This window comes from Ranitomeya imitator, chromosome 5, assembly GCF_032444005.1.
Source record: "Ranitomeya imitator isolate aRanImi1 chromosome 5, aRanImi1.pri, whole genome shotgun sequence".
Lineage (NCBI taxonomy): Eukaryota > Metazoa > Chordata > Amphibia > Anura > Dendrobatidae > Ranitomeya > Ranitomeya imitator.
The window spans coordinates 714,892,153-714,964,241 of record NC_091286.1 but is presented as its reverse complement, the minus strand read 5'-3'; the positions used below and the strand labels follow the sequence as shown (position 1 = coordinate 714,964,241).

Sequence of the window (72,089 nt, the reverse complement as noted above, 5' to 3'; positions counted from 1 at the left end):
GGTCACTGATGCAAATAGCTGAAAGACTGATGACTCTAGCCGAAAGGCATTTCCTCTCATTATCGGCCCTGCATATTCGAGGTGTGGACAATATAAAGGCAGACTTTCTAAGCAGGAACCACTTAAAGGGACACTGTCACCTGAATTTGGAGGGAACAATGTTGCCTTGCGCAGGCGTGTACTATGGAGGACAGAGAATGAACTTCAATCCAATATTGCAGCCAGCATGCAGCCAGCGGGTAAGGAAAGGGTGAATCAAACACCCGAAAACCCCGCCTCCATGGCTGAAGATTGTTCCCTCCAAATTCAGGTGACAGTGTCCCTTTAAGGCAAGGGGAATGGTCCCTAAAAAAGTCAATTTTTCAACGGATAGTGCACATGTGGGGAAGACCCAGTGTAGACCTCTTTGCCTCAAAAGCCAACAAAAAAAGTTCAAAAGTTCTGCTCCCTGATCCCAGCAGACAGGCCGTTGGCAGTAGACGCCTTCAGCATAGAATGGACATCAGGACTCTTGCATGCCTTCCCACCAATATTGAAATAGAATAGGGGTAGCCACAAGCAGAAAGTATCTATAAAATCGCATCTGGGAAGGTTATAGTCAAAATGTCATAAGAAAGAATATATATAATAATCACTCCCAGTAGGGCTTATTCTGCCCAAGTATCGGATCAAGACGGTTATCGAAAAACATATACTGAAAAGGAAGTGCAAGGCAAGAGGACAGTGATGACAACAGGGTCATCCAATAGTGCATAAAAACAATTGGTACGTACGGGAGACTAGGAACTCTGCCTGCTGACTCATAGTAAGGAAATTACGATAATTGACATATAGGATCAAGGTTATAAGACCAATAGGGGGCATAGCCTATGTCACAATAGACCAATGTGCAAAAGCGCCATCTGTTATACAAAACAATGCGATATATAACATGTCATTCAACATAGCGTAATAGTAGCAGGCTACACAGCAGTAAAAAAAGTAGTTAATACATCACCCCAAAGTTGGTGCTTAGCAGGTACAGCGTCCCAGTGTCCGCCCCAACGCGCGTTTCGGAACACCTTCATCAGTGTTGTCATCACTGTCCTCTTGCCTTGCACTTTAAATAAAGCAATCTTATTATAAAGACAAAAGGTTATCTTTTTTTGGATTCATTTCCTCCCCCCTTCCCACCAATATGTCTAATTCCAGTTCTGAAGAAGATCAGGGAGGACAAGGCCAGAGTGATTGTGGAGCGCCCCCAGACGCAGGGCCGCGGGGTACTCGGTAGCGGGCCTCTCTGTCTTGGTCCTGGGGCCGTCACGGTGGCTAGACCCAGTCCATGACCCTGCTAAGGGGCGTCCAATGAAAGGTGATGAAAGTTTGTCAAGTGTTCGTGACGCCACCTGTGGTATTCGGTCTATTGGCCTCGTATTCCCAATGCTTTCCATGTATCTCTTCTCAAGCCCGCGGTGTTCAATCGTTTTCACTCTGCTACCTCTCACTCTCCTCAACTCAGTACTTCTGATGGAATCTTTAATGTTAAAGATATCCTTGCCAAAAAGGTAGTTAGGGGCAAAACCTATTTTTTGATTGATTGGGAGGGATTTGGTCCTGAGGAGAGGTCCTGGGAGCCCCGAGAGAACATCAATGCTCCTCTTATCATGACTTGTTTCCTCTCTAGCATTAAAAAGAGGGGGACTAAGGAGGGGGGTACTGTTACGTCCGCACATACTTACCTGCCTTCTCCTATCCCTCGGCGCACTCACGACGTTGTCCTTCGCCACTCTGCTTCTTCCTTTGCTGGGTCGCGGCGTCGGGTTTCTTTGCACATGCGCGGTCGCGTCTCCTGCGCCGCTGAGCCTTCTGGGAGGTCGCGACCCGATGGCCCCACCCCAACATGGCGGCGCCCATCGGGTATTTCTTCCCGGCGTCTTCCCAGGTAAGACGCCTTTGCTTTGTAGGTTCTCTGTCTATTGTCAGCATTCCTATGCCCTAGGCTCCCTAGTCTCTGTATTATTCCCTACGTTTTTTCACTCTGTGTCTCCGCTTAGTGTGCCCTTTGTTCCAGCCGTCTCTGCTCTGCGTACCAGCTTTCTCCTCCCTGTGTTCCTGCCGTATCCTGCCAAGTCCCGTGTTCCTGCCGTATCCTGCCAAGTCCCATATTCCAGCCGTGTCCTTCCAAGTCCCGTGTTCCTGCCGTATCCTGCCAAGTCCCGTGTTCCTGCCGTATCCTGCCAAGTCCCGTGTTCCTGCCGTATCCTGCCAAGTCCCGTGTTCCTGCCGTGTCCTGCCAAGTCCCGTGTTCCTGCCGTAGCCTGCCAAGTCCCATGTTCCTGCCAAGTCCCGTGTTCCTGCCGTATCCTGCCAAGTCCCGTGTTCCTGCCGTGTCCTGCCAAGTCCCGTGTTCCTGCCGCATCCTGCCAAGTCCCGTGTACCTGCCGTATCCTGCCAAGTCCCGTGTTCCAGCCGTGTCCTGCCAAGTCCCGTGTTCCTGCCGTATCCTGCCAAGTCCCGTGTTCCAGCCGTGTCCTGCCAAGTCCCGTGTTCCTGCCGTGTCCTGCCAAGTCCCGTGTTCTTGCCGTATCCTGCCAAGTCCCGTGTTCCTGCCGTATCCTGCCAAGTCCCGTGTTCCTGCCGCATCCTGCTAAGTCCCGTGTTCCTGCCGTATCCAGCTAAGTCCCGTGTTCCTGCCGTATCCAGCTAAGTCCCGTGTTCCTGCCGTATCCAGCTAAGTCCCGTGTTCCTGCCGTATCCTGCCAAGTCCCGTGTTCCAGCCGTGTCCTGCCAAGTCCCGTGTTCCTGCCGTGTCCTGCCAAGTCCCGTGTTCCAGCCGTGTCCTGCCAAGTCCTGTGTTCCTAGTCCTGTGTTACTGTCGTGTCCAGCCAGTCCAAAAGCTCCGTAGTCTCTCTCTTTCTCTCTTTTGGGTCGTCCCTTTGGCTCTAGCTGTTGTGTCTCCATTCCCCCTTGGATCTGCTCCTAACGCTCCCTGTATAGGGGGTGGTTCCATCTGGTCCGCTCGTCCTCGGGGGCTCTAGAGTCACGACCCAGAGGGTCCACTCTCGGATTCTACTCCGAATCCTTACAAATACATTAATACAGCATCAGACCCACTATCAGTACAGGATTACATCATATGAACCAACTTCAATACAGGAACACATAACCCTAGCAGTCATCAGTACATAAATACATCACCAAGGTTAGTACAGTGTTCAATTGTAATGAATTGCATGAAACTACAGCTCCATGTCTGTCCATACCAAGGGTAAGGAAATACTGGAAGTTGTTGTTACCAGCCATCATCAGAATGCGGACCACAGTACTGATGAGATATAGTATTGAACATAAACCTTTACATCCTGGTATCTTATAGATGACATCTTCTTTGATTGGAGCAGTTCTCTTTCTTTTCTTTTCCATTTTTGCCAGACACCATGATGACTTTTCACATCCACAGACTTTCATCTTGTTTCATCTTCTGCAGCACATCCAGATATGTTTATCCTAAAAAACAGCAGGATTAATATAATGTTCCTGAATAAGAATATCTGTTTTACACTATGCCCCTGAACATGGCCGTATTTAGAGTTTCTGCTGCACTAGGCACTTTTAGCGCTGCCTCCCCTTTTGGTGAGTATGACACTATCGGCAGTGACTTTGGCAAGAATCGCTGATGTGAAAGTCGCCTTTTGCAGCAGATCGGGCACTTTTTCTGCATCTGCCGCGTAATGGATCACTTACGGAAACACTGCGTTCGGCCTCATTCATTCCCTATGGGATTTGCAGCACTTGCCGCGATCTGGCAAATGCGGTATCATACCTCCCAACTTTTGAAGAAGGGAAAGAGGTATAAAGTTTGCGGCGCACGTAGTGCGCCACGGCAAATTTTAGGCCACGCCTCTGACCACACCCATTTCACAACTAGTCACACCCATATCCATGTCCCAACCCCACCCATTTAGCACTGCTGATCACACTGTTTCATATGCAATAATTATAAACAAAAATAAATATGGCCACACAGTGCTCCATACTGTATAATGGCCACACATGATGCTCCATACTGTATAATGGCCACACATGATGCTCAATACTGTATAACGGCCACCACACATGATGCTCCATACTGTATAATGGCCACACTCACATGATGCTCCATACTGTATAATGGCCACACATGATGCTCCATACTGTATAATGGCCACACATGATGCTCCATACTGTATAATGGCCACACTCACATGATGCTCCATACTGTATAATGGCCACACATGATGCTCCATACTGTATAATGGCCACACATGATGCTCTATACTGTATAATGGCCACACATGATGCTCTATACTGTATAATGGCCACACATGATGCTCCATACTGTATAATGGCCACATATGATGCTCCATACTGTATAATGGCCACACATGATGCTCTATACTGTATAATGACCCCATATGATGCTCCATACTGTATAATGGCCGCACATGATGCTCCATACTGTATAATGGCCACATATGATGCTCCATACTGTATAATGACCCCATATGATGCTCCATACTGTATAATGGCCGCACATGATGCTCCATACTGTATAATGACCCCATATGATGTTCAATACTGTATAATGGCCCCACATGATGCTCTGTACTGTATAATGGCCACACATGATGCTCCATACTGTATAATGGCCACATATGATGCTCCATACTGTATAATGGCCACACAGTGCTCCATACTGTATAATGACCACACGGTGCTCAATACTGTATAATGGCCACACATGATGCTCTATACTGTATAATGGCCACACATGATGCTCCATACTGTATAATGGCCACACATGATGCTCCATACTGTATAATGGCCACACATGATGCTCTATACTGTATAATGGACACACATGATGCTCCATACTGTATAATGGCCACACATGATGCTCCATACTGTATAATGGCCACATATGATGCTCCATACTGTATATTGGCCGCACATGATGCTCCATACTGTATAATGACCACACATGATGCTCCATACTGTATATTGGCCGCACATGATGCTCCATACTGTATAATGGCCACACATGATGCTCTATACTGTATAATGACCACACATGATGCTCCATACTGTATATTGGCCGCACATGATGCTCCATACTGTATAATGGCCACACATGATGCTCCATACTGTATAATGGCCACACATGATGCTCCATACTGTATAATGGTCACACATGATGCTCCAAACTGTATAATAGCCACACATGATGCTCCATACTGTATAATGGCCACACACGATGCTCAATACTGTATAATGGCCTCACATGATGATCCATACTGTTTAATGACCCCACACGATGCTCTATACTGTATAATGCCCCCCTTTCATCTTGTATGTGTTGGAGGGGGGCGGTCAGTCGGGAGGTGACCCAGGACTTTAAAAAAAAAAAAACAACCTTGCTCAGGTGCCGTCCCCCCTGCATCGTCCCCACCCTAGGCACGTGCCCTCAAGTGCCTAGTGGTAAATATGGCCCTGCCCCTGAATAAATAAGCTGCCCCTCACTGTGCTCACTGCACAAAATATTGCACATAATCTGTCCTTCTTATGGTATATGGCCTCCACGCTGTCCTCTTTTATAAAATTTGCCTCCACACTGTACGCCTTTATGAGATATATCCACTGCTGTCCACCTTCATTATCTATAATTGCCACAATGTCCTCCCTTATTAGCTGTAACTGACACACTATACACCTTTATTAAGTATAACCGCCTCACTGTTTTCCCTGATTAACTATATACACCACACTACCCCTATCTTAAGTGTCCCTTACTATGCTGCTCCTTTGCATACTTCACTCCTTCTTCACACTGTGCTCCTCCATACTGTCCCCTCATACTTTTCTCCTATCATATTCTCCTCTCATACTTTCCCTCATACTGTACCATCACACTTTTTCCCTTCATATACTGTCCATTCACACTATTCCTCCATACCGTAACCTCACACTTTTCCCCCATGCTGTCCCTTGACACTTTTTTCCCCACACTGGCTCCTCATTCAATACCCCATATACTGTCTCCTCACATTTTTTCCACCATAATGTACCCTCACACTACACCCTAATATTGTCTCCATACTGTCATTTCATGCTTACTCACATTTTCATCCTTAGACCGAGGCATAATAACAGTGTTTGGACGTGGTTGGGCCAGGAGTCAGGAAGCCAGATGTTCTCTAGTGATAATCTCCTGCTGATGAAACAGAATTATTGCCTATCACATTTTAATGGATGAATAACATTTTCAAATTTTAAGGAGATGGAACGCCCTTTTTCTTCTTTCCTGATTACTCCACGTTTTGTCAAGACAAAGTTCTGTGCACCTGTTGCTGTCGGTGAGCTGGCTAAGGCTTTCAGCCTAATCTCTTATATAGAAGATCTAAAGGACAGTGACACGGCCTGTGTGGTGGTCGCATTTCCATCTTCTTCTTATCAAAGATATCCATGTAAGTCCAAGAAGCGGGAAACAGTCTAGGTAAATTTGATGAAGTAGCCAGAGGTCAAGCAGGACTAATGGGGAGCAGACGTGACAGTACTGACCCCAAAGCAGTATCTCTCATGATCTCCGATTCAAGACATTGCATACATGTAGCCAAGGCAGGCCCAGGACCAAAGGATGGGATAGTAACATAGTAACATAGTAACATAGTTAGTAAGGCCGAAAAAAGACATTTGTCCATCCAGTTCAGCCTATATTCCATCATAATAAATCCCCAGATCTACGTCCTTCTACAGAACCTAATAATTGTATGATACAATATTGTTCTGCTCCAGGAAGACATCCAGGCCTCTCTTGAACCCCTCGACTGAGTTCGCCATCACCACCTCCTCAGGCAAGCAATTCCAGATTCTCACTGCCCTAACAGTAAAGAATCCTCTTCTATGTTGGTGGAAAAACCTTCTCTCCTCCAGACGCAAAGAATGCCCCCTTGTGCCCGTCACCTTCCTTGGTATAAACAGATCCTCAGCGAGATATTTGTATTGTCCCCTTATATACTTATACATGGTTATTAGATCGCCCCTCAGTCGTCTTTTTTCTAGACTAAATAATCCTAATTTCGCTAATCTATCTGGGTATTGTAGTTCTCCCATCCCCTTTATTAATTTTGTTGCCCTCCTTTGTACTCTCTCTAGTTCCATTATATCCTTCCTGAGCACCGGTGCCCAAAACTGGACACAGTACTCCATGTGCGGTCTAACTAGGGATTTGTACAGAGGCAGTATAATGCTCTCATCATGTGTATCCAGACCTCTTTTAATGCACCCCATGATCCTGTTTGCCTTGGCAGCTGCTGCCTGGCACTGGCTGCTCCAGGTAAGTTTATCATTAACTAGGATCCCCAAGTCCTTCTCCCTGTCAGATTTACCCAGTGGTTTCCCGTTCAGTGTGTAATGGTGATATTGATTCCCTCTTCCCATGTGTATAACCTTACATTTATCATTGTTAAACCTCATCTGCCACCTTTCAGCCCAAGTTTCCAACTTATCCAGATCCATCTGTAGCAGAATACTATCTTCTCTTGTATTAACTGCTTTACATAGTTTTGTATCATCTGCAAATATCGATATTTTAGTGTGTAAACCTTCTACCAGATCATTAATGAATATGTTGAAGAGAACAGGTCCCAATACTGACCCCTGTGGTACCCCACTGGTCACAGCGACCCAGTTAGAGACTATACCATTTATAACCACCCTCTGCTTTCTATCACTAAGCCAGTTACTAACCCATTTACACACATTTTCCCCCAGACCAAGCATTCTCATTTTGTGTACCAACCTCTTGTGCGGCACGGTATCAAACGCTTTGGAAAAATCGAGATATACCACGTCCAATGACTCACCGTGGTCCAGTCTATAGCTTACCTCTTCATAAAAACTGATTAGATTGGTTTGACAGGAGCGATTTCTCATAAACCCATGCTGATATGGAGTTAAACAGTTATTCTCATTGAGATAATCCAGAATAACATCCCTCAGAAACCCTTCAAATATTTTACCAACAATAGAGGTTAGACTTACTGGCCTATAATTTCCAGGTTCACTTTTAGAGCCCTTTTTGAATATTGGCACCACATTTGCTATGCGCCAGTCCTGCGGAACAGACCCTGTCGCTATAGAGTCACTAAAAATAAGAAATAATGGTTTATCTATTACATTACTTAGTTCTCTTAGTACTCGTGGGTGTATGCCATCCGGACCTGGAGATTTATCTATTTTAATCTTATTTAGCCGGTTTCGCACCTCTTCTTGGGTTAGATTGGTGACCCTTAATATAGGGTTTTCATTGTTTCTTGGGATTTCACCTAGCATTTCATTTTCCATCGTGAATACCGTGGAGAAGAAGGTGTTTAATATGTTAGCTTTTTCCTCGTCATCTACAACCATGCTTTCCTCACTATTTTTTAAGGGGCCTACATTTTCAGTTTTTATTCTTTTACTATTGATATAGTTGAAGAACAGTTTGGGATTAGTTTTACTCTCCTTAGCAATGTGCTTCTCTGTTTCCTTTTTGGCAGCTTTAATTAGTTTTTTAGATAAAGTATTTTTCTCCCTATAGTTTTTTAGAGCTTCAATGGTGCCATCCTGCTTTAGTAGTGCAAATGCTTTCTTTTTACTGTTAATTGCCTGTCTTACTTCTTTGTTTAGCCACATTGGGTTTTTCCTATTTCTAGTCCTTTTATTCCCACAAGGTATAAACCGCTTACACTGCCTATTTAGGATGTTCTTAAACATTTCCCATTTATTATCTGTATTCTTATTTCTGAGGATATTGTCCCAGTCTACCAGATTAAGGGCATCTCTAAGCTGGTCAAACTTTGCCTTCCTAAAGTTCAATGTTTTTGTGACTCCCTGACAAGTCCCCCTAGTGAAAGACAGGTGAAACTGTACAATATTGTGGTCGCTATTTCCTAAATGCCCAACCACCTGCAGATTTGTTATTCTGTCAGGTCTATTAGATAGTATTAGGTCTAAAAGTGCTGCTCCTCTGGTTGGATTCTGCACCAATTGTGAAAGATAATTTTTCTTGGTTATTAGCAGAAACCTGTTGCCTTTATGGGTTTCACAGGTTTCTGTTTCCCAGTTAATATCCGGGTAGTTAAAGTCCCCCATAACCAGGACCTCATTATGGGTTGCAGCTTCATCTATCTGCTTTAGAAGTAGACTTTCCATGGTTTCTGTTATATTTGGGGGTTTGTAACAGACCCCAATGAGAATTTTGTTACCATTTTTCCCTCCATGAATTTCAACCCATATGGACTCGACATCCTCATTCCCTTCGCTAATATCCTCCCTTAAAGTGGACTTTAGACAAGACTTTACATAGAGACAAACCCCTCCTCCTCTCCGATTTTTACGATCCTTTCTAAACAGACTGTAACCCTGTAAGTTAACTGCCCAGTCATAGCTTTCATCTAACCATGTCTCGGTTATTCCCACTATGTCAAAGTTACCTGTAGATATTTCTGCTTCTAGTTCTTCCATCTTGTTTGTCAGGCTTCTGGCGTTTGCGAGCATGCAGTTTAGAGGATTTTGTTTTGTTCCAATCTCCTCACTGTGGATTGTTTTAGAAATGTTCTTACCTCCCTTCTGAGTATGTTTTCCTGGGTCGTCTTTGTTCGAGTCTAATGTTTTTCTTCCCGTCCCCTCTTCTTCTAGTTTAACGCCCTCCTGATGAGTGTAGCGAGTCTTCTGGCGAATGTGTGTTTCCCAGGTTTGTTGAGGTGTAGTCCGTCTCTGGCGAGGAGTCCATCGTACAAGTAATTCACACCGTGGTCCAGGAATCCGAATCCTTGTTGTCTGCACCATCGTCTTAGCCAGTTGTTTGCATCAAGGATCCTGTTCCATCTCCTGTTGCCATGCCCATCTACTGGAAGGATAGAAGAAAAAACTACCTGTGCATCCAGTTCCTTTACTTTCTTCCCCAACTCTTCAAAGTCCTTGCAGATTGTCGGTAGGTCCTTCCTTGCCGTGTCATTGGTGCCAACATGTATCAGAAGAAATGGGTGGACGTCCTTGGAGCTGAAGAGCTTTGGTATCCTATCGGTCACATCCTTGATCATCGCACCTGGAAGGCAGCATACTTCTCTTGCAGTTATGTCCGGTCTGCAGATGGCTGCTTCTGTGCCTCTCAGTAGTGAGTCTCCCACCACCACCACTCTTCGTTGCTTCTTGGCTGTACTTTTTGCTGTCACTTGTTGCTGTGTGCCCTTTTCTTTTTTGCTTGCTGGTATTGCTTCATTCTTAGGTGTGCCATCTTCATCCTCTACAAAGATTTGATATCGGTTCTTCAATTGTGTGGTTGGTGATTTCTCCATGGTCTTCTTGCTTCTTTTGGTCACATGCTTCCACTCATCTGCTTTTGGAGGTTCTCTGACACTTTTTGCACCTTCTGTGACCAGTAGAGATGCTTCTGTTCTGTCTAGAAAGTCTTCATTCTCTTTGATGAGTTTCAAAGTTGCTATTCTTTCTTCCAGACCCCGCACCTTTTCTTCTAAAAGGGCCACTAGTCTACACTTCTGACAGGTGAAATTGGATTCTTCTTCTGGTCGATCTGTGAACATGTAGCACATGCTGCAGCTCACCATGTAGGTTGTCACATCTGCCATGTTGCTCCTAGATCCTGCTGACTTGCTGTGTGTTTTCCTTCTTGTGTAATCTACTCAGCCAAGCTCTCTTGCAATAATGTCCTACAGGCAAAAATTCGCGCGCCGATAGATCTGATAGCACATAAAAGGAAATCTTCTTTGAGTGCAACATTCCTACCCGATGTTCCACAGGCTCATAGATGAAGAGAACGGTTTTGGGTAGAGGTACCCATTGTCAGATGATACAACCAAAGGACTCTGGGGGCATTGAATGGGGTCTGATACCAATCTACCCCAGCCTGTTGTATAAAATTTCCTATTGAACAAAAGATTCAGATAGGCCTATTCAAAGAAACAGGTGTTGCCACAGGAAACTGAGACTGACAGAGTCAGTGGAAGAGTGGAGTAGTTCTCACCCAGGTTAGCCTCTCTTGACCCTAGACTTTGAAGTTTCCTGGCTTCTCTGGACCAGCCTAAATCAGGTACTCGACTTCTGCAGTAGAAGTACCTCACCTCAGAACGCCGGACCTCTTGACAACGCTTTGCTAGTTTCACTTGGTCTACTTGCATAGATTCAGTTTGATTGGCCTTTGGAAGGTAGGAGCCAAGCACATAGGTCTTCCCTCTCTGATCAACTCATTGGAGTGCTCCTGAAACCTAAGGTTAATACCGGTAGCCACCAATCCGGTGATCTAGAGAGATGGGAACATCACGGCCAGCCAGCTCATCCTTAATTCTTCCTGACAGACCTTCCCAGAAGGCGACTACCAGCGCTTCATTATTCCAGGCGAGCTCAGTGGATAAAGTGCAAAAACAGATGGCATACTGGCCCACAATGAGATTTCCTTTGTCTAATCTGAGGAGGGAGGAGACGAGACACATTAAATAAGTATGGAAGGCTTCTAGGGGAGTCTGGAGACCAGAGGATCTCCTCTCTCCCATAGAGGATTGAGCCACACCAGGCCTTTGTCGGTAAGATGACACATTATGAATGCTACTTTGGCCCAATCTGAAGAGAACTGATGTGCCAAGAGCTAAAGAGCAATGTGCATTGAATGATGAATACTTGCACAGTGTAGGATCACCGTCATGATGTGGTGAAGACAGACAGGGTCTGAAACCAGGAATATTGCTGTAAGTCTGGAGATTCATGGCTGAGGTCGCCGCCACTTGAGCAGGGACGGAAGCGGTCGCACATGTCAAGTTATCCAGGTGGGTGGTCACAGTCCATTGATAGGACATAACTTTGTATTCCTTGTCCTTCTGGCGGGAGACCTCCTGGTAAAGGTAACAGACTGGAGAAGGTGGATAGCCAGTGAGTTACATGTTCTGAGCCATCTGTAATGGGAGTGGTGGTGGAACCAATGTGCCTTGGTCTGAGGAGAGCCTGGAGGAACGTAACTAGGTGAACAGCTGACTTTTCACTGGAGCCCCTGATGGTGGGGTTAGACTTGGCTCCAGATGGACAACAGTTGCTACACCAGGGTGGACCTCAGACAACCAGCAGCTGATCCCCAAGGGACAGGGAGCTGGAACGGCCTAGAAGGGAAAGCTCAGCTGGTTCAGGCAGGCACTGCCAAAACACAGGAATGGCAGGTGCTGGTGAGGATGGCAGGTGCAAGCAGGTACAGCTGATATTCAGGCAGGTACAGGCTGGTAAGGCTAATATTTAGGTGGGTATGGCAGGTGCAGGCAATCACTGGCAGATAAAATAGGACTGGGGACCTGAGAACTAGCAAGCATGCTTAGTTAACTACCAACAGGTGGAGATGCCTTAAATAATAAGTCTCTCAGCCATAGACTTGGGACACTTTAGGATGGCACGTGCTGTCTCTTTAAGAAGGCAGGAGCGAGTGCACTAAGCAAGGTGCCCTGGGATCTGTGAACAGACACAGGCCCTGGGCAGCAGATGGAGGAAGTGCAGGATGGGGGCAGTGGTGAATAATAACCTTCAAAAAGAACCCGAAGACTCACCTCTTCCAACAAGCCTGCAGTGATCCCCAACCTACTGAACTGCTGCACAACCAGCTCTACCCTCTCCTAGTGTATCCTCACCCATCCCCTGCAGACTGTGAGCCCTCGCGGGCAGGGTCCTCCCTCATTATGTACCTGTGTGCTTTGTTTTGTTTTTGTTTTGTTTCTTGCTCATGTTTAATGTATTTGTCTATATTTGCCCCCTTTTCACATGTAAAGCGCCATGGAATAAATGGAGCTATAAAAATGTATAATAATAATAATAATAATAATAATAATAATGAGTCTGTGCCCCTGCTGGAGAAGAAGGGAAGCATGCAGGGACACCAGGGCCACCGACGGTTACTAACTAGTAGCCAAGGAATTCACCAGAATTAGGCTGGTTTCACACTTGCGTTTTAAAACGCATGTGTTTTAACCCCTTTCTGCCATTAGACGTACTATTCCGTCCATGTGGGGTGGGCCCTACTTCCCAAGGACGGAATAGTACGTCATAGGCGATCGGCCGCGCTCACGGGGGGAGCGCGGCCGATCGCGGCCGGGTGTCAGCTGCTCATCGCAGCTGACATCCGGAACTATGTGCCAGGAGTGGTCACGGACCGCCCCCGGCACATTAACCCCCGGCACACCGCGATAAAACATGATCGCGATGTGCCGGCGGTGCAGGGAAGCATCGCGCAGGGAGGGGGCTCCCTTGCGGGCTTCCCTGAGACCCCCGCAGCAACGCGATGTGATCGCATTGCTGCGAGGGTCTCCTACCTTCCTCCCTGCAGCAAGTCCCGGATCCAAGATGGCCGCGGATCCGGGTCCTGCAGGGAGGGAGGTGGCTTCACAGAGCCTGCTCAGAGCAGGCACTTGGTAACGCTGCACTGCTCTCAGACAGATCGGTGATCTGTCAGAGTGCTGTGCAAACTGGCAGATCACGGATCTGTATTGTCCCCCCTGGGACAAAGTAAAAAAGTTAAAAAAAAATTTTTTCCAAGTGTGTAAAAAAAAAAAAAAAAAATCCTAAATAATGAAAAAAAATAAAAATATTATTCCCATAAATAATTTCTTTATCTAAATAAAAAAATAAATAAATAAAAGTACACATGTTTAGTATTGCTGTGTCCGTAACGACCCGACCTATAAAACTGTCCCACTAGTTAACCCCTTCAGTAAACCCATAAGAAAAAAAAAAAAACGAGACAAAAAACAACGCTTTATTATCATACCACCGAACAAAAAGTGGAATAACACGCGATCAAAAAGATAGATATAAATAACCATGGTACCGCTGAAAGCGTCATCTTGTCCCGCAAAAAACGAGCCACCATACAGCATCATCAGCAAAAAAATAAAAACGTTATAGTCCTCAGAATAAAGCGATGCAAAAATAATAATTTTTTCTATAAAATAGTTTTTATCGTATAAAAGCGCCAAAACATAAAAAAAATGATATAAATGAGGTATCGCTGTAATCGTACTGAACCGAAGAATAAAACTGATTTATCAATTTTACCAAACGCGGAACGGTATAAACGCCTCCCCCAAAAGAAATTCATGAACAGCTGGTTTTTGGTCATTCTGCCTCACAAAAATCGGAATAAAAAGCGATCAAAAAATGTCACGTGCCCAACAATGTTACCAATAAAAACGTCAACTCGTCCCGCAAAAAACAAGACCTCACATGACTCTGTGAACCAAAATATGGAAAAATTATAGCTCTCAAAATGTGGTAACGCAAAAAATATTTTTTGCAATAAAAAGCGTCTTTCAGTGTGTGACGGCTGCCAATCATAAAAATCCGCTAAAAAACCCGCTCTAAAAGTAAATCAAATCCCCCTTCATCACCCCCTTAGTTAGGGAAAAATTAAAAAAAATAAAAAAATGTATTTATTTCCATTTTCCCATTAGGGTTACGGCTAGGGTTAGGGCTAGGGCTAGGGTTAGGGCTAGGGTTAGGGCTAGGGTTAGGGCTAGGATTAGGGTTATGGTTAGGGCTAGGGTTAGGGCTAGGGTTAGGATTAGGGTTAGGGCTAGGGTTAGGGTTAAGGCTACAGTTAGGATTGGGGCTAAAGTTACGGTTAGGGTTTGGATTACATTTGCGGTTGGGAATAGGGTTGGGATTAGGGTTAGGGGTGTGTCTGAGTTAGAGGTGTGGTTAGGGTTACCGTTGGAATTAGGGTTAGGGATGTGTTTGGATTAGGGTTTCAGTTATAATTGGGGGGTTTCCACTCTTCAGGCACATCAGGGGCTCTCCAAACGCGACATGGCGTCCGATCTCAATTCCAGCCAATTCTGCGTTGAAAAAGTAAAACAGTGCTCCTTCCCTTCCGAGCTCTCCCGTGTGCCCAAACAGGGGTTTACCCCAACATATGGGGTATCAGCATACTCAGGACAAATTGGACAACATCTTTTGGGGTCCAATTTCTCCTGTTACCCTTGGGAAAATACAAAACTGGGGGCTAAAAAATAATTTTTGTGGGAAAAAAAAAGATTTTTTATTTTCACGGCTCTGCGTTATAAACTGTAGTGAAACACTTGGGGGATCAAAGTACTCACAACACATCTAGATAAGTTCATGGGGGGTCTAGTTTCCAATATGGGGTCACTTGTGGGGGGTTTCTACTGTTTAGGTACATTAGGGGCTCTGCAAATGCAATGTGACGCCTGCAGACCATTCCATCTAAGTCTGCATTCCAAATGGTGCTCCTTCCCTTCCGAGCTCTCCCTTGCGCCCAAACGGTGGTTCCCCCCCACATATGGGGTATCAGCGTACTCAGGACAAATTGTACAACAACTTTTTGCTTCCAATTTCTTCTCTTACCATTGGGAAAATAAAAAATTGGGGGCGAAAAGATAATTTTTGTGAAAAAAAATGATTTTTTATTTTTACGGTTCTGCATTATAAACTTCTGTGAAGCACTTGGTGGGTCAAAGTGCTCACCCCACCTCTAGATAAGTTCCTTAGGGGGTCTACTTTCCAAAATGGTGTCACTTGTGGGGGGTTTCAATGTTTAGGCACATCAGTGGCTCTCAAAACGCAACATGGCGTCCCATCTCAATTCCAGTCAATTTTGCATTAAAAAGTCAAATGGCGCTCCTTCGCTTCCAAGCTCTGTCATGCGCCCAAACAGTGGTTTACCTCCACTTATGGGGTATTGGCGTACTCAGGACAAATTGTACAACAAAGTTTGGGGTCCATTTTCTCCTGTAACCCTTGGTAAAATAATACAAATTGGAGCTGAAGTAAATTTTTTGTGAAAAAAAGTTAAATGTTAATTTTTATTTAAACATTCCAAAAATTCCTGTGAAACACCTGAAGGGTTAATAAACTTCTTGAATGTGGTTTTGAGCACCTTGAGGGGTGCAGTTTTTAGAATGTTGTCACACTTGTGTATTTTCTATCATATAGACCCCTCAAAATGACTTCAAATGAGATGTGGTCCCTAAAATAAAATGGTGTTGTAAAAATGAGAAATTGCTGGTCAACTTTTAACCCTTATAACGCCCTAACAAAAAAAAATTTTGGTTCCAAAATTGTGCTGATGTAAAGTAGACATGTGGGAAATGTTACTTATTAAGTATTTTGTGTGACATCTCTGTGATTTAATTGCATAAAAATTCAAAGTTGGAAAATTGCGAAATTTCCAAAATTTTCGCCATATTTCTGTTTTTTTCACAAATAAACGCAGGTAATATCAAAGAAATTTTACCCCTATCATGAAGTACAATATGTCACGAGAAAACAATGTCAGAATCACCGGGATCCATTGAAGCGTTCCAGAGTTATAACCTCATAAAGGGACAGTGGTCAGAATTGTAAAAATTGGCCCGGTCCATAACGTGCAAACCACCCTTGGGGGTAAAGGGGTTAAAAAAAAACGCATGGCGAAAAAACGCATGTATACGCATGCAATCGCCGCGTTTTTTGACGCATGCGTTTTTGCATGTGGTGAAAAAAACGCGGCATTTTCACGCGTTTACATGCGTTTTTTCATGCGTTTGTGTTTTTTAAACGCATGCAGATAAATGTGTGACAGCTGCCAATCATCAAAATAAAGTAAAAAACCCACTATAAACAGAAAGAGCTAGGGTTAGGGATCCTAACCCTAACCCTAAAGGGATCCTAACCCTACCCCTAACCCTACCCCTAACCCTACCCCAACCCTAACCCTAACCTTAAAGGGATTAGGGTTAGGGGTAGGGTTAGGGTTAGGGATAGGATCCCTTTATCAATTTTATGGTGTGGGGTGGCTTATCAGTGTGTTTTTTTGTTTTTTTTAATAAAAACGCATGCGTTTTTAACGCATGCAAACGCATGTGCTTAAAAACGCATGCGTTTACATAGACAGCAATGCATTTTTTTGCCGCAAAAAAACGCATGCGTTTTTTTGCGGCAAAAAAACGCAGCTAAAATTACTACATGTTGCATTTCTGCAACACAACGCATGCATACAAAAGACGCATGCGGTGGCAAAACGCATGCAAAAAACCGCATGCGTTTTTTACCGCAAAAACGCAAAAAAAAAAAAACGCAAATGTGAAACCAGCCTTTACAAGTCATTCTCTAAAGACGGATATATCAATGGTGCAACTTGTCAGGAAATAGAAGTTCTGATTACTTCAATTACACATACAGCATTCTCAGCTGCAGTTTCCCCTGCCTGCCAGCACGAGGCTGGAATTCTAAGCCACTCTTTTTCCTTCACCCCTGCTATACAGTCATAATGTGAGACGAGCCTGCCAGTTTCACTGAAGAATTTATATGGCCCTGTGCCACAAAAGCCGTCTCTCCCTAAATCCCTCATTCCCCCTTCCCGCCTAATACCAGCCAAAACTGGTACAGCCTGTTCCAGAAGGCATGGGACTCTATTGTTCTTTTAAAGTTATGTATATTGGCACCGATCAGGGCTAAAGATAAAAGGATTACATATTCCAGATTTCCACCGAGAGATCTATAACTCACTGAAATCGCTAGGAGCTAAACCCAACGAGTTGCAAGGAGCGGATTTATCCATAAGCGGGTCATGTATCTATGCCGTGTTTATACTTAAAAGAACCCCCCTGACATGGTGAACATCCTGATAATGGTGTTGTTCTAATCCAGCGAGTTAGATATAGAAATAGTTTGTCATAACTCTAAGAAAGGGGAGGATTCAGCTTCTGAGTGAGGTCACCACAGGGGGAGTGTCTTGGTTTTGGTCACAGAGATAACTGAGTGAGCCCTCAGTCTTCAGGAGTCTTTGTCCTAGGTCTAGCTGCAAGACGGGTGTGATGCACCTAGATGTGTGCCCCTCCTCCACAGCACATGGTCAGCCATGAGATGAGATGATATGAATGAAATCTAAGTGTTTTTTCAACTTTAATCCCATTTCATTTGTAATTCTACTGTAGATACGACTTGTCTACTTTTAAAATATCTTTATACTTCTGTAAACACTGCCTACCTTTTCGGAGTAAAATATATAAAATTACTAGCTTTGTCTCTCCCTGCTGTATAACTAACTGTCATGTCCTCTGAAGTGAATTACACTACTAATGTGGGTTGGATTTGGACCCATTATAAATTAAGAAATCGGAGCTGGTGGCAGCAGATTTGTCCTGCGCATTTGGGAGGCTTTGTAGAGTTGATAGTTATTGTACCCTCCTGTGTGGGAGTAGTTATATCGCCCTCACTGCAGTGTGCCCATTAGCCAGTACAAAGCAAGGCAGCCTTTCTGGTGACTAATTATCCTAGGTGCAGTACCCGGTCTGACCTGAGGATAAGGAAGGCGCCAGAGAGCTGCAAGTTCCAAACCGAGACTGGGAAGTGGGATATAGATAAATCCCCTTCAGAAAAGTACTAGGCAACCAAACAACCCCGGTTCATGACAAAATGGTGTGAGTGGTGGGGATGATAAGGGTATACTCCCCGTGAACCGTGACGCAACTTGTGCAGCCACACAGGGGCCCAAGGGGTAAGAGGGGGCCTTACTGCCTCCTAAACAGGTGTGAGTGTGCATTATGATGGACCATTGGACTGCAAAGGGCCCATATACTGATTTTGCACAGGGGCCCTTCCCTGACTGTGCTCACTGGTGCAAAGACCCACTGGTAACCTTGCAGCAAGGGTGAAGGGGTCACTGAAATCTCTCTACAGTCATAATAAGGAATAATAAGGGAGGTGTATGAATATAATGCTAATAATAATGGGAAGGTTCATGGCTGGAGTAATATTGAGAGTGTATGTGATGATTGTAGTAAGAGGAGTAAATCATTTCACTGGAAGTCCAGCATCATTGTATGAGCCTAGTAATAGTAATGGAGATGTAGGATGATGATGATGATGACAGGGAGAACTGACTGCACTGATGTTCTCCTGGGCTGGAGCTGACAATTATTAAGGCGGCCTTTACCTGGGTGTGGACCTGTACCCAATGAACATGGGGAGGCGTGTATCCACCTCTGTACATAACACCAGCGCCCATCATTCCTCTGCATTTTGGGCTAGGCACGAGGACTGGAGTTTGGTAAGTTTTTGAACATGTGGTGTTTGTGGTGCAAAGTGGGCAATTTGAACTGGTTATACTGGGAGCGTCCTGTGATGGAGTATGAATCTCTGTGATTGTAGTGAGATCATAGTGACGGCTTATTAGGCAGCACACGTTCTCGCAGAGGTGACTTGGCTCGTGAGCAGCAGGGTGCGGCCACTACATTCCTCTGCATCTGTCTGTGCAGGTTTTTACATTCTGGTTTCTGAATTCCATGAGTAATTCGATGTGTCCAAGAACAGGATGATGTGGTGGATGGCCGTGCCCTACGGACCCTCACTAATATTCCGGACCCTCACATGAGGAGCCAGCCACCACACAAGCTGCAGATAAGATCATTGTAGTTAGGGCTGTTCTGCAGACTTAGCCACAATCCATGTGTCACCGGCCCATGATCTACAGAATGAGCCACAATCCATGTGTCACCGGCCCATGATCTACAGAATTAGCCGCAATCCATGTGTCACCGGCCCATGATCTACAGAATTAGCCACAATCCATATGTTACCGGCCCATGATCTACAGAATTAGCCACAATCCATGTGTCACCGGCCCATGATCTACAGAATTAGCCACAATCCATGTGTCACCGGCCCATGATCTACAGAATTAGCCACAATCCATGTGTCACCGGCCCATGATCTACAGAATTAGCCGCAATCCATGTGTCACCGGCCCATGATCTACAGAATTAGCCACAATCCATGTGTCACCGGCCCATGATCTACAGAATTAGCCACAATCCATGTGTCACCGGCCCATGATCTACAGAATTAGCCACAATCCATGTGTCACCGGCCCATGATCTACAGAATTAGCCACAATCCATGTGTCAGCGGCCCATGATCTACAGAATGAGCCACAATCCATATGTCACCGGCCCATGATCTACAGAATTAGCCACAATCCATGTGTCACCGGCCCATGATCTACAGAATTAGCCACAATCCATATGTCACCGGCCCATGGTCTACAGAATTAGCCGCAATCCATGTGTCAGCGGCCCATGATCTACAGAATTAGCCACAATCCATATGTCACCGGCCCATGATCTACAGAATGAGCCACAATCCATGTGTTACTGGCCCATGATCTACAGAATTAGCCACAATCCATATGTCACTGGCCCATAGTCTACAGAATTAGCCACAATCCATATGTCACCGGCCCATGGTCTACAGAATTAGCCGCAATCCATGTGTCAGCGGCCCATGATCTACAGAATTAGCCACAATCCATATGTCACCGGCCCATGATCTACAGAATGAGCCACAATCCATGTGTTACTGGCCCATGATCTACAGAATTAGCCACAATCCATATGTCACCGGCCCATGATCTACAGAATTAGCCACAATCCATATGTCACTGGCCCATAGTCTACAGAATTAGCCACAATCCATGTGTCACCGGCCCATGATCTACAGAATTAGCCACAATCCATGTGTCACCGGCCCATTGTCTACAGAATTAGCCACAATCCATATGTTACCAGCCCATGATCTACAGAATTAGCCACAATCCATGTGTCACCGGCCCATGATCTACAGAATTAGCCACAATCCATGTGTCACCGGCCCATGGTCTACAGAATTAGCCACAATCCATGTGTTACCGGCCTATAAGCTCATTCACATAAACACTTATATTGTACAGGACTGCTGGACAAAATAAAATTTCACTTTATGCTAAAGAATTATAAAAGCATGATAAAGAGGCCAGAAAATCACAGAGGAAGGAGTCTTCAGAAGGGACACAATGCATAGAAGCAGCTGGGAGATCTATTGTATCCCTCCATCAGGAATATATGTGCCGGAAACTGAAAAAGATGTCAGAGAGAATATGTAGAAAAGTGCGATTAGTGACGTGGAAAGTCTGGTGCGGAGTGGACAGCGGATTCACACAAAATGCCTCATCAAATGGTAGAAAAGCTGCAGATTGTAACTGATCAGCACTGATCCATAGTGAGGGTCTAGCGGGTCCGGGCAGGAGGGTGAGAGCGTGGAGACTGCGAGGAGCCCACACAAGTGCCGCTGTATAATAGTCATATCACCAAAAGAGCAAAAATAGTGTCCAAGGGTGAATAAGAAGAGCCACGCCTAGAGCTAGTGCTACCAGTGTGCACGCTGCCTGAAGCCACGTGCCCTGCTGCCCTCCCCATAGTGCCCCGCTGCCCTCCTGTATTGCCCTGCTGCCCTCCCCATAGTGCCCTACTGCCCTCCTGTATTGCCCTGCTGCCCTCCCCATAGTGCCCTGCTACCCTCCTGTAGTGCCCTGCTGCCCTCCTGTAGTGCCCTGTTACCCTCCCCATAGTGCCCTGCTGCCCTCCCCATAGTGCCCTGTTACCCTCCCCATAGTGCCCTGCTGCCCTCCCGTAGTGCCGTTACCCTCTAGTAGTGCCCTGCTGCCCTCCCGTAATGCCGTTACCCTCTAGTAGTGCCCTGCTGCCCTCCCGTAGTGCCGTTACCCTCTAGTAGTGCCCTGCTGCCCTCCCGTAGTGCCGTTACCCTCTAGTAGTGCCCTGCTGCCCTCCCGTAGTGCCCTGCTGCCCTCCTGTAGTGCCCTGCTGCCCTCCCCATAGTGCCCTGCTGCCCTCCCCATAGTGCCCTGCTGCCCTCCCCATAGTGCCCTGCTGCCCTCCCGTACTGCCCTGCTGCCCTCCTGTAGTGCCCTGCTGCCCTCCCGTACTGCACTGCTGCCCTCCCCATAGTGCCCTGCTGCCCTCCCCATAGTGCCCTGCTGCCCTCCCCATAGTGCCCTGCTGCCCTGCCGTAGTGCCGTTACCCTCTAGTAGTGCCCTGCTGCCCTGCCGTAGTGCCGTTACCCTCTAGTAGTGCCCTGCTGCCCTCTAGTAGTGCCCTGCTGCCCTCCCGTAGTGCCCTGCTGCTCTCCCATAGTTCCCTGCTGCCCTCCCGTAGTGCCGTTACCCTCTAGTAGTGCCCTGCTACCCTCTAGTAGTGCCCTGCTGCCCTCCCGTAGTGCCCTGCTGCCCTCCCCATAGTGCCCTGCTGCCCTCCCCATAGTGCCCTGCTGCCCTCCCCATAGTGCCCTGCTGCCCTCCCCATAGTGCCCTGCTGCCCTCCCCATAGTGCCCTGCTGCCCTCCCCATAGTGCCCTGCTACCCTCCCCATAGTGCCCTGCTACCCTCCCCATAGTGCCCTGCTACCCTCCCCATAGTGTCCTGCTGCCCTCCCCATAGTGCCCTGCTGCCCTCCCCATAGTGCCCTGCTACCCTCCCCATAGTGCCCTGCTGCCCTCCAGTAGTGCCCTGTTACCCTCCCGTAGTGCCTTGTTACCATCCAATAGTGCCCTGTTACCCTCCAGTAGTGCCCTGCTACCCTCTAGTAGTGCCCTTTTACCTTCTAGTAGTACCCTGCTACCCTCCCGCAGTGCCCTGCTGCCCTCCAGTAGTGCCCTGTTACCCTCCCGTAGTGCCTTGTTATCCTCTAATAGTGCCCTGTTACCCTCCAGTAACATAGTAACATAGTTAGTAAGGCCGAAAAAAGACATTTGTCCATCCAGTTCAGCCTATATTCCATCATAATAAATACCCAGATCTACGTCCTTCTACAGAACCTAATAATTGTATGATACAATATTGTTCTGCTCCAGGAAGACATCCAGGCCTCTCTTGAACCCCTCGACTGAGCAGTAATGCCCTGCTATCCTCCCATAGTGCTCTGCCATTCTCCCATAGTGCCCTGCTACCCTCCAGTAGTATCCTGCTATCCTCCCATAGTGCCCTGCTACCCTCCCGTAGTGCCCTGTTGCCCTCCAGTAGTGCATTGCTACTCTCCCGTAGTGCCCTGTTACCCTCCCGTAATGCCCCGCTATCCTGCCTGTAGTGCCCCACGAACCTCAAATAGTGCCCGGCTTACCTCCCGTAGTGCCCCGCTATCCTCCCATAGTGCCCTGCAAATCTCCTGTAGTGTCCCGCTACCCTCCCCGTAGAGCCCTTCTAATCTCCCAGTGTCCTGCTACCACCCCGTAGTGCCCGAAAAATCTCCCTTAGTGCCGCGCTACCCTCCTGTAGTGCCCCGCTACCCTCCTGTAATGCCCCGCTACCCTCCTGTAGTGCCCCGCTACCCTCCTGTAGTGCCCCGCTACCCTCCTGTAGTGCCCCGCTACCCTCCTGTAGTGCCCCGCTACCCTCCTGTAGTGCCCCGCTACCCTCCTGTAGTGCCCCGCTATCCTCCGGTAGTGCCCCTCTATCCTCCTGTAGTGCCCCTCTATCCTCCTGTAATGCCCCGCTATCCTCCTGTAGTGCCCCGCTACCCTCCTGTAGTGCCCCGCTACCCTCCTGTAGTGCCCCGCTATCCTCCGGTAGTGCCCCTCTATCCTCCTGTAGTGCCCCTCTATCCTCCTGTAGTGCCCCGCTACCCTCCTGTAGTGCCCCGCTACCCTCCTGTAGTGCCCCGCTATCCTCCTGTAGTGCCCCGCTACCCTCCTGTAGTGCCCCGCTACCCTCCTGTAGTGCCCCGCTACCCTCCTGTAGTGCCCCGCTACCCTCCTGTAGTGCCCCGCTACCCTCCTGTAGTGCCCCGCTATCCTCCGGTAGTGCCCCTCTATCTTCCTGTAGTGCCCCGCTACCCTCCTGTAATGCCCCGCTACCCTCCTGTAGTGCCCCGCTACCCTCCTGTAGTGCCCCGCTACCCTCCTGTAGTGCCCCGCTATCCTCCTGTAGTGCCCCGCTACCCTCCTGTAGTGCCCCGCTACCCTCCTATAGTGCCCCGCTACCCTCCTGTAGTGCCCCGCTACCCTCCTGTAGTGCCCCGCTACCCTCCTGTAGTGCCCCGCTATCCTCCGGTAGTGCCCCTCTATCTTCCTGTAGTGCCCCTCTATCCTCCTGTAGTGCCCCGCTACCCTCCTGTAATGCCCCGCTACCCTCCTGTAGTGCCCCGCTACCCTCCTGTAGTGCCCCGCTACCCTCCTGTAATGCCCCGCTACCCTCCTGTAGTGCCCCGCTACCCTCCTGTAGTGCCCCGCTACCCTCCTGTAGTGCCCCGCTATCCTCCGGTAGTGCCCCTCTATCCTCCTGTAGTGCCCCTCTATCCTCCTGTAATGCCCCGCTATCCTCCTGTAGCTGTAACCTGGAACACATATTCTACATTTCTAAATGCTTAATATGAAATTGAAATGAAGACGCCCGGCCACAGTAGCGTGGGGCAGAGGGGCCGTCGCCCCGGCCACAGTGTCATGAAGGGGCTCACCCACTCCCATGGCGGCTTCTGTTATCAGGCAGCACTGAGGGAGAGCACGGCACACTGCCTGCCCCCTATGTTCCTGAGACGCTGCACACCGGCTGGCACAGAGTCCTCAGTGCAGTGTATATACTGTGTAGCCGGCAGTCAGCTCGTCTCCTGTGTGCCCTCATTCATGCACGCTGGAGCCTGGAGCTCCCCTGCGTCCTAGTGCTCTCTCTTGATTTACCTCAGACACTGCCTGGCCATGTCTGACCTCATCTCTTGCTCTTCGCCTGCAGCACTTGGATCAGAAATTGCAGGTGCCCTCCATGAACTAGCTGCAGGGCCTGCAAACTCCATCTGAGGGGGCCAGAATGTATTAGGCCAATTAAATTTTTGGCAGCAGCTGCCAAGGCAAACAGGATCATGGGGTGCATTAAAAGAGGTCTGGATACACATGATGAGAGCATTATACTGCCTCTGTACAAATCCCTAGTTAGACCGCACATGGAGTACTGTGTCCAGTTTTGGGCACCGGTGCTCAGGAAGGATATAATGGAACTAGAGAGAGTACAAAGGAGGGCAACAAAATTAATAAAGGGGATAGGAGAACTACAATACCCAGATAGATTAGCGAAATTAGGATTATTTAGTCTAGAAAAAAGACGACTGAGGGGCGATCTAATAACCATGTATAAGTATATAAGGGGACAATACAAATATCTCGCTGAGGATCTGTTTATACCAAGGAAGGTGACGGGCACAAGGGGGCATTCTTTGCGTCTGGAGGAGAGAAGGTTTTTCCACCAACATAGAAGAGGATTCTTTACTGTTAGGGCAGTGAGAATCTGGAATTGCTTGCCTGAGGAGGTGGTGATGGCGAACTCAGTCGAGGGGTTCAAGAGAGGCCTGGATGTCTTCCTGGAGCAGAACAATATTGTATCATACAATTATTAGGTTCTGTAGAAGGACGTAGATCTGGGGATTTATTATGATGGAATATAGGCTGAACTGGATGGACAAATGTCTTTTTTCGGCCTTACTATGTTACTATGTTACTATGTTACTATGTTACTATGTAAATTCAGGTAAAGGTCACTGTGGGTGAATGTGAGAACATGGTGGCAGGGTGGGGACTGAAGGGGTGGTGGAGGGAGTACAGGGCGGGGGTCCTTATTATACTAATTACTAGATGGTGGCCTGATTCTAACGCATTGGGAATTCTAGAGTATGCATGTCCACGTAGTATATTGCACAGTCCACATAGTATATTGCCCATCCACGTAGTATATTGCCCAGTCACGTAGTATATTGCCCAGCCACGTAGTATATTGCCCAGCAACGTAGTATATTGCCCAGCCACATAGTATATTGCCCATCCACGTAGTATATTGCCCAGTCACGTAGTATATTGCCCAGCCACGTAGTATATTGCCCAGCCACGTAGTATATTGCCCAGCCACGTAGTATATTGCCCAGTCACGTAGTATATTGCCCAGTCACGTAGTATATTGCCCATCCACGTAGTATATTGCCCAGTCACATAGTATATTGCCCATCCACGTAGTATATTGCCCAGCCACATAGTATATTGCCCAGCCACGTAGTATATTGCCCATCCACGTAGTATATTGCCCAGTCACATAGTATATTGCCCATCCACGTAGTATATTGCCCAGTCACGTAGTATATTGCCCAGCCACGTAGTATATTGCCCAGCCACATAGTATATTGCCCAGCCACGTAGTATATTGCCCAGTCACGTAGTATATTGCCCAGCCACGTAGTATATTGCCCAGTCACGTAGTATATTGCCCAGTCACGTAGTATATTGCCCAGCCACGTAGTATATTGCCCAGTCACGTAGTATATTGCCCAGTCACGTAGTATATTGCCCAGCCACGTAGTATATAGCAGAGCCACGTAGTATATTGCCCAGCCACGTAGTATATTGCCCAGTCACGTAGTATATTGCCCAGTCACGTAGTATATTGCCCAGCCACGTAGTATATAGCAGAGCCACGTAGTATATTGCCCAGTCACGTAGTATACAGCACAGAGCCACGTAGTATATTGCCCAGTCACGTAGTATATAGCACAGCGACATAGTATACAGCACAGAGCCATGTAGTATATTGCCCAGCCACTTAGTATATTGCACAGCCACACAGTATATTGCCCAGCCACGTAGTATATTGCCCAGCCACGTAGTATACAGCACAGAGCCACGTAGCATATTACCCAGTCACGTAGTATATAGCACAGCCCACGCAGTATATAACACAGCCCACATAGTATATAACACTGCCTATGTAGTATACAGCACAGAGCCACGCGGTATATAACACAGCCCACGTAGTATACAGCAGTGTGGGCACCATATCCCTGTTAAAAAAAATAATTAAAATAAAAAATAGGTATATACTCACCCGCTGGCGGGATCCAGCGGAGCTCCGGCGATAGGCGCGCGGCTGCCGCCACCTTCCGTTCCCAGGATGCTTTGCGAAATTACCCATATGACTTAGCGGTCTCGTGAGACCGCTAGGTCTTCTGGGTAATTTCGCAATGCATCGCTGGGAAAGGAAGATGGCGGCAGGCGCGAGCGGCTCAGCGGACAACGGAGGGTGAGTATAGCAGGTTTTTTTTTTTTTTATTATTTTTAATATTATATTTTTTTACTATTGATGCCACATAGGCAGCATCAATAGTAAAAGGTTGGGGACACACAGGGTTAATAGCGGCGGTAACGGAGTGCGTTACCCCCGCGGCATAACGCGGTCCGTTACCGCCGGCATTAACCCTGTGTGATTGGTGACCGGAGGGGAGTATGCGGGCGCCGGGCACTGACTGCGGGTAGTAAGGAGCGGCCATTTTCTTCCAGACTGTGCCCGTCACTTATTGGTCGTGGCTGTTTTGCAGTGACCAATCAGCGACTTGGATTTCCAGGACAGACAGAGGCCGCGACCAATGAATATCCGTGACAGACAGACAGACAGACGGAAGTGACCCTTAGACAATTATATAGTAGATTACAGTGTCTAGTGCCCTGTTTGGGGGGCTGATGGGGAGATTGGGGTCTTATTATTCTTATTATAAGCCCAGCCTGTTAGTATAACAAGCCTCCATACAGAACGACATGAGCTGTGTTATATAATACTGTTATGGTAAGTGACTTATTGTTGTTATAAATAAAGTTATTGAAGTTCTCCTGACCGGTGATACATGGTCCGTACAGCGTCCGTCAGCACCGGCTGTACTGTACCAGGGGGACATGTTTGCCTCTGTGAGGGTAGGTGCACACGGTCAGTAAACGCTGCGGGTTGGACACTGTGTACTTGTGCCTTTAATTGGAAAACATACTAATAGCTGCTGCCCAGTGAGCGGCGCAGTGCACCAGTCCTACAGACAGGTCCCAGTAACACTGACTTTGGGGAGCCCACATTTTCAAATGCATTTCAATATTACACTTCCTTCATTCACAAATTTACCTATGCTTCTACAGTTAGGGCCAGAAATATTTGGACAGTGACACAAGTTTTGTTATTTTAGCTGTTTACAAAAACATGTTCAGAAATACAATTATATACAGTTAGGTCCATATATATTTGGACAGAGACAACATTTTTCTAATTTTGGTTATAGAAATTACCACAACGAATTTTAAACAAAACAATTCAGATGCAGTTGAAGTTCAGACTTTCAGCTTTCATTTGAGGGTATCCACATTAAAATTGGATGAAGGGTTTAGGAGTTTCAGCTCCTTAACATGTGCCACCCTGTTTTTAAAGGGACCAAAAGTAATTGGACAATTGACTCCAAGGCTATTTCATGGACAGGTGTGGGCAATCTCTTCTTTGTCATTCTCAATTAAGCACATAAAAGGCCTGGAGTTGATTTGAGGTGCGGTGCTGCATTTGGAAGGTTTTGCTGTGAAGTAAACATGCGGTAAAGCAGCTCTCCATACAGGTGAAACAAGCCATCCTTAAGCTGCGAAAACAGAGAAAAACCCATCCGAGAAATTGCTAGAATATTAGGAGTGGCAAAATCTACAGTTTGGTTCATCCTGAGAAAGAAAGAAAGCACTGGTGAACTCATCAATGCAAAAAGACCTGGGCGGAAGACAACAGTGGTGGATGATCGCAGAATAATCTCCATGGTGAAGAGAAACCCCTTCACAACAGCCGACCAAGTGACCAACACTCTCCAGGAGGTCGGCGGATCAATATCCAAATCTACCATAAAGAGAAGACTGCATGAAAGTAACTACAGAGGGTTCACTGCACGGTGCAGCCACTCATAAGCATCAAGAAGAAAAAGGCTAAAAACATCTAAAAAAGCCGCACAGTTCTAGAAGAACATTCTATGGAGAGATGGAACCAAGATCAACCTCTACCAGAATGATGGAAAGAGAACAGTATGGTGAAGGCGTGGTACAGCTCATGATCCAAAGCATACCACATCATCTGTAACACCCGGCGGAGGCAGTGTGATGGCGCGGGCATGCATTAACCCGGCGGAGGCAGTGTGATGGCGCGGGCATGCATAAACCCGGCGGAGGCAGTGTGATGGCGCGGGCATGCATAAACCCGGCGGAGGCAGTGTGATGGCGCGGGCATGCATGGCTGCCAGTGGCACTGGGTCACTAATAATAATAATAATAATAATAATTTTATTTATATAGCGCCAACATATTCCGCAGCGCTTTACAAATTATAGAGGGGACTTGTACAGACAATAGACATTACAGCATAACAGAAATACAGTTCAAAACAGATACCAGGAGGAGTGAGGGCCCTGCTGCTCGCAAGCTACAAACTATGGGGAAAAGGGGAGACACGAGAGGTGGATGGTAACAATTGCTTTAGTTATTCGGACCAGCAAGTGTTTATTGATGATGTGACACAGGACAGAAGCAGCCGAATGAATTCTGAGGTCTTCAGAGACATACTGTGTGCTCAGATCCAGCCAAATGCAGCCAAACTGATTGGTCGTCGTTTCATACTACAGATGGACAATGACCCAAAACATAAAGCCAAAGCAACCCAGGAGTTTATTAAAGCAAAGAAGTGGAATATTCTTGAATGGCCAAGTCAGTCACCTGATCTCAACCCGATTGAGCAGCATTTCACTTGTTAAAGACTAAACTTCAGACAGAAAGGCCACAAACAAACAACAACTGAAAACCACCGCAGTGAAGGCCGAGAATCAAAAAGGAGGAAACACAGCGTCTGGTGATGTCCATGAGTTCAAGACTTCAGGCAGTCATTGCCAACAAAGGATTTTCAACCAAGTACTAAAAATGAACATTTTATTTAAAATTATTTAATCTGTCCAATTACTTTTGGGCCCTTTAAAAACAGGGTGGCATATGTTAAGGAGCTGAAACTCCTAATCCCTTCATCCAATTTTAATGTGGATACCCTCAAATGAAAGCTGAAAGTCTGAACTTCAACTGCATCTGAATTGTTTTGTTTAAAATTCATTGTGGTAATGTCTATAACCAAAATTAGAAAAATGTTGTCTCTGTCCAAATATATATGGACCTAACTGTATATAATATGGGCTGAAAGTGCACACTCCCAGCTGCAATATGATAGTTTCCACATCCAAATCGGAGAAAGGGTTTAGGAATCATAGCTCTGTAATGCATAGCGTCCTCTTTTTCAAGGGACCAAAAGTAATTGGACAATGGACTCTAAGGGCTGCAATTAACTCTGAAGGCGTCTCCCTCGTTATCCTGTAATCAATGAAGTAGTTAAAAGGTCAGGGGTGGATTCCAGGTGTGTGGTTTTGCATTTGGAAGCTGTTGCTGTGAGCAGACAACATGCGGTCAAAGGAACTCTCAATTGAGGTGAAGCAGAACATCCTGAGGCTGAAAAAAAAGAAAAAATCCATCAGAGAGATAGCAGACATGCTTGGAGTAGCAAAATCAACAGTTGGGTACATTCTGAGAAAAAAGGAATTGACTGGTGAGCTTGGGAACTCAAAAAGGCCTGGGCGTCCACGGATGACAACAGTGGTGGATGATCGCCGCATACTTAATTTGGTGAAGAAGAACCCGTTCACAACATCAACTGAAGTCCAGAACACTCTCAGTGAAGTAGGTGTATCTGTCTCTAAGTCAACAGTAAAGAGAAGACTCCATGACAGTAAATACAAAGGGTTCACATCTAGATGCAAACCATTCATCAATACCAAAAATAGACAGAAAAACACCTCAAGAAGCCAGCTCAGTTCTGGAAAAGTATTCTATGGACAGATGAGACAAAGATCAACCTGTACCAGAATGATGGGGAGAAGAAAGGGAACGGCACATGATCCAAGGCACACCACATCCTCTGTAAAACATGGTGGAGGCAACGTGATGGCATGGGCATGCATGGCTTTCAATGGCACTGGGTCACTTGTGTTTATTGATGACATAAGAGCAGACAAGAGTAGCCGGATGAATTCTGAAGTGGACCGGGATATACTTTCAGCCCAGATTCAGCCAAATGCTGCAAAGTTGATTGGACGGCGCTTCATAGTACAGATGGACAATGACCCCAAGCATACAGCCAAAGCTACCCAGGAGTTCATGAGTGCCAAAAAGTGGAACATTCTGCAATGGCCAAGTCAATCTCCAGATCTAAACCCAATTGAGCATGCATTTCACTTGCTCAAATCCAGACTTAAGACGGAAAGACCCACAAACAAGCAAGACCTGAAGGCTGCGGCTGTAAAGGCCTGGCAAAGCATTAAGAAGGAGGAAACCCAGCGTTTGGTGATGTCCATGGGTTCCAGACTTAAGGCAGTGATTGCCTCCAAAGGATTTGCAACAAAATATTGAAAATAAAAATATTTTGTTTGGGTTATGTTTATTTGTCCAATTACTTTTGACCTCCTAAAATGTGGAGTGTTTGTAAAGAAATGTGTACAATTCCTACATTTTCTATCAGATATTTTTGTTCAACCCTTCAAATTAAACGTTACAATCTGCACTTGAATTCTGTTGTAGAGGTTTCATTTCAAATCCAATGTGGTGGCATGCAGAGCCCAACTCGCGAAAATTGTGTCACTGTCCAAATATTTCTGGCCCTAACTGTATATAATAGTAAACTGGGTAGTTTGGTTAATGAGTGAGATGCTGTTTTTTCTGTACACAGTAAATCAAGTGAATTCTGCCAAGTACTGCCCATAGAGTGGGTTTGGGGGCCTATATCTACACAGAGGCCCACCGGGGGATTCCCCGGTTCCCCTATGGGCCAGTCCGAGCCTGACTGTACTGTAATCTCCTATCTAGCACCATATGGTGGTAATAACAGTGTTTTTTATAGAGATTTATTTTCACTAATACCATGGTCTTCAGCAGAGGATCCTCTATGCTGACAATTAGTTGTAATCAGGGTTACCTGGCTAGGGGCCCCCCTGAGCTGACCCCCTAGCTACGCCTCTGCCCGGCCTGCAGCCTTCCTCAGAAAGACACTTTTGAGCGTGTTCCCATGTAATATTTTATTCCAGAAAATCCTACCTTGGTGGTTCTTGTCCTTAAATCCATTAGGGCAGAATCAGCACAGCTTTTACCCATGAGCCTCTGCATGAATCTGGTGCCCGCCCGGTAGGCCCGCCATTAAGTCTAGCGCGCACCTTGCCCGTCGTAATGAGCCGACACCATAGTGTTGCATAAAGCTGTGTGATGGCCTTTGGGATGCAGCCTGGGGCTAATTTCCCACAGTCATGATACGCATGTATTGCTGCTACAAATGTCAGTACAATTGTGGGGTAATACAGCAAACTAAACTTGCATTGCTTTGAGTATTTGCTGATCTTGCAGTGACTCTCTGCCTATGAAACTGGGAAACTCAATATTCACCAAAGTATTTTTGACAGATTTTTGGTGTAAACACTTTGAAAAGTCAGAAAACTTTGGCACAACTCTTAGTTGTGCAAATGTGACTGATATTTGGCGTCTTCAGTGGATATAGCTTAAGCAGAATGCCAGTCTCAGTGAATATAGCATGGGCAGGACGCCAGTCTCAGTGAATATAGCAGGGGCAGGATGTCAGTCTCAGTGAATATAGCATGGGCAGGACACCAGTCTCAGTGGATATAGCGTGGGCAGGACGTCAGTCTCAGTGAATATAGCATGGGCAGGACGTCATTCTCAGTGAATATAGCATGGGCAGGACGCCAGTCTCAGTAAACATAGCATGGGCAGGACGCCAGTCTCAGTAAACATAGCGTGGGCAGGACGTCAGTCTCAGTGAATATAGCATGGGCAGGACGTCAGTCTCAGTGAATATAGCATGGGCAGGACGCCAGTCTCAGTGGATATAGCATGGGCAGGACATCATTCTCAGTGAATATAGCATGGGCAGGATGCCAGTCTTAGTAAACATAGCGTGGGCAGGACGTCAGTCTCAGTGAATATAGCATGGGCAGGACGTCAGTCTCAGTGAATATAGCATGGGCAGGACGCCAGTCTCAGTGGATATAGCATGGGCAAGACATCATTCTCAGTGAATATAGCATGGGCAGGACGTCAGTCTCAGTGGATATAGCATGGGCAGGACGCCAGTCTCAGTGGATATAGCATGGGCAGGACATCATTCTCAGTGAATATAGCATGGGCAGGACGCCAGTCTCAGTAAACATAGCGTGGGCAGGACGTCAGTCTCAGTGAATATAGCATGGGCAGGACGTCAGTCTCAGTGAATATAGCATGGGCAGGACGCCAGTCTCAGTGGATATAGCATGGGTAGGACATCATTCTCAGTGAATATAGCATGGGCAGGACGCCAGTCTCAGTAAACATAGCGTGGGCAGGACGTCAGTCTCAGTGAATATAGCAGGGGCAGGACGTCAGTCTCAGTGAATATAGCATGGGCAGGACGTCAGTCTCAGTGAATATAGCAGGGGCAGGATGTCAGTCTCAGTGAATATAGCATGGGCAGGACATCAGTCTCAGTGAATATAGCAGGGGCAGGACGTCAGTCTCAGTGAATATAGCAGGGGCAGGATGTCAGTCTCAGTGAATATAGCATGGGCAGGACGTCAGTCTCAGTGAATATAGCATGGGCAGGACGTCAGTCTCAGTGAATATAGCAGGGGCAGGATGTCAGTCTCAGTAAACATAGCGTGGGCAGGACGTCAGTCTCAGTGAATATAGCAGGGGCAGGACGTCAGTCTCAGTGAATATAGCATGGGCAGGACGTCAGTCTCAGTGAATATAGCAGGGGCAGGATGTCAGTCTCAGTGAATATAGCATGGGCAGGACGTCAGTCTCAGTGAATATAGCAGGGGCAGGACGTCAGTCTCAGTGGATATAGCGTGGGCAGGACGTCAGTCTCAGTGAATATAGCATGGGCAGGATGTCAGTCTCCGTGGATATAGCATGGGCAGGACATTGTTGTGAATTCCGTTCTGGAGCTCCCTCCTGTGGTTGCTAATGGTATTTTTGTGAGTTCTGCCCTTGGGCTCCCTCTGGTGGTTTTGAGTGGAACTGCTGCTCCTTTAGGTAGCTGTAGCAGCTGCCTACACTAATCACCTTGCCTGGGTTTGTTATTTAAACCTGCTCTGGGCTTTAGTCCATGCCTGCTGTCAATGTTCTTGGTTGGATTTGGTTCTCTCCTTGGAATTTTCATATGGCCAGTCCTTGTCTGCAAAAGATAAGTTTTTGCTTGTTTTTGTTTGTCCATTTGTTTGGACTCTATTGCTTTGCAAATATGTCTCTTTTTGTCCAGCTTGTCACTATGTCTTAGTCAGGCTAGCTGGAAGCTCTGGGAAAGCAGATTTGCCCCTCCACACCGTGAGTCGGTGTGGAGTTCATTTTTGTAATCTCTGCGTGGATTTTGTAGTTTTTATACTGACCGCACAGTATCCTTTTCTCTCTGTCTATCTAGTTTAGTATTGGCCTCCTTTGCTGAATTCTGATTTCATTTCTATGTACGTCATTTCCCTCTCCATTCACAGTCAATATTTGTGGGGGGCTATCTTTCCTTTTGGGGGTTTTCTCTGAGGCAAGATAGCTTTCTATTTCCTTCTTTAGGGGTAGTTATTTCTTAGGCTGTGAAGAGGTGTCTAGGGAGAGTCAGGAACATCCCACGGCTATTTCTAGTGTTGTTGTTAGGATTAGGGACTGCGGTCAGTAGAGATACCACCTTCTCATAGCTCGCTCCATGTTGCGTTTTAGCCACCAGGTCATATCAGTGTGGCCTCTTAACCACCAGGTCATAACAGACATCATTCTCAGTGAATATAGCATGGGCAGGACGCCAGTCTCAGTAAACATAGCATGGGCAGGACGTCAGTCTCAGTGAATATATCATGGGCAGGACACCAGTCTCAGTGGATATAGCATGGGCAAGACGTCAGTCTCAGAGGATATAGCATGGGCAGGATGCCAGTCTCAGTGGACATTGCATGGGCAGAACATCAGTCTCAGTGAATATAGCATGGGCAGGATGTCAGTCTCAGTGAATATAGCAGGGGCAGGATGCCAGTCTCAGTGAATTTAGCATGGGCAGGACACCAGTCTCAGTGAATATAGCATGGGCAAGACGTCAGTCTCAGTGAATATAGCATGGACAGGACACCAGCCTCAGTGAATATAGCATGGGCAAGACGTCAGTCTCAGAGGATATAGCATGGGCAGGATGCCAGTCTCAGTGGACATTGCATGGGCAGGACGCCAGTCTCAGTGAATATAGCATGGGCAGGACATCATTCTCAGCAAATACATCATGGGCGGGATGCCAGTCTCAGTGGACATAGCATGTGCAGGACGTCAGTCTCAGTGAATATAGCAGGGGCAGGATGTCAGTCTCCATGGATATAGCATAGGCAGCAGGCCATTCTCAGTGGATATAGCATGAGCAGGATGGCAGCCTCAGTAGATATAGCTTGGGAAGGATGCCAGTCTCAGTGGATATAGCAAGGGCAGGACATCATTCTCAGTGAATAAGCAAAGAATGTGCATGACGCGGGGCGTGTCCTAGCTGGCCATGTGAGTGGAAGCAGGGAAGAGTGCTCCTGCTGCCATAAGGACAAAAATCCTGCTTTAACCCCGATTTTCGGGTAAACTCACCTAAATCCGGCTGGCTGAAGGTCCGGAGAGTGCAGCGGTGCGGAGCGGCGGGTCCGGAGTCGGCAGCGATGACCAGGAGGCGGCAGAAAGACGCTGGCACCAGCAATGCAGGAGCCGGCCAAGATGGCTCCGATGCTAGGGAGGACGCCGAGAAGGAGAACGCCGCATGTCAGCGGTGCATGGAGGTGGCCGCAAAGCTGCAGCAGTATGCCAGAGTGGAGGCTGCTGAGGAGGCAGAACCAGGATCTGGAGCTGGAGCTGACCAGGAGGAGGAGGAAGCAAGCACAGCCGAGCAGCATGAGGTACAGAGGGGGAAGGAGAGAGGCAGCATGGCTGGGGCTAGTGGGGGACCTGAAGCCATATCACAGGGAGAGGAGCCGACTCTTACAGATGTTATCACACTGAACTCTTCATGTCAGCAATCCCTGAACTCCTTGGCCCAGCAGATGCAGGAAGTTAAAGGGGACAAGGCACAGATTAATGCGGCTCTGCAGAAAATGGACAAACGTATAGGAGTGGTGGAGGAGAGGGTGAGCACGGCAGAAGATCACATAGTTAAGCTACAAAAAGCTGAAAAGAAGTTCGCCCAAGCAATAGCCGAGCTCGCTGCCAAAAATGAGGATCTGGAAAATAGATCCAGAAGAAATAATATACGTATAGTGGGGCTGCCTGAAAAGACTGAGGGGAGAAATCCCACTGAGTTTGTGGAGAACTGGCTGCTGGAGAAGATTGGGAACTCAGTGTTGACAAAAGTCTTTGCTGTTGAACGTGCTCATAGGGTCCCGCCGCAGCCCCCTGCCCCAGGAGCGAATCCCCGTACCATGCTTGCTAAAATACTCAATTACAGGGACAGAGACATTATCCTCAGAAAGGCTAGAGAGATGGAGGATCTGACGGCTGGAGGTCAGAAAATCGCCATTTATCCGGATTATTCCGCTGCGGTTCAGAAACAGCGGATGAAGTTTACTGGAGTCAAGCGGCGACTGAGGGAGCTAGGAGTGCAGTACTCAGTGATGTTTCCCGCCAAGCTGAGACTGGTGGCTTTTAATAAGACACATTTCTTCCTGACACCGGAGGACGCTACCCAGTGGCTTTATACTCATGAGAAAAAACTTAAGGGAATGGGCGACTGACATTTCGGCGAGATCCAGTTGGGATTTGTTTTCTCTGTCGATGGAGGAGAGTTCTGCGCTCGTTAGCAATGGTTAAAGAGGTGAGCAACTGTTGGGGGTTTTGCTGGGCCATATTGAAGGAATGGCCGGAGGGGACAGTACCAACTACTAAGTACGGGGGAGGAGGGTTATGCTGGGTACTGTGAACTGGTTTGGTACTTTTCTTATATGTTATATAAGTGCAATGTTAAGTTATAATAAAGTGGAAAGTTGGGGGGGAAATTATGTTTGATATGACCAGTGGGGTACCGCAGGGGTCAGTATTGGGACCTGTTCTCTTCAACATATTCATTAATGATCTGGTAGAAGGTTTACACAGTAAAATATCGATATTTGCAGATGATACAAAACTATGTAAAGCAGTTAATACAAGAGAAGATAGTATTCTGCTACAGATGGATCTGGATAAGTTGGAAACTTGGGCTGAAAGGTGGCAGATGAGGTTTAACAATGATAAATGTAAGGTTATACACATGGGAAGAGGGAATCAATATCACCATTACACACTGAACGGGAAACCACTGGGTAAATCTGACAGGGAGAAGGACTTGGGGATCCTAGTTAATGATAAACTTACCTGGAGCAGCCAGTGCCAGGCAGCAGCTGCCAAGGCAAAGCGGATCATGGGGTGCATTAAAAGAGGTCTGGATACACATGATGAGAGCATTATACTGCCTCTGTATAAATCCCTAGTTAGACCGCACATGGAGTACTGTGTCCAGTTTTGGGCACCGGTGCTCAGGAAGGATATAATGGAACTAGAGAGAGTACAAAGGAGGGCAACAAAATTAATAAAGGGGATGGGAGAACTACAATACCCAGATAGATTAGCGAAATTAGGATTATTTAGTCTAGAAAAAAGACGACTGAGGGGCGATCTAATAACCATGTATAAGTATATAAGGGGACAATACAAATATCTCGCTGAGGATCTGTTTATACCAAGGAAGGTGACGGGCACAAGGGGGCATTCTTTGCGTCTGGAGGAGAGAAGGTTTTTCCACCAACATAGAAGAGGATTCTTTACTGTTAGGGCAGTGAGAATCTGGAATTGCTTGCCTGAGGAGGTGGTGATGGCGAACTCAGTCGAGGGGTTCAAGAGAGGCCTGGATGTCTTCCTGGAGCAGAACAATATTGTATCATACAATTATTAGGTTCTGTAGAAGGACGTAGATCTGGGTATTTATTATGATGGAATATAGGCTGAACTGGATGGACAAATGTCTTTTTTCGGCCTTACTAACTATGTTACTATGTTACTATATGGCAGCGGGACGCGAATGGAGAGGGTTAAGTAAGGGAGAGTGTTCGCAGTGGAGCCCCACTCTTGATGAGAGGAAGAATGCGTTATATTGGGGGGGTTAGGGGGGTAAGTTGGGAGGGGGCAGGGGGGGTGGGAGGGTTGGGGCAGCTCATACTTGGGAAATTGGATACTTTAAGAAATGATGAGCCACATGATGGGAGATTGTATTAAAATATTGAGTTGGAATGTGAGAGGTCTGGCGGATAAAACACGGCGGGCGGCAAGTCTGCAGTATGTCCGAGAACAGAAGGTCTCAATGATATGCCTGCTGGAGACACATTTAGTGCGGGAGAGGGTGAACGTATTGAATAGGCGCTGGATACAGAGGGCGTATCATTCTACTTTCTCGACGTATTCTAGGGGTGTGTCTGTGTTATAACCTGCGGGGGTGCAGTATGAGGAGGTAATGGTAAAAGAGGATGTCGATGGTCAGTATGTGGTGGTGAAATGTAAAATGAATGGAGTATTGATGTGTATAGCGGCAATGTATATTCCGCCCCCATACTCAAGCAAGAAGATAAGAGAGGTGCTGGAGAGGGTAGAGCGCTGGGGACCGTTACCATTACTAATTATCGGCGACCTTAATAATATATGTGATGACTTTTGGGATAAGAACAAAAACCCCCAGAATAGGACGGCGGGACATATCACTACGTTTGGGACTTATGTCGGGGAAGTGGGCATGGTTGATTTATGGAGAGTTAGGCATATCGGGGAAAGGGCGTATTCATGCTACTCACCAGCTCATGGTACGCTGTCTAGGATTGATCTGGCACTGGGTAACCGATTACTAGATACGATGGTAAGGGACGTGAGATATTTACCTAGGGCTCTCTCAGACCATAGTCCAGTTGAAGTGGAATTTCGATCAGTGGGGACACGGAACGGGAGCAGAAGAGAGTGGAAAATTCACCCTAATTGGCTACACAGTATAGACTTGGAGAAGATTAAGAAGGAATTGGTGGAATTTTTTGAGATAAATGAGGGTAGCGTAGATGTGCTTACTGTGTGGGAAACCATGAAAGCGTACTTGAGAGGGCTGTTGTTTAGGGATATTAGCAGGTGTAAGCGGAAATCGAGAGAGGCAGAGAGGCTGGCGATAGATGGGCTGAGGGTGGCTGAAGATGAGATGGTAATAATGGGTACTTTGGAGGCTGGGAGGAGGTTAAAGGCAGCTCAAAGCCAGCTAGAGGCGGTCTTGCTGAGTAAGGCTGAAAGGAAGAGGGAATTCATGAATTTGGCCTATTATCAGGAGGGTGAATCTGTGGGTCATTTGCTGTCGCTGGTGGCATCTGCCCAGAGAAATACTTCCTTTGTTCACTCTTTGGTGACTGGGAGTGGTGTTGCTGTTTCTGAGACTTCAGAGATTTTGGAGACTTTTGCGGATTTTTACGCAGACTTATACTCCTCTCGGGTAGATGGGTCAATGGAGGACACGGTGGCGTTCCTTGAGGAGTTGGAGCTCCCGAGGCTGAGTGACAGGGATAGGGAGGATCTGGAGGCTCCCATTACGGAGGAGGAACTGGGACGGGCATTGCAGTCGATGGCTAATGGGAAGGCGCCTGGCGTAGACGGATTTCCTGCCGAAATTTATAAAAGCTTTGGGGAAGTGTTGATCCCTAAATTGAAGGCGGTCTTGGAAGAGGCTACGAATGGTGGAAGGCTACCGGCATCTATGCGGGAGGCCACAATAGTGGTGATTCCAAAGGAGGGTAAAGACCCGACACAGCCGGACTCATATCGGCCAATTTCTTTGCTTACTATCGACGTTAAACTCCTGGCTAAGGTGTTGGCGATGAGGTTGACAAGTGTTATTTCTGGCCTGATACACTCAGACCAGTCTGGCTTTATGCCTGATCGGTCAACTGCGATTAATCTACGAAGGCTGTATATGAACTTGCAACTCAAAGCCGATAACTGTGGCCAGAGAGTTATTGCATCTTTAGACGCTCACAAGGCGTTCGATAGTGTGGAGTGGGGGTATCTCTGGCAGGTGTTGTGAAGAATGGGGTTTGGACCGCAGTTCATATCATGGATTCAATTAATGTACTCAATGCCGATGGCCAGGGTTAGGGTAAACGGGGAGTTGTCACGGACCATACAATTGGCTAGAGGGACGAGACAGGGGTGTCCGCTTTCCCCCCTTTTGTTTGCTCTGGCGGTGGAACCACTGGCCGCTACGCTTTGACAGTCTGATGAGATGACGGGGTTTAAATATGGGGTGATTGAAGAAAGGGTGGCGTTGTATGCGGATGATATTTTGTTGTTTCTGGCTGACCCGGTTGCACCCTTGGAGGGAGCCATTGGGATTATTGAACGATTCGGATCAGTGTCGGGACTTAGGATAAATTGGAGTAAGTCTATCTTGTTTAAGGTGGACGATGTGGATGGGGAGCCATTGGAGGACGGGCGACTGGAGGTGACGAGTAAATTTAAGTACCTGGGAATATGGGTATCTATGCCGGTCACTGACTATATACATGAGAATCTGACTCCAATCTTGGGTGCCCTCAAGGCAAAAGCGGATGCATGGCTTAAGCTACATTTGTCTGTGGTAGGCAGGGTGAATCTTATCAAAATGATTCTGATGCCGAAAATACTGTATATTCTTCACAATGCGCCGGTTTGGATACCACGTGGGAAATTTAGACAGATCAACTCTCTGTTTAGGAATCTGATTTGGGGGAGGCAGCATCCGCGTATCAAACTGGAGACACTTCAGCGACCCAAGGATGATGGGGGTCTGGCATTGCCTAACCCTGAGTTGTACTTTCTTGCAGCCCAGAGTCAGCATTTAAGGGGCTGGGCGCATGAGGGGTCATCTGGGGCGGTACAGCGGTTGATGGAGGTGGTGACAAAAAGAAGGCCAGTGGTGCAATGTTTGGAGGATGGATCCTTGGAGAGTTTGGGGAAGCTATATCCGACTTTGCTGTTGATACGCAAGCTGTGGAGTAGATTGAGGCACATACGTGGGATCACGGACTTGACTAGATACTCGCCGCTATGGCATAATAACAATGTGAAAGAATTTGAGGCATTGGGGGTACTGGTACCCACGAGTACTAAGAAAACTCCCACGAGTACTAAGAGAACTAAGTAATGTAATAGATAAACCATTATTTCTTATTTTTAGTGACTCTATAGCGACAGGGTCTGTTCCGCAGGACTGGCGCATAGCAAATGTGGTGCCAATATTCAAAAAGGGCTCTAAAAGTGAACCTGGAAATTATAGGCCAGTAAGTCTAACCTCTATTGTTGGTAAAATATTTGAAGGGTTTCTGAGGGATGTTATTCTGGATTATCTCAATGAGAATAACTGTGTAACTCCATATCAGCATGGGTTTATGAGAAATCGCTCCTGTCAAACCAATCTAATCAGTTTTTATGAAGAGGTAAGCTATGGACTGGACCACGGTGAGTCATTGGACGTGGTATATCTCGATTTTTCCAAAGCGTTTGATACCGTGCCGCACAAGAGGTTGGTACACAAAATGAGAATGCTTGGTCTGGGGGAAAATGTGTGTAAATGGGTTAGTAACTGGCTTAGTGATAGAAAGCAGAGGGTGGTTATAAATGGTATAGTCTCTAACTGGGTCGCTGTGACCAGTGGGGTACCGCAGGGGTCAGTATTGGGACCTGTTCTCTTCAACATATTCATTAATGATCTGGTAGAAGGTTTACACAGTAAAATATCGATATTTGCAGATGATACAAAACTATGTAAAGCAGTTAATACAAGAGAAGATAGTATTCTGCTACAGATGGATCTGGATAAGTTGGAAACTTGGGCTGAAAGGTGGCAGATGAGGTTTAACAATGATAAATGTAAGGTTATACACATGGGAAGAGGGAATCAATATCACCATTACACACTGAACGGGAAACCACTGGGTAAATCTGACAGGGAGAAGGACTTGGGGATCCTAGTTAATGATAAACTTACCTGGAGCAGCCAGTGCCAGGCAGCAGCTGCCAAGGCAAACAGGATCATGGGGTGCATTAAAAGAGGTCTGGATACACATGATGAGAGCATTATACTGCCTCTGTACAAATCCCTAGTTAGACCGCACATGGAGTACTGTGTCCAGTTTTGGGCACCGGTGCTCAGGAAGGATATAATGGAACTAGAGAGAGTACAAAGGAGGGCAACAAAATTAATAAAGGGGATGGGAGAACTACAATACCCAGATAGATTAGCGAAATTAGGATTATTTAGTCTAGACAAAAGACGACTGAGGGGCGATCTAATAACCATGTATAAGTATCTAAGGGGACAATACAAATATCTCGCTGAGGATTTGTTTATACCAAGGAAGGTGACGGGCACAAGGGGGCATTCTTTGCGTCTGGAGGAGAGAAGGTTTTCCACCAACATAGAAGAGGATTCTTTACTGTTAGGGCAGTGAGAATCTGGAATTGCTTGCCTGAGGAGGTGGTGATGGCGAACTCAGTCGAGGGGTTCAAGAGAGGCCTGGATGTCTTCCTGGAGCAGAACAATATTGTATCATACAATTATTAGGTTCTGTAGAAGGACGTAGATCTGGGGATTTATTATGATGGAATATAGGCTGAACTGGATGGACAAATGTCTTTTTTCGGCCTTACTAACTATGTTACTATGTTACTATGTTACTATGATAGAGTGGTTGGGCAAAGGGATTCAGTATGTGTATCAAATAATTGAACAAGGTGAACTGAAATCATTTTCCCAATTGCAGGCGGAATTTGGTCTTGGGACTGCAGGGGAGTATCAGTATCTGCGGATGAGGCATGCCTTTGGAGCTCAGAGTAGGAACGGAGGTATTAGGATTCAGAGGGATATAGTAGTGGAGTATGTGTGTAATGACGGGACGACTGGAGGAGTCATATCCACTCTGTACAGGGATCTGTTGCACACTTTTCTATTGGGGTTTCCAATAATGGCAAGAGCTAAATGGGAAAGGGATTTGGGCCCAATAGATAACGAGACTTGGGAGTCGGTGTTGGAATGGATCCCAAGACTGTCGCTGAGTGAACCGTATAGACTGTCACAGCTCTATGTGATACACAGAGTTTATAGGTCTCCGATGGTGTTATATAAGGCAGGATTGCGTAATGACTCTGAATGTCCGAGGTGTAAGTCTACGGATGCAGACATTTTCCATATGATGTGGACATGTCCGAGACTGGCTGCCTTCTGGGTGGTAGTTTTGAGTCGTATGGAAGGTGCGTATGGATGCACGGTGCCAAGGGATCCAGTTGTCTGTTTGTTGGGATGCGTGGATGAGATTGGAGTGGATAAACACCTAAAGATAGCTATAGCCAGATTGTTGTATATGGCTAGGAAGGTGATAGCTAGAAACTGGATTAGGGAAGAGCCGCCGTCAAGAGGAGAGTTCCTCCAGTACGTAAAACAGGGCCTGACACTAGAAAAAGGGATTTATAAGAAGAAAGGGAAAACTGAAACGTTCAATAAAATGTGGTCTCCATGGATTGCTATGGGATAGTAATGTGAAGTGTGGCTTATACGAATGGTTGAGGGATTAGATACTCTATTGTTTTAATGATGGTAGTAATTAACAAGATGAGCTGCTTTGTGGGGTGGGGGTGGGGGGCTTTGGGATCGAAGGGGGCTGTTTGAAGGGGGAGGGGGAGGAAATACTCTATATTGAAAATGTAAATGTAACATGTTAATTGCCTTGTTATTCGTAATAAAAATTTATTTGAATAAAAAAGAATGTGCATGACGCAAGTCTCAGTGGATATAGCATTGGCAGGGCACCAATTTCAGTGAATATAGCATTGGCAGGGCACCAGTTTCAGTGGATATAGCATAGGCAGGATGCCAGTCTCAGTGAATATAGCATGGGCAGGATGCCAGTCTCAGTGGACATTGCATGGGCAGAACGTCAGTCTCAGTAAATATAGCATGGGCAGGACATCATTCTCAGTGAATACAGCATGGTCAGGATGCCAGTCTCAGTGGATATAGCATGGGCAGGACGTCAGTCTCAGTGAATATAGCAGGGGCAGGATGCCAGTCTCAGTGGATATAGCATGGGCAGGATGTCAGTCTCGGTGGATATAGCATGGGCAGGACGTCAGTCTCAGTGAATACAGCATGGGTAGCATGCCAGTCTCAGTGAATTTAGCATGGGCAGGACGTCAGTCTCACTGAATGTAGCATGGGAAGGCCGTCAGTCTCAGTAGATATAGCATGGGCAGGATGCCATTCTCAGTGAACATAGCATGGGCAGGGCATCAGACTCAGTGAATATAGCATGGGCAGGATGTCAATCTCAGTGGATATAGCATGAGCAGGATGGCAGCCTCAGTAGATATAGCTTGGGAAGGATGTCAGTCTCAGTGGATATAGCAAGGGCAGGACATCATTCTCAGTGAATAAGCAAAGAATGTGCATGACGCAAGTCTCAGTGGATATAGCATTGGCAGGGCACCAATTTCAGTGGATATAGCATGGGCAGGATGCCAGTCTCAGTGAATATAGCATGGGCAGGATGCCAGTCTCAGTGGATATAGCATGGGCAGGATGTCAGTCTCAGTGAATATAGCATGGGCAGGACGCCAGTCTCAGTGGATATAGCATGGGCAGGATGTCAGTCTCAGTGGATATAGCATGGGCAGGATGTCAGTCTCAGTGGATATAGCATGGGCAGGATTGCAGTCTCAGTAGATATAGCATTGGAAGGATGCCAGCCTCAATGGATATAGAATGGGCAGGACATCATTCTCAGTGAATATAGCACAGCATGGTCAGGACGCCAGTCTCGGTGGATATAGCATGGGCAGGATGCCAGTCTCAGTGGACATTGCATGGGCAGAACGTCAGTCTCAGTGAATATAGCATGGGCAGGACATCATTCTCAGTGAATACAGCCTGGTCAGGACGCCAGTCTCAGTGGATATAGCATGGGCAGGACGTCAGTCTCAGTGAATATAGCAGGGGCAGGATGCCAGTCTCAATGGATATAGCATGGGCAGGATGTCAGTCTCGGTGGATATAGCATGGGCAGGACGTTAGTCTCAGTGAATACAGCATGGGTAGCATGCCAGTCTCAGTGAATTTAGCATGGGCAGGACGTCAGTCTCAGTGAATGTAGCATGGGAAGGCCATCAGTCTCAGTAGATATAGCATGGGCAGGATGCCAGTCTCAGTGAATATTGCATGGGCAGCATGTCAGTCTCAGTGAATATAGCAGGGGCAGGATGCCAGTCTCAGTGGATATAGCATGGGCAGGACGTCAGTCTCAGTGAATATAGCAGGGGCAGGATGTCAGTCTCAGTGGATATAGCATGGGCAGGATGTCAGTCTCAGTGAATATAGCAGGGGCAGGATGTCAGTCTCAGTGAATATAGCAGGGGCAGGATGTCAGTCTCAGTGGATATAGCATGGGCAGGATGTCAGTCTCAGTGGATATAGCATGGGCAGGACGTCAGTCTCAGTGAATATAGCAGGGGCAGGATGTCAGTCTCAGTGAATAAAGCAGGGGCAGGATGCCAGTCTCAGTGGATATAGCATGGGCAGGGCATCAGACTCAGTGAATATAGCATGGGCAGGACACCAGGCTCAGTGGATATAGCATGGGCAGGACGTCAATCTCAGTGGATATAGCATTGGCAGGATGCCAGTCTCAGTGGATATAGCATGGGAAGGATGCCAGTCTCAGTGGATATAGCATGGGCAGGACACCAGGCTCAGTGGATATAGCATGGGCTGGATGCCAGTCTCAGTGGATATAGCATAGGCATGGGCATGGGCAGGACGCCAGTCTCTGTATCTTTCCTCTAAGGTGTAAGTTTTTATGCTATTTATTTACATGACATTAAATAAATGGCAAATTTGTCTTTAAAATGTATTTCTTCTGAATCTAGTTATCTCGTAGAAACAAAGTGCAAAGCATGGCATCTACTTTTTCAGGGAAGTAAACGAATAATTTTTCAATGTTATACCTATGAAGCTAGTGGTAAATTTGTTTCACTACTTTTATTTTTAATGGGATTAAGAAAAACCTAACTGAATAGAAGTTTTCTATTTTTCAGTTGTCTAGGTGCAAAAGTATAAATCTAGTCTGAAACTCTGCAGCTGTGCCCACGCATAGTGTCTGCCCTGAGGCCTGCAATCTAATTCCTGCAGCAAAATATTTCAATGTTTTGTCCTTTTTTATTGGATGCAACAAAATCCTAAAATCCTAAACCACGTCACCTAAAATGTGTTTTCTTTATAGTCACTATGGCCGATAAACCTGATCTTTCAGAGGTGGAGAAATTTGATCATCGAAAACTTCGCAAAACCAACACAGAGGAAAAGAATACACTTCCTTCTAAAGAAAGTGAGTATCTCCCCAGGATCGGAGATGCAGACTGTGATGCAGACTAAACAGTATTTTGGAATTAAACATCCAGTTGTGTTGAAGTGTGTTATATAGTGTTTGTTTTTTTTTAGAATTTTGTAAGTTAATATCACATCTCGTGAATGACAACATATATGACTTAGAACTATGTTATATAAAATATAAGAATGGCTGGGATTCTCAAAACCACCACCTAAAGCTGCATAATCCTGGTTCACATACTCTCGGAAACATAACAAGGTATTAAAAGTAATCTGTTTTATTATATGTAAATGAGCTGTTAAGATCTCTTGGCCGGATATAGATCTCTCTGATGATCCGCCCTGAGAGATTATTATAAATAAAAGGGGTAGTTGCAATGTGAGACACGGTGCTAACACAGAACAGCAGAACAGAACTTAGTCTCTATAATGAATCGGGGGTGTTTGGTTGCCCCCAGTTCTTGCGGCTCTCTGGCACCACCCTTACCTTCAGGTCAGTCAGGGAACTGCCCCTAGTATAATTAGTCGCCAGGAAGGCTGCCTTGCTATGTATTGGCTATTGGGCAGACTGCAGTGAGGGTGATATAACTACTCCCGGTCTCAGGCGGGAAATACAATTATCAAATCCCGTCCGTCACTGCCCGGGTTTCCCAAAAGCTCAGGACACTTCGCTGCCACCAGCTCCTATTACTTATAATTAATAATGGGTCAGGAGCCAACCAAATCAGTAGCGATTACTTATTTAGGAGGACTTAGGGGTACGTTTTAGACAAGGAAAACGAAACTAGTAAATATTATAACGTTTACTCCAAAAATAAATAGGCAGTATTTACAAAAGTATATAAAAAAAGATTGCTACAAAATGAGACAATTACAATATGTACACAACGATTGCAAAATTAGAGGGATTAAAGATGAAAAGCACTTACAGTTCTCTCAGACAATGGTAAGCCATTAAGTGGGGGGAGGGAGAAACATCCCAATGCATCAGGACAGCCTCGGGTAGCTGACTTCCTGGGCAAAAGCACTCTCCTAAAATGAGGTTAAATCTCTAATACTCTCTTGCTTGAGACATCACTGAGGGGCTGGATACACCCCCTTTGGAAAGTTATGAAAAAACTTTCATTAAACATAAGTCGGGGTGGGAACCTCGTATAGCGACGATGGGACTATCATTATTCCGAGCATGAGATTGGCGTTAATTTGAATCCTAACATGACTTGGCTATGTGCCTCTGGTAAGCAGTAATACATTTCTCAGATTCTGCTGGTGCTGGAGCTTTGAAAATGCACGGGAGGGTAGCTCTACTGATGCAAATGCCAAAAATGTAAGTTTCACACCTATATCAATGATCGGTGCCATTATATGTAAGTTTGCAGGAACAAAGAGATTACCCCCTGACCATTTGCACACGGGGGATTGGGACTGCTCAAAACACATTCTTGATGGAGGGGGAAGGAGTGTAGGATTGCATGCAGGCAGAGTGAAGGGAAAAGCTGCTTATTTCTCCAGTGAAGTGGGGCTGTCATCAACCCCAGGCATGTGCCTGCAATAGGGGCTTTGCATTTGTACAAGCAAATGCAGTGGAAAGGTCCGGAAGTGTAATTGTGACCGCAAGACATTCTTCCTATTTCCTGACAGTCTCCTTAGAAACACATTTGCTGCAGCTCTCACAGCTCTGCTGTGCTGTACTGGCTCCTGTGAGATGGAAGCTAAAGCTGTGAGGAATGTGTCAGGTATAGCTCTGCACAGCTCTACAGTGAGATCAGGAGAGCAGAGACCCGCCATTACATATCACACTGTTAACGTCCTTATTTATAAAAAGCTTGGGAGGTGCAGTCTCAGGGAGATCCAAGTCCGGCCCATAGATCTTAACAGCTCATTTACATAAAAGAAATACGTGGAGTTCTCTGAAATAAGACATCAGATTGCAGATATCAAGGTGTAATGTTCTTCAGCTTCCTATGACCTGTGTCCCCCTATAGATGTCCCAGGAGGGATGATCCCGCTGGCGGACCCCCTTCAATTTAGTTCACTGTCTACATTGGTCTAAATTTCTCTTCCACCAGAAACCCCCCCCGAATGTACTGTGTTTATAGAAGAATCTCAAAAGCTATGAGAAGTTTTGTTTTTAGGAACATGTTCTGTAAGTGTTACAGAGATGTCTACATCTTAACTTTCCTCGTAATTCAGTCGGACTTTGATGTTGATTTTAATCATTATATGGACAATGGGGAAACACACAGCAATGTGCTTAATGAGGGACCATTGATTAAACATTTATGGTAATATGAGAATCTACTATATAATTGTCTAAGGGTCACTGCCGTCTTTCTGTCCTTCTGTCTATCTGTCTTTCTGTCTGTCACGGATATTCATTGGTCGCGGCCTCTGTCTGTCATGGAATCCAAGTCGCTGATTGGTCGCAGCAAAACAGCCGCGACCAATCGGCGACGGGCACAGTCCGGAAGAAAATGGCCGCTCCTTCCTCCCAGCAGTCACTGCCCGGCGCTCCGCTCCATACTCCCCTCCAGTCACCGCTCACATAGGGTTAATGCCGGCAGTAATGGACCGCGTTATGCCGCGGGTAACGCACTCTTTTTTTACCATTGATGCTGCCTGTGCGGCATCAATAGTAAAAAAATATAATGTTAAAAATAATAAAAAAACAAAAACCTGCTATACTCACCCTCTGTAGTCTGCCGAGCCGCTCGTGCCTGCCGCCATCTTCCGTTCCCAGCGATGCATTGCAAAATTACCCAGAAGATTTAGCAGTCTCGCGAGACCACTAAGTGTTCTGGGTAATTTCTTTTTTTTTTTAACAGGGATAGCTGCCCACACTGCTAAATACTGCGTGCGCTACATGGCTGCTATATACTATGTGGGCAGTACTATATACTACATGGCTGCTATATACTACGTGGGCAGTACTATATACTACATGGCTGCTATATGCTACGTGGGCAATACTATATACTACATGGCTGCTATATACTACGTGGGCAGTGTTATATACTACATTGCTGCTATATACTACGTGGGCAGTACTGTATACTACATGGCTGCTATATACTACGTGGGCAGTGTTATATACTATATGGCTGCTATATACTACGTGGGCAGTACTATATACTACATGGCTGCTATATACTACGTGGGCAGTACTATATACTACATGGCTGCTATATACTACGTGGGCAGTGTTATATACTACATTGCTGCTATATACTACGTGGGCAGTACTGTATACTACATGGCTGCTATATACTACGTGGGCAGTGTTATATACTATATGGCTGCTATATACTACGTGGGCAGTACTGTATACTACATGGCTGCTATATACTACGTGGGCAGTGTTATATACTACATTGCTGCTATATACTACGTGGGCAGTACTGTATACTACATGGCTGCTATATACTACGTGGGCAGTGTTATATACTATATGGCTGCTATATACTACGTGGGCAGTACTGTATACTACATGGCTGCTATATACTACGTGGGCAGTGTTATATACTACATTGCTGCTATATACTACGTGGGCAGTACTGTATACTACATGGCTGCTATATACTATGTGGGCAGTACTATATACTACATGGCTGCTATATACTACGTGGGCAGTACTATATACTACATGGCTGCTATATACTACGTGGGCAGTGTTATATACTACATGGCTGCTATATACTACGTGGGCAGTACTATATACTACATTGCTGCTATATACTACGTGGGCAGTACTATATACTACATGGCTGCTATATACTACATGGACAGTACTATATACTGCATGGATGCTATATACTACGTGGGCAGTACTATATACTACATGGATGCTATATACTACGTGGGCAGTACTATATACTACATGGCTGCTATATACTACGTGGACAGTACTGTATACTACATGGCTGCTATATACTACATGGACAGTCACAGTACTATATACTGCATGGATGCTATATACTACGTGGGCAGTACTATATACTACATGGATGCTATATACTACGTGGGCAGTACTATATACTACATGGCTGCTATATACTACGTGGACAGTAGTGTATACTACATGGCTGTTATATACTACGTGGACAGTACTGTATATTACATGGCTGCTATATCCTACGTGGGCAGTACTATATACTACATGGCTGCTATATACTACGTGGGCAGTACTATATACTACATGGCTGCTATATACTACATGGCCAGTGTTATATACTACTATACTACATGGCTGCTATATACTACGCGGGCAGTACTATATACTACATGGCTGCTATATACTATGTGGGCAGTACTATATACTACATGGCTGCTATATACTACGTGGGCAGTACTATATACTACATGGCTGCTATATACTACTTGGGCAGTACTATATACTACATGGCTGCTATATACTACGTGGGCAGTGTTATAAGCTACATGGCTGCTATGTACTATGTGGGCAGTACTATATTGTTATGATAGACAATTCAGTTCCACAATGGACATAGCGGTCAGAGCACATACAGTGATCTGACAATAACCCAAAATCATAGAACGAGCTCTGAGACGTGGGAACTCTGCAGACCGCAATCCCTAATCCTCTCCAAACAACACTAGAGGCAGCCGTGGATTGCGCCTAACTCTGCCTATGCAACTCGGCACAGCCTGAGAAACTAACTAGCCTGAAGATAGAAAATAAGCCTACCTTGCCTCAGAGAAATACCCCAAAGGAAAAGGCAGCCCCCACATATAATGACTGTGAGTTAAGATGAAAAGACAAACGTAGGGATGAAATAGATTCAGCAAAGTGAGGCCCGACTTACTTAACAGAGCGAGGATAGGAAAGGTAACTTTGCGGTCTACACAAAACCCTAAAGAAAACCACGCAAAGGGGGCAAAAAGACCCTCCGTACCGAACTAACGGCACGGAGGTACACCCTTTGCGTCCCAGAGCTTCCAGCAAAACAAATAGACAAGCTGGACAGAAAAAAATAGCAAACAAATAGCAAAGAAGAACTTAGCTATGCAGAGCAGCAGGCCACAGGAATGATCCAGGGAAAAACAAGTCCAACACTGGAACATTGACAGGAAGCCAGGATCAAAGCATTAGGTGGAGTTAAGTAGAGCAGCACCTAACGACCTCACCAAATCACCTGAGGGAGGAAACTCAGAAGCCGCAGTACCACTTTCCTCCACCAACGGAAGCTCACAGAGAGAATCAGCCGAAGTACCACTTGTGACCACAGGAGGGAGCTCTGCCACAGAATTCACAACAGTACCCCCCCCTTGAGGAGGGGTCACAGAACCCTCACCAGAGCCCCCAGGCCGACCAGGATGAGCCACATGAAAGGCACGAACAAGATCGGGAGCATGGACATCAGAGGCAAAAACCCAGGAATTATCTTCCTGAGCATAACCCTTCCATTTAACCAGATACTGGAGTTTCCGTCTAGAAACACGAGAATCCAAAATCTTCTCCACAATATACTCCAACTCCCCCTCCACCAAAACCGGGGCAGGAGGGTTAACAGATGGAACCATAAGTGCCACGTATCTCCGCAACAATGACCTATGGAATACGTTATGTATGGAAAAAGAATCTGGAAGGGTCAGACGAAAAGACACAGGATTAAGAACCTCAGAAATCCTATACGGACCAATGAAACGAGGTTTAAACTTAGGAGAGGACACATTCATAGGAATATGACGAGATGACAACCAAACCAGATCCCCAACACGAAGTCGGGGACCCACACGGCGTCTGCGATTAGCGAAACGTTGAGCCTTCTCCTGGTACAAGGTCAAATTGTCCACTACATGAGTCCAAATCTGCTGCAACCTGTCCACCACAGTATCCACACCAGGACAGTCCGAAGACTCAACCTGTCCTGAAGAGAAACGAGGATGGAACCCAGAATTGCAGAAAAATGGCGAAACCAAGGTAGCCGAGCTGGCCCGATTATTAAGGGCGAACTCAGCCAAAGGCAAAAAGGACACCCAATCATCCTGATCAGCAGAAACAAAGCATCTCAGATATGTTTCCAAGGTCTGATTGGTTCGTTCGGTCTGGCCATTAGTCTGAGGATGGAAAGCCGAGGAAAAAGACAAGTCAATGCCCATCCTACCACAAAAGGCTCGCCAAAACCTCGAAACAAACTGGGAACCTCTGTCAGAAACGATATTCTCTGGAATGCCATGTAAACAAACCACATGCTGGAAGAACAATGGCACCAAATCAGAGGAGGAAGGTAATTTAGACAAGGGTACCAAATGGACCATCTTAGAAAAGCGATCACAGACCACCCAAATGACTGACATCTTTTGAGAAACGGGAAGATCTGAAATAAAATCCGTAGAGATATGTGTCCAAGGCCTCTTCGGGACCGGCAAGGGCAAAAGCAACCCACTGGCACGAGAACAGCAGGGCTTAGCCCGAGCACAAATCCCACAGGACTGCACAAAAGTACGCACATCCCGCGACAGAGATGGCCACCAAAAGGATCTAGCCACTAACTCTCTGGTACCAAAGATTCCAGGATGACCAGCCAACACCGAACAATGAACCTCAGAGATAACTTTATTGGTCCACCTATCAGGGACAAACAGTCTCTCCGCTGGACAACGATCAGGTTTATTAGCCTGAAATTTTTGCAGCACCCGCCGCAAATCAGAGAAGATGGCAGACACAATTACTCCTTCCTTGAGGATACCCGCCGGCTCAGACAAACCCGGAAAGTCGGGCACAAAACTCCTAGACAGAGCATCCGCCTTCACATTTTTAGATTTTTTTTTGGGGAGTGCGGGAGCCCACACTTGCCGGGTGTGCACATATATTTGATTGGGTAAGGCTTATACTTTGTATCTTTGTGCCTATACTTTGCTGCGCACAGGCGCTCATGGTTCATGTACACCCTAATGTGTGGGCTCTCGCTTACTTTGTGGTGATGTACTCTGCTGCCTGATTTTGTCATGTCCCTGTTTGATACCTTTTTGTATAGTTTTAATAATAAAGTTATTTCTATCTTTGTACTTGCGGACATTTTCCACTTTTTCTTGTGGTTTTATGTAGTTGTTGGTGGGTCCTTATTGTCCTACAATGTAGGTGAGAGTGCCTCTAATTAAATATATTGGTAGTTACTATTGACTAATTATGAGGTATTCCTCCCAATATATGCGTATATCCGTTTGTTATTTTTAGAGCCCGGAAGGTACGAAATCACAAAGTCAAAACGGGCAAAAAACAGCGACCAACGAGCCTGTCTAGGATTCAACCGCTTAGCAGACTCGAGATAAGTCAAGTTCTTATGATCAGTCAATACCACCACGCGATGCTTAGCTCCCTCAAGCCAATGACGCCACTCCTCGAATGCCCACTTCATGGCCAGCAACTCTCGGTTGCCCACATCATAATTTCACTCAGCAGGCGAAAACTTCCTGGAAAAAAAAGCGCATGGTTTCATCACTGAGCAATCAGAACCTCTCTGCGACAAAACAGCCCCTGCTTCAATCTCAGAAGCATCAACCTCGACCTGGAACGGAAGAGAAACATCTGGTTGACACAACACAGGGGCAGAAGAAAAACGACGCTTCAACTCTTGAAAAGCTTCCACAGCAGCAGAAGACCAATTGACCACATCAGCACCCTTCTTGGTCAAATCGGTCAATGATTTGGCAATACTAGAAAAATTGCAGATGAAGCGACGATAAAAATTAGCAAAGCCCAGGAACTTTTGCAGACTTTTCAAAGATGTCGGCTGAGTCCAATCATGGATGGCTTGGACCTTAACAGGATCAATCTCGATAGTAGAAGGGGAAAAGATGAACCCCAAAAATGAAACCTTCTGCACACCGAAGAGACACTTTGATCCCTTCACAAACAAAGAATTAGCACGCAGGACCTGAAAAACCGTTCTGACCTGCTTCACATGAGACTCCCAATCATCCGAGAATATCAAAATGTCATCCAAGTACACAATCAGGAATTTATCCAGGTACTCTCGGAAGATGTCATGCATAAAGGACTGAAACACTGATGGAGCATTGGCAAGTCCGAATGGCATCACTAGATACTCAAAATGACCCTCGGGCATATTAAATGCAGTTTCCATTCATCGCCTCGCCTGATTCGCACCAGATTATACGCACCACGAAGATCTATCTTGGTGAACCAACTAGCCCGCTTAATCAGAGCAAACAAATCAGATAACAATGGCAAGGGGTACTGAAATTTAACCGTGATCTTATTTAGAAGGCGGTAATCTATACAAGGTCTCAGCGAACCATCCTTCTTGGCCACAAAAAAGAACCCTGCTCCTAATGGCGACGATGACGGGCGAATATGCCCCTTCTCCAGGGATTCCTTCACATAACTGCGCATAGCGGTGTGCTCAGGCACGGATAAATTAAACAGTCGACCTTTTGGGAATTTACTACCAGGAATCAAATTGATAGCACAATCACAATCCCTATGCGGAGGTAGGGCATCGGACTTGGGCTCATCAAATACATCCCGGTAATCAGACAAGAACTCTGGTACCTCAGAAGGGGTGGATGACGAAATTGACAGAAATGGAACATCACCATGTACCCCCTGACAACCCCAGCTGGACACCGACATGGATTTCCAATCTAATACTGGATTATGGACTTGTAGCCATGGCAACCCCAACACGACCACATCATGCAGATTATGCGACACCAGAAAGCGAATAACCTCCTGATGTGCAGGAGCCATGCACATGGTCAGCTGGGTCCAGTACTGAGGCTTATTCTTGGCCAAAGGCATAGCATCAATTCCTCTCAATGGAATAGGACACTGCAAGGGCTCCAAGAAAAACCCACAACGCTTAGCATACTCCAAGTCCATCAAATTCAGGGCAGCACCTGAATCCACAAATGCCATGACAGAATAAGATGACAAAAAGCAGATCAAGGTAACGGACAGAAGAAATTTTGACTGTACCGTAGCAATGGTGGCAGACCTAGCAAACCGCTTAGTGCGCTTAGGACAATCAGAGATAGCATGAGTGGAATCACCACAGTAGAAACACAGCCCATTCAGACGTCTGTGTTCTTGCCGTTCAACTCTGGTCAGAGTCCTATCGCACTGCACAGGCTTAGGTTTAAGCTCAGGTAATACCGCCAAATGGTGCACAGATTTACGCTCACGCAAGCGTCGACCGATCTGAATGGCCAAAGACATAGACTCATTCAGACCAGCAGGCATAGGAAATCCCACCATGACATCCTTAAGGGCTTCAGAGAGACCCTTTCTGAACATAGCTGCCAGCGCAGATTCATTCCATTGAGTGAGCACGGACCACTTTCTAAATTTCTGACAATATACCTCTATCTCATCCTGACCCTGACAAAGAGCCAGCAAATTTTTTTCTGCCTGATCCACTGAATTAGGTTCATCGTACAGCAATCCGAGCGCCAGGAAAAACGCATCGATATTACTTAATGCAGGATCTCCTGGCGCAAGAGAAAATGCCCAGTCCTGAGGGTCGTCGCGCAAAAAAGAAATAATGATCAAAGCCTGTTGAACTGGATCACCAGAGGAGCGAGGTTTCAAGGCCAGAAATAGTTTACAATTATTTTTGAAACTCAGAAACTTAGTTCTATCTCCAAAAAAACAAATCAGGAATAGGAATTCTTGGTTCTAACATAGATTTCTGATCAATAGTGTCTTGAATCTTTTGTACTCTTGCCGAGAGCTGATCCACAAATGAAGACAGACTTCTAATGTCCATCGCTACACCTGTGTCCTGAACCACCCAAATGTCTAGGGGAAAAAAAGGCAAAACACAGTGCAAAGAAAAAAAAATGGTCTCAGAACTTCTTTTTTCCCTCTATTGAGAATCATTAGTACTTTCGGCTTCCTGTACTGTTATGATAGACAATTCAGTTCCACAATGGACATAGCGATCAGAGCACATACAGTGATCTGACAATAACCCAAAATCATAGAACGAGCTCTGAGACGTGGGAACTCTGCAGACCGCAATCCCTAATCCTCTCCAAACAACACTAGAGGCAGCCGTGGATTGCGCCTAACTCTGCCTATGCAACTCGGCACAGCCTGAGAAACTAACTAGCCTGAAGATAGAAAATAAGCCTACCTTGCCTCAGAGAAATACCCCAAAGGAAAAGGCAGCCCCCCACATATAATGACTGTGAGTTAAGATGAAAAGACAAACGTAGGGATTAAATAGATTCAGCAAAGTGAGGCCCGACTTTCTTAACAGAGCGAGGATAGGAAAGGTAACTTTGCGGTCTACACAAAATGCTAAAGAAAACCACGCAAAGGGGGCAAAAAGACCCTCCGTACCGAACTAACGGCACGGAGGTACACCCTTTGCGTCCCAGAGCTTCCAGCAAAACAATTAGACAAGCTGGACAGAAAAAATAGCAAACAAATAGCAAAGAAGAACTTAGCTATGCAGAGCAGCAGGCCACAGGAATGATCCAGGGAAAAACAAGTCCAACACTGGAACATTGACAGGAAGCCAGGATCAAAGCATTAGGTGGAGTTAACTAGAGCAGCACCTAACGACCTCACCAAATCACCTGAGGGAGGAAACTCAGAAGCCGCAGTACCACTTTCCTCCACCAACGGAAGCTCACAGAGAGAATCAGCCGAAGTACCACTTGTGACCACAGGAGGTTCCCACGTCTCAGAGCTCGTTCTATGTTTTTGGGTATCAGGCGAGGCGATGAATGGAAACTGCATTTAATACGCCCGAGGGTCATTTTGAGTATCTAGTGATGCCATTCGGACTTGCCAATGCTCCGTCAGTGTTTCAGTCCTTTATGCATGACATCTTCCGAGAGTACCTGGATAAATTCCTGATTGTGTACTTGGATGACATTTTGATATTCTCGGATGATTGGGAGTCTCATGTGAAGCAGGTCAGAACGGTTTTTCAGGTCCTGCGTGCTAATTCTTTGTTTGTGAAGGGATCAAAGTGTCTCTTTGGTGTGCAGAAGGTTTCATTTTTGGGGTTCATCTTTTCCCCTTCTACTATCGAGATGGATCCTGTTAAGGTCCAAGCCATCCATGATTGGACTCAGCCGACATCTTTGAAAAGTCTGCAAAAGTTCCTGGGCTTTGCTAATTTTTATCGTCGCTTCATCTGCAATTTTTCTAGTATTGCCAAACCATTGACCGATTTGACCAAGAAGGGTGCTGATGTGGTCAATTGGTCTCCTGCTGCTGTGGAAGCTTTTCAAAAATTGAAGCGTCGTTTTTCTTCTGCCCCTGTGTTGTGTCAACCAGATGTTTCGCTTCCATTCCAGGTCGAGGTTGATGCTTCTGAGATTGGAGCAGGGGCTGTTTTGTCGCAGAGAAGTTCTGATTGCTCGGTGATGAAACCATGCACCTTCTTTTCCAGGAAGTTCTCGCCTGCTGAGCGAAATTATGATGTGGGCAATCGAGAGTTGCTGGCCATGAAGTGGGCATTCGAGGAGTGGCGTCATTGGCTTGAAGGAGCTAAGCATCGCGTGGTGGTCTTGACTGATCATAAGAACTTGACTTATCTAGAGTCCGCCAAGCGGTTGAATCCTAGACAGGCTCGTTGGTCGTTGTTTTTTGCCCGTTTTGACTTTGTGATTTCGTACCTTCCAGGCTCTAAAAATGTGAAGGCGGATGCTCTGTCTAGGAGTTTTGTGCCTGACTCTCCGGGTTTGTCTGAGCCGGAGGGTATCCTCAAAGAGGGAGTAATTGTGTCTGCCATCTCCCCTGATTTGCGGCGGGTGCTGCAAAAATTTCAGGCTAATAAACCTGATCGTTGCCCAGCGGAGAAACTGTTTGTCCCTGATAGGTGGACGAATAAAGTTATCTCTGAGGTTCATTGTTCGGTGTTGGCTGGTCATCCTGGAATCTTTGGTACCAGAGAGTTAGCGGCTAGATCCTTTTGGTGGCCATCTCTGTCGCGGGATGTGCGTACTTTTGTGCAGTCCTGTGGGATTTGTGCTCGGGCTAAGCCCTGCTGTTCTCGTGCCAGTGGGTTGCTTTTGCCCTTGCCGGTCCCAAAGAGGCCTTGGACACATATCTCTATGGATTTTATTTCAGATCTTCCCGTCTCTCAAAAGATGTCAGTCATTTGGGTGGTCTGTGATCACTTCTCTAAGATGGTCCATTTGGTACCCTTGTCTAAATTGCCTTCCTCCTCTGATTTGGTGCCATTGTTCTTCCAGCATGTGGTTCGTTTACATGGCATTCCAGAGAATATCGTTTCTGACAGAGGTTCCCAGTTTGTTTCGAGGTTTTGGCGAGCCTTTTGTGGTAGGATGGGCATTGACTTGTCTTTTTCCTCGGCTTTCCATCCTCAGACTAATGGCCAGACCGAACGAACCAATCAGACCTTGGAAACATATCTGAGATGCTTTGTTTCTGCTGATCAGGATGACTGGGTGTCCTTTTTGCCTTTGGCTGAGTTCGCCCTTAATAATCGGGCCAGCTCGGCGACCTTGGTTTCGCCGTTTTTCTGCAACTCTGGGTTCCATCCTCGTTTCTCTTCAGGACAGGTTGAGTCTTCGGACTGTCCTGGTGTGGATACTGTGGTGGACAGGTTGCAGCAGATTTGGACTCATGTGGTGGACAATTTGACCTTATCCCAGGAGAAGGCTCAACGTTTTGCTAATCGCAGACGCTGTGTGGGTCCCCGACTTCGTGTTGGGGATCTGGTTTGGTTATCTTCTCGTCATATTCCTATGAAGGTTTCCTCTCCTAAGTTTAAACCTCGTTTCATTGGTCCATATAGGATTTCTGAGGTTCTTAATCCTGTGTCTTTTCGTCTGACCCTTCCAGATTCTTTTTCCATACATAACGTATTCCATAGGTCATTGTTGCGGAGATACGTGGCACCTATGGTTCCATCTGTTGACCCTCCTGCCCCGGTTTTGGTGGAGGGGGAGTTGGAGTATATTGTGGAGAAGATTTTGGATTCTCGTGTTTCGAGACGGAAACTCCAGTATCTGGTTAAGTGGAAGGGTTATGCTCAGGAAGATAATTCCTGGGTCTTTGCCTCTGATGTCCATGCTCCCGATCTTGTTCGTGCCTTTCATGTGGCTCATCCTGGTCGGCCTGGGGGCTCTGGTGAGGGTTCGGTGACCCCTCCTCAAGGGGGGGGGTACTGTTGTGAATTCTGTGGCAGAGCTCCCTCCTGTGGTCACAAGTGGTACTTCGGCTGATTCTCTCTGTGAGCTTCCGTTGGTGGAGGAAAGTGGTACTGCGGCTTCTGAGTTTCCTTCCTCAGGTGATGTGGTGAAGTCGTTAGGTACTGCTCTACTTAACTCCACCTAGTGCTTTGATCCTGGCTTCCAGTCAATGTTCCAGTATTGGACTTGTTTTTCCTCCTGGATCGTTCCTGTGGCCTGCTGCTCTGCATAGCTAAGTTTTCCTTTGCTATTTTGTTTGCTTTTCTTCTGTCCAGCTTATCTATTCGTTTTGCTGGAAGCTCTGGGACGCAGAGGGTGTACCTCCGTGCCGTTAGTTCGGTACGGAGGGTCTTTTTGCCCCCTTTGCGTGGTTTTTAGGGTTTTGTGTTGACCGCAAAGTTACCTTTCCTATCCTCGCTCTGTTCAGAAAGTCGGGCCTCACTTTGCTAAATCTATTTCATCTCTACGTTTGTCTTTTCATCTTAACTCACAGTCATTATATGTGGGGGCTGCCTTTTCCTTTGGGGTATTTCTCTGAGGCAAGGTAGGCTTATTTTCTATCTTCAGGCTAGCTAGTTTCTCAGGCTGTGCCGAGTTGCATAGGGAGCGTTAGGCGCAATCCACGGCTGCCTCTAGTGTTGTTGGAGAGGATCAGGGATTGCGGTCAACAGAGTTCCCACGTCTCAGAGCTCGTTCTATGTTTTTGGGTAATTGTCAGATCACTGTATGTGCTCTGACCGCTATGTCCACTGTGGTACTGAATTGCCTAAACACAACAGCTGCTATATACTACGTGGGCAGTACTTTATACTACATGGCTGCTATATGACGGGCACAAGGGGGCATTCTTTGCGTCTGGAGGAGAGAAGGTTTTTCCACCAACACAGAAGAGGATTCTTTACTGTTAGGGCAGTGAGAATCTGGAATTGCTTGCCTGAGGAGGTGGTGATGGCGAACTCAGTCGAGGGGTTCAAGAGAGGCCTGGATGTCTTCCTGGAGCAGAACAATATTGTATCATACAATTATTAGGTTCTGTAGAATGACGTAGATCTGGGTATTTATTATGATGGAATATAGGCTGAACTGGATGGACAAATGTCTTTTTTCGGCCTTACTAACTATGTTACTATGTTATATACTACGTGGCCAGTGTTATATACTACATGGCTGCTATATAGTACGTGGGCAGTACTATATACTACATGGCTGCTATATACTACGTGGGCAGTACTATATACTACATGGCTGCTATATACTATGTGGGCAGTACTATATACTACATGGCTGCTATATACTACGTGGGCAGTACTATATACTACATGGCTCCTATATACTACGTGGCCTGTGCTATATACTATGTGGCTCCTATATACTACGTGGCCTGTGCTATATACTATGTGGCTCCTATATACTACGTGGCCTGTGCTATATACTATGTGGCTCCTATATACTACGTGGCCTGTGCTATATTCTACGTGGCTCCTATATACTACGTGGCCTGTGCTATATTCTACATGGCTTCTATATACTACGTGGCCTGTGCTATATTCTACATGGCCCCTATATACTACGTGGCCTGTGCTATATACTATGTGGCTGCTATATACATGCATATTCTAGAATACCCGATGCCACCATCTAGTATGCCATAGATGTCTCAGATTGGGATAGCCTTGTACGCATAGAGCTGGGCCGGAGGGCTGCTTGGATGCTTTGTGGTGGCCCTTCATTAGGCACAATCAGTAGATGTTTACAGTGGTGGCTTTACGCCAATGTCCTGAACATATCAAGGCTGGAGATAAAGATTTTACTGGTCTCTGTGAATAATCGAGTGATTGTAATGTTGGTCTACGTCATTGCTAGGATGTGCCTGGCTATCTATTTCGCTTAACAATAAAAGAATCCATACCTGGAACATGTATACTGGACCTCTATCACAACATAAATAGTAAAAAATGGGTAAAGCTAGAAAATGATCTGAATGGCTGTGACTCTCAGGTTATTCTCTGGTCCGGGGGTAGATCGGGGCCAGGCGCCTATCTACCCTTCCTTACACGAAACTTATCGCTTCTCATTAAAAATAAAAACTCAGACCTTAAGATCACAACTCTCCGAGGACCTTTGATCCCAATCTACGACAACCCTGCCTTTCCTGCGGGGCTAAAAAGAGAGATGTATTTAAACAAGAGAAAAGATTCCAAACCCATTCTCCATGACTATCTAAATGAGACTAGGATGAAATCCCTCCAGGAATTATTCCCGGAGGAGGAAGCACCCTCTGCTGATTGGTTTTTCTATGAACAACTCAAAAGTTTTATTTACGCAATCTCTAAACAAACCAATATTGGCAGACCGCTAACTCCTTTTGAGACGCTTTGCACATCAACAAGCCCTCCAGATCATACTGTCTCGCTGCTATATAAAATCTTCCAGGGGGGAAGGGCTCCACTGCAGGGATCACCAGTATTCTCCTCGAAATGGGAGGGCGAGCTGGGAAGGCCATTACCACCTGAGGATAGAGAAAAAATTCTTCTCTTCACGTTTAGATCGTCATTATGCGCGGTATCACAGGAGAGGAGCTACAAGATCTTGACAAGATGGTATAGATGTCCTTCTATGGTACATGCCGTGTTCCCCACTACTCCTGACACTTGTTGGAGATGCTTAAAGGAGACTGGCTCTTATATGCACATTTGGTGGGATTGCCCCCCCATAAAAGCCCTTTGGTTGGCTGTATTTGAGCTCCATAACAAGATGTCTATCACTCAGATCCAACCCTCTCCATGCATAGCATTACTATCCCTATGTGATTTGTCGATTTCTCAATATAAAAAGAGCATCCTCAGACACTTTCTTACCGCGGTTAGGAACTTGATTCCACGCTTTTGGAAACAAGAAAAATTTCCCTCACGTGCGGAGTTTGTGGCGGAACTCAATGACATCTATAGGATGGAGCAGTTAATAAATCAATCTCTAGGCAATGTAGATAAAACTTATATCACATGGGCCCCCTGGATAGCTTTCAGAGAAACCCCTGACCTGGATCTCTGGATTTCTGAAGCCTGATGTAATGCATGACTCGCTCTCGTTTACCACTAGATCATCCATTAGTCCGCGTCCTGACCGCTAGGATGGGATGATAGCCACACCTTTCCCCAACCTACCCCATTACCCTACCCAATCCTCTCCTCTTCTTTCTACCCCCCATTCTCTTCTTTATCCTAATCTCTTTGTTTGTCTCCCACCCCTCCTTTAGTTTGAATACGTATTATGATTATTGAATAATCACAATGAGAATTAATATAGGTTATCAATCACTTCAATTGTTCTTTATTGTCAACATATTATAACACCAATCAGTAGTATTATTTTTCAGAATGTTAAGTGCAAGATACATGATGTTGTTGTAATGCATTTCTTGACTAACATGTAATTTTACCTGGTATCCTGCTGATATACTAGATTGTATCGTTTACTTTTATTCTTCTTGCTTCACTCAATAAACATGATTTAAACAAAAGAATCCATACCCTTTTGCTCACATTGTGCTGTAATATGTATTACTGGGCACCCAACATAAGAGATTGTGCCCTATTTGTATTTCACCAAACCTCTAATATATTTTTTTTACATCTACAGCTATTGAACAGGAAAAAGAAGCGTGCAAGAAGACCTAAAATCAAGTGGCTCCTGACAATCATTCTCCATGCTCGATGGCTGGAGGAAGAGCTGCTGAGCAATATGATTTCCTACTACTGCCATTTGCCCAAATTAATCTGTAAAGTTTATCTTTCTTTTTGTGATTAAATGTTTTGTATCCAAGCCTTCTTTGCGTTGTACTCCCTGGTTTATAATTCTAAAGTATTGTGCCATCAGTTATTAGTCACATGAGTGAAATCTGGGAAATCTCTGTACAGTACAGTTTATGGGTAAGAGAGGGAGATCACCTCTTACACGTTACTACCTGAACTACACCCACGCAGGATAGGAATTCGCCCTCTGGAGTTCTGTTCTTCAGTCATTTTTTGTTCTGTGCAACACCAGATAGAGCATGGGAGCCACTAAAAAAAAAAAAAAAGATTTTAATGGGGGTGCACCACTGATGCATCCAACATATAAGAACACCCAAACCTAAAAGCAGATGCAGCGCCCCAGGGTCCTGGTCGTTGCCGTAATGTCATTCTTCCACCAGGGGGAGTGATGTTACGTCTGAAGGCAATAAAGGAGATCTCTTTACCAGGTAAGCACAATGCATACAACATGTTCACACTCCACACCAGAAGGGGGAGCTCTAAGCAAGTTTTAGGTGAACTCCCCTATAAAACATCCTGATCTGGAGGGAAAGGGGGTTCAGAGTTCAGGAGGACAGAGGGACAGGACGGAGTTTTGGAGCCTGACGTGCTGCAGCTCCTGGAAAGTGACAATAAAGCGAACATATTGCAGAGAGTGTGCAGGAAAGCAGAGCACAGGAGAGGAATATCAGAGGGAGACCAGCCAGGAGCAGACTGCTTCCTTCTGAGGCGCAGTAATCCGGTAGCCAGAATACCGAGGGAGTAAGGATCTCTACGCTTTACTTCAGAGACTGGCAGGACAGATAATTGCACATTGCTGATCCGCACTTATACCAAGGAGGCACGGTGGCGACTTGTGGGGGCTGGGGCGTGCTAGAGTCCCTGTAAAAAGCCTCAGGCCATCAGTCATACGGTTTGTTCCTATCCATCTGGGGGACAGAGAGAAAGACATAACATCTAGAACACCAACAATAGTTGTGAGGACCTTACCGAGAAGCTCAGCAGGAAGGGACTACAACACTCAGGCGCTAGAGGAAGACTACTGATTTCCACCTGGATAAGGAGACTCTGGATTTGCCTTCATACCGGCCGGACTCTGCCTGCCCTGTGATCTGGTGCTCTGGACTGTGGATGCTGAAGCCTTCAGTAAAAGGTAAAGAGACTGCAACCTTGTGCCCTCGTTCTTCACTGCGCCTCACACCATCCACCATCTACACACCGGGAAGCCCTGGGGACACACTTCACCTGTGGGAAGGTATACCATCTAGCTGCCATAACATCACCCCAGCGGACCCCTAAGCAGCGTCGGTCACCCTGACCGAATACCACAGGTGGCGTCACGAACATTATCCCTTTAAAGACCTTTCCACCAATTACAACAGATGCCCCTAGGGCCACGGACCGGGTCAGCCACCGTGACATCCCCCTTGAGAACCGAAGGGCCCGGCTTCGAGTACCCCACTGCCCTACTGGGGGCGCTCCACAGACATTAGAAAAAAACAAATGTTTTTCAACCAACTCCAAAGAAGCACTAGCCACTTGTGTAAGGAATGGATGCCCTGGATCTCCTCACTGTGTCGCAACGATTAGCTAGTATCCAGAAACTCCAGGCCGACACTCAGCATGCTCATCTTTCACACTGGAAGGTTAAACAGAACATGGTTGCTTCTAAGTTCTCAGGTAAGAGTAGCCCTCCTTTAACTCTACGACTTTATCTGGATTAACAGCATTATGTTCATGTGTACAGTGAGTAACATTCGACACTTCCGATTTTGCAAGTTTTCCCACCTACAAAGAATGGAGAGGTCTGTAACTTTTACCTTAGGTACACATCAATTGTGAGACACAGAATCTAAAAATAAAAATCAGAAAATCGCATTATATGATTTTTACATAATTAATTTGCATTTTATTGCATGAAATAAGTATTTGATACAATAGAAAAACAAAACTTCACGTTTGCACTTACAGGGGTCAGACGTTTCCTGTATAATAGCAAAAAACTCGGCACTCAGCCTTAACTTAATCAGATAGAGTGATTTAATGGTGTCCACGGTAAATAACAGAAGAAACGTTTCGGTCCTATAGCTGGACCTTCATCAGTCACAATATTTGATCGTGAACAGAAGTTAGTGGACCTGAAAGATTATGGGTTTTCATTAAGGTCCTAGATATAGGTGGACACAGCCAGTGTCTCAGGGGGATAAGTCCGGCGGTATTGCCTTCTGTGGTATAGAGCCTGCGTGTCCTGGTCAGTGGAGGACGCGGTATCCACCGCAAGTGGCAATAGGACCGAAACGTTTCTTCTGTTATTTACCGTGGACACCATTAAATCACTTTATCTGATTAAGTTAAGTCTGAGTGCCGAGTTTTTTGCTATTATTCATGGTATTGGAACCTACTCTGGCACCTCTCTAACGGCTGTGCACGCGTTTATTCTAATAGACGTTTCCTGTAGTTCTTGATGAAGTTTGCACACACAGCGGCAGGGATTTTGGCCCCCTCCTCCATATAGATCTTCTCCAGATCTTTCAGGTTTCAGGACTGTCAATTGTCAACATTTACTTTTTGCTCCCGCCAAAGATTTTCTATTAGGTTCAGGCGCGCAAAAGTCGCGTTTCGTATGATGCTTTCAGCCCCATTCTCAGCCAATGAAGGTGGACGCAGAGTGTGGGCAGCGTGATGACATAGGTCTCGGTCCCCACCATCTTAGAGAAGGGCATGACAGTGATTGGCTTGCTTTCTGCAGCGTCACAGGGGCTATAAAGGGGCGTTCCCGCCGACCGCCATCTTACTGCTGCCGATCTTAGCAAAGAGAGAGGTTGCTGCAGCTTCATCAGAAGAAGGGATATAGGTAGGGAGGGAAGATTAACCCCCAAACTGCTTGTGCGGTAGCGATTTCCACTGTCCAACACCACCTTTTCTTTGCAGGGACAGTGGAGGGTAGATGTTTGTGCATCAGCTCTGTAGCTTATTAGGCTGCCCTAGAAGGCTCCCTGATAGCTGCATTGCTGATTGTACGCCGCTGTGCAAGCCAACTGCTTTTTTAAAAGCAAAAATCCTGTTGCTCCTTTCTGCACAGTTCTCTTGTTTATTTGTCCACACTTTTGTGTGCAGCAGTCCTTTTTATTGCTGCCATACATTTTCTGAGATCATTGTAGGGAGATTGAAATTGTGCTACAGTCCTTGTATTTTTATATATATCTTCCAGCCACGTTCTGCCACTTAGATTGTGTTGTTTTATACACTGGGCCTGAGTTTTGGTTCAGTCTCCCCCCAAAAAAGGGACATTCAAATTCTCACAAAATGGATATACTTCAGTCCTGTTAGTTTGTCGTATGTCAGACAGCCACTTTCTGCCACTTAGGCCGGCGTCACACTCAGCGTAAGACAATACGGTCCGTATATTACGGCCGTAATATGCTGAAAAGTCCCCAAAATAGTGGTCCGTAGCTCCTCCGTAGGCAGGGTGTGTCAGCGTATTTTGCGCATGGCATCCTCCGTATGTAATCCGTATGGCATCCGTACTGCGTGTTTTTCTCGCAGGCTTGCAAAACCGACATACGGCTATACAAGGGATCCCTGCACCGTTCATTATGGCCCCATAGATGCTCCATATAAAGCTGTGCCCCATATATAATGCTCTGCACCGTTCATTATGGCCCCATAGATGCTCCATATAAAGCTGTGCCCCATATATAATGCTCTGCACCGTTCATTATGGCCCCATAGATGCTCCATATAAAGCTGTGCCCCATATATAATGCTCTGCACCGTTCATTATGGCCCCATAGATGCTACATATAAAGCTGTGCCCCATATATAATGCTCTGCACCGTTCTTTATGGTCCCATAGATGCTCCATATAAAGCTGTGCCCCATATATAATGCTCTGCACCGTTCATTATGGCCCCATAGATGCTCCATATAAAGCTGTGCCCCATATAGAATGCTCTGCACCGTTCATTATGGCCCCATAGATGCTCCATATAAAGCTGTGCCCCATATATATGCTCTGCACCGTTCATTATTGCCCCATAGATGCTCCATATAAAGCTGTGCCCCATATATAATGCTCTGCACCGTTCATTATTGCCCCATAGATGCTCCATATAAAGCTGTGCCCCATATATAATGCTCTGCACCGTTCATTATTGCCCCATAGATGCTCCATATAAAGCTGTGCCCCATATATAATGCTCTGCACCGTTCATTATGGCCCCATAGATGCTCCATATAAAGCTGTGCCCCATATATAATGCTCTGCACCGTTCATTATGGCCCCATAGATGCTCCATATAAAGCTGTGCCCCATATATAATGCTCTGCACCGTTCATTATGGCCCCATAGATGCTCCATATAAAGCTGTGCCCCATATATAATGCTCTGCACCGTTCATTATGGCCCCATAGATGCTCCATATAAAGCTGTGCCCCATATATAATGCTCTGCACCGTTCATTATGGCCCCATAGATGCTACATATAAAGCTGTGCCCCATATATAATGCTCTGCACCGTTCTTTATGGTCCCATAGATGCTCCATATAAAGCTGTGCCCCATATATAATGCTCTGCACCGTTCATTATGGCCCCATAGATGCTCCATATAAAGCTGTGCCCCATATAGAATGCTCTGCACCGTTCATTATGGCCCCATAGATGCTCCATATAAAGCTGTGCCCCATATATATGCTCTGCACCGTTCATTATTGCCCCATAGATGCTCCATATAAAGCTGTGCCCCATATATAATGCTCTGCACCGTTCATTATTGCCCCATAGATGCTCCATATAAAGCTGTGCCCCATATATAATGCTCTGCACCGTTCATTATTGCCCCATAGATGCTCCATATAAAGCTGTGCCCCATATATAATGCTCTGCACCGTTCATTATTGCCCCATAGATGCTCCATATAAAGCTGTGCCCCATATATAATGCTCTGCACCATTCATTATGGCCCCATAGATGCTCCATATAAAGCTGTGCCCCATATATATGCTCTGCACCGTTCATTATTGCCCCATAGATGCTCCATATAAAGCTGTGCCCCATATAGAATGCTCTGCACCGTTCATTATGGCCCCATAGATGCTCCATATAAAGCTGTGCCATATATAATGCTCTGCACCGTTCATTATTGCCCCATAGATGCTCCATATAAAGCTGTGCCCCATATATAATGCTCTGCACCGTTCATTATGGCCCCATAGATGCTCCATATAAAGCTGTGCCATATATAATGCTCTGCACCGTTCATTATTGCCCCATAGATGCTCCATATAAAGCTGTGCCATATATAATGCTCTGCACCGTTCATTATTGCCCCATAGATGCTCCATATAAAGCTGTGCCCCATATATAATGCTCTGCACCGTTCATTATGGCCCCATAGATGCTCCATATAAAGCTGTGCCATATATAATGCTCTGCACCATTCATTATGGCCCCATAGATGCTCCATATAAAGCTGTGCCCCATATAGAATGCTCTGCACCGTTCATTATGGCCCCATAGATGCTCCATATAAAGCTGTGCCCCATATAGAATGCTCTGCACTGTTCATTATGGCCCCATAGATGCTCCATATAAAGCTGTGCCCCATATATAATGCTCTGCACCATTCATTATGGCCACATAGATGCTCCATATAAAGCTGTGCCATATATATTGCTCTGCACCGTTGATTATAGCCCCATAGATGCTCCATATAAAGCTGTGCCCCATATAGAATGCTCTGCACCGTTCATTATGGCCCCATAGATGCTCCATATAAAGCTGTGCCCCATATAGAATGCTCTGCACCGTTCATTATGGCCCCATAGATGCTCCATATAAAGCTGTGCCCCATATATATGCTCTGCACCGTTCATTATTGCCCCATAGATGCTCCATATAAAGCTGTGCCCCATATATAATGCTCTGCACCGTTCATTATGGCCCCATAGATGCTCCATATAAAGCTGTGCCCCATATATAATGCTCTGCACCGTTCATTATGGCCCCATAGATGCTCCATATAAAGCTGTGCCCCATATAGAATGCTCTGCACCGTTCATTATGGCCCCATAGATGCTCCATATAAAGCTGTGCCCCATATATAATGCTCTATACCGTTCATTATGGCCCCATAGACGCTCCATATAAAGCTGTGCCCCATATATAATGCTCTGCACCGTTCATTATGGCCCCATAGATGCTCCATATAAAGCTGTGCCCCATATATAATGCTCTGCACCGTTCATTATGGCCCCATAGATGCTCCATATAAAGCTGTGCCCCATATATAATGCTCTGCACCGTTCATTATGGCCCCATAGATGCTCCATATAAAGCTGTGCCCCATATATAATGCTCTGCACCGTTCATTATGACCCCATAGATGCTCCATATAAAGCTGTGCCCCATATATAATGCTCTGCACCGTTCATTATGGCCCCATAGATGCTCCATATAAAGCTGTGCCCCATATATAATGCTCTGCACCGTTCATTATGACCCCATAGATGCTCCATATAAAGCTGTGCCCCATATATAATGTTCTGCACCGTTCATTATGGCCCCATAGATGCTCCATATAAAGCTGTGCCCCATATATAATGCTCTGCACCGTTCATTATGGCCCCATAGATGCTCCATATAAAGCTGTGCCCCATATATAATGCTCTGCACCGTTCATTATGACCCCATAGATGCTCCATATAAAGCTGTGCCCCATATATAATGCTCTGCACCGTTCATTATGGCCCCATAGATGCTCCATATAAAGCTGTGCCCCATATATAATGCTCTGCACCGTTCATTATGGCCCCATAGACGCTCCATATAAAGCTGTGCCCCATATATAATGCTCTGCACCGTTCTTTATGGCCCCATAGATGCTCCATATAAAGCTGTGCCCCATATATAATGCTCTGCACCGTTCATTATGGCCCCATAGATGCTCCATATAAAGCTGTGCCCCATATAAAATGTTCTGCACCGTTCATTATGGCCCCATAGACGCTCCATATAAAGCTGTGCCCCATATATAATGCTCTGCACCGTTCATTATGACCCCATAGATGCTCCATATAAAGCTGTGCCCCATATATAATGCTCTGCACCGTTCATTATGGCCCCATAGATGCTCCTTATAAAGCTGTGCCCCATATATAATGCTCTGCACCGTTCATTATGGCCCCATAGATGCTCCTTATAAAGCTGTGCCCCATATATAATGCTCTGCACCGTTCATTATGGCCCCATAGATGCTCCTTATAAAGCTGTGCCCCATATATAATGCTCTGCACCGTTCATTATGACCCCATAGATGCTCCATATAAAGCTGTGCCATATATAATGCTCTGCACCGTTCATTATGACCCCATAGATGCTCCATATAAAGCTGTGCCCCATATATAATGCTCTGCACCGTTCATTATGGCCCCATAGATGCTCCTTATAAAGCTGTGCCCCATATATAATGCTCTGCACCGTTCATTATGACCCCATAGATGCTCCATATAAAGCTGTGCCATATATAATGCTCTGCACCGTTCATTATGGCCCCATAGATGTTCCATATAAAGCTGTGCCATATATAATGCTCTGCACCGCTCATTATAGCCCCATAGATGCTCCATATAAAGCTGTGCCATATATAATGCTCTGCACCGTTCATTATGGCCCCATAGATGCTCCATATAAAGCTGTGCCATATATAATGCTCTGCACCATTCATTATGGCCCCATATATAATGCTCTGCACCGTTCATTATGGCCCCATAGATGTTCCATATAAAGCTGTGCCATATATAATGCTCTGCACCGCTCATTATAGCCCCATAGATGCTCCATATAAAGCTGTGCCCCATATATAATGCTCTGCACCGTTCATTATGGCCCCATAGATGCTCCATATAAAGCTGTGCCCCATATATAATGCTCTGCACCGTTCATTATGGCCCCATAGATGCTCCATATAAAGCTGTGCCATATATAATGCTCTGCACCATTCATTATGGCCCCATAGATGCTCCATATAAAGCTGTGTCCCATATATAATGCTCTGCACCGTTCATTATGGCCCCATAGATGCTCCATATAAAGCTGTGCCATATATAATGCTCTGCACCGTTCATTATGGCCCCATAGATGCTCCATATAAAGCTGTGCCATATATAATGCTCTGCACCGTTCATTATGGCCCCATAGATGCTCCATATAAAGCTGGGCCCCATATATAATGCTCTGCACCGTTCATTATGGCCCCATAGATGCTCCATATAAAGCTGTGCCCCATATATAATGCTCTGCACCGTTCATTATTGCCCCATAGATGCTCCATATAAAGCTGTGCCCCATATATAATGCTCTGCACCGTTCATTATTGCCCCATAGATGCTCCATATAAAGCTGTGCCATATATAATGCTCTGCACCGTTCATTATGGCCCCATAGATGCTCCATATAAAGCTGTGCCCCATATATAATGCTCTGCACCATTCATTATTGCCCCATAGATGCTCCATATAAAGCTGTGCCATATATAATGCTCTGCACCGTTCATTATGGCCCCATAGATGCTCCATATAAAGCTGTGCCCCATATATAATGCTCTGCACCGTTCATTATTGCCCCATAGATGCTCCATATAAAGCTGTGCCATATATAATGCTCTGCACCGTTCATTATGGCCCCATAGATGCTCCATATAAAGCTGTGCCCCATATATAATGCTCTGCACCATTCATTATGGCCCCATAGATGCTCCATATAAAGCTGTGCCCCATATATAATGCTCTGCACCGTTCATTATGGCCCCATAGATGCTCCATATAAAGCTGTGCCCCATATATAATGCTCTGCACCGTTCATTATGGCCCCATAGATGCTCCATATAAAGCTGTGCCATATATAATGCTCTGCACCGTTCATTATGGCCCGATAGATGCTCCATATAAAGCTGGGCCATATATAATGCT

The 72,089-nt window shown here is 46.1% G+C and overlaps 1 protein-coding gene across 1 annotated transcript; it reads left to right on the top strand.

Moving 5' to 3' along the window:
• Positions 1 to 18,939: 18,939 nt before the first annotated feature.
• On the top strand, positions 18,940 to 63,152 carry LOC138638950 (thymosin beta-15A homolog). Its single transcript, XM_069728711.1, has 3 exons — positions 18,940 to 19,093; positions 46,063 to 46,167; positions 62,970 to 63,152. The coding sequence occupies exons 2-3, from the start codon at positions 46,068 to 46,070 to the stop codon at positions 63,005 to 63,007; spliced, it is 138 nt and encodes a 45-aa protein (XP_069584812.1). The 5' UTR covers positions 18,940 to 19,093; positions 46,063 to 46,067; the 3' UTR covers positions 63,008 to 63,152.
• Positions 63,153 to 72,089: the final 8,937 nt, after the last annotated feature.

Bases quoted from the DNA above. Each gene is read 5' to 3' on its own strand.
- LOC138638950 (XM_069728711.1), top strand. From the start codon at position 46,068: ATGGCCGATAAACCTGATCTTTCAGAGGTGGAGAAATTTGATCATCGA. The intron at 46,168-62,969 runs GTGAGTATCTCC...TTACATCTACAG, and splicing joins TACACTTCCTTCTAAAGAAA to CTATTGAACAGGAAAAAGAA.